The sequence below is a fragment of the Papilio machaon genome, chromosome 21, assembly GCF_912999745.1.
Source record: "Papilio machaon chromosome 21, ilPapMach1.1, whole genome shotgun sequence".
Taxonomy (NCBI): Eukaryota; Metazoa; Arthropoda; class Insecta; order Lepidoptera; family Papilionidae; genus Papilio; species Papilio machaon.
The window spans coordinates 1,275,823-1,347,911 of NC_060006.1; the positions used below are offsets into that span (position 1 = coordinate 1,275,823).

The window sequence follows — 72,089 nt, forward strand, 5'->3', positions numbered from 1 at the left end:
TTTGATTTCCAAGAAAAATAAAGGAACTACAACATATTTTTTAAAAGTATGGGTTAGTGCCGAAAACAACGCTGATTTAGTGCAGACTGCTATAATGACGTCACATTGACGTACTGGTCGTTCCGTTGACGTATTGACCGTTCCTATCCGCGCATAGTACAAGCGCATATATTTCAGTTTTGTATAGGCGTTCTGACAAGTGGAAGCTAAAGAGAAGGGTCTGAATTATTTATTCAACTTCCATTAAATCTGTTACATTTATAAAACTTTTTCATTTTATAATTGGTTTCAATTGTTTTCAATTCGATTATTTGAATAAGTATTTTATACCAAATTAAAGTTGAATTTAGGTTCGTAATTTGTTCTGTTAAACGTACAAAATGTCGAAACGGTTAAAATCCTAAGCAAATATGTACCTTATCGAAAAGATTTCTGTATTTTTAGAACTGTTGATTTTGATAGGCGAACTTGGAATTCGACAAAGGAAGGATTTTATTTACATAAAATTGCTTTATTGTCCCTGTGTTTTATCATGTACGAATAAATTTAGCGACTAGCTGTTGCTCGTGACTTCGACAGAATAAAATTAAAAAAATTGCATGATTTATTCCTGCTTACATTAGCTACTTTCCAGTAAAAGTCCCGTCCAAATCGGTGCAACCGTTTCGGAGATAACTTGGAATAAACGCGGCCATGCGGACCGTCACACAGACAGAAAATAATTTTACAAATTGCTTTTCGTTACAAGTAAATAACGAACAAACATTCTGTACGAAACGTAAAATATTATGTTGATATTATATACAGATATTCCAATATTATGTTATATGATATATGATATTACAATTGGCATTAAGTAAAGGATTAAAGTATTGATAAATTTGTTTGCCATTAACATGTGATTTAAAATTGCTTACATTACGTGACAATGCATCATTTTTTACAACCCCTGAAGCCGACAATTTCGAAAGAACTGATGAAATGAAATGATCGGTAATTATTTACATTTCTCTTTGTGTCTAAAAATGTTTCTTTGAAATGTTGAAATAGAGTTTCTGTGTGCAGTTTTTCCAGAATTTTATACGATGTAATATTTCAAAGCGCATTGCTGGAAGATTGAAAAGTTCGAGTATGTGTGTGATTTATTTTATTTGCCAGGTTCACGTTACTTTTGAAGCTAACAAATACGTGTTGTAGCAGTAAGTGAAAACTCTAAATTATGCAACGTACAATTAGCTTTTTTTAAAATTAAATAGAGAGAGATGACAGCTTTAATTAATACAATGGAAACGCACAGTTACGATCTACAGATACAGAATTCTAATTATTTTTCTATAAAATTTAAACAGATAATAGTATTCTTGGAGGTAAGTTACAAAACATAAAAAATTGAGTTAAATGGCATAATTGTGAGATACGTTTATATACGTAGGAGCATTAAATATTTGCAACTTTTAACTTTAATATTAATGGTAAACTCAAAACAGGCGAAAATACATTGGAAATTCACAAACAAGCCTACGACCCATAGATATAATCTATAGATAGGGTAATCTGGAGCACAGAAGAAAGAAAAGGCTTCCGGCGACCTTTTGTTATGGTTAATTGCCTCTGAGTTGTCATGTATAATGCAAAAGGACATTTCTAAAATTGACTCTCAATTAGACGTCAAACTTGCATGCAACACTTCTTCATTCTTCCTAATATTATAAATGCGAATGTTTAGATGGATGGATGGATGTTTGTTTGAAGGTATCTCCAGGACGGTGCAACGGATCTAGATGAAATTTGGCATAGATATAGATCATAGTTTAGAAGAACACTTGCTATGTTTTTTTAAATTGCACGCGGACAGAGTTGTGGGCGACAGCTATTAGGTTATATATCTATATTTATAAACCTTTAAAAACTTACCGTGAGTTACTGAGACCAAAATCTCTGTGTAAAAAATATCGTCATCTCTGTCATTATCTTTGACAAAACAGAGATAGCAATATGTTTTCAGCGGACATTTTAGTCTCAGAAACCAAAGATTAAAGAAAAAATAAATTAATGCAAATTATATTTTTTGAAAATATTACTTATGCGGGTTTTATGAAAAATACCAATAGAAATGTTTTCATATAAAAACAGCGAAGTAAAGGATTCTAAATCGTTTGAAGCGTATTTATGTTGCTTTGGATATTCCGATACGTATCTGAGGGTAGAAAGGTTTTTATATGAAAACAGCTTTCGTATGTCTTCCAGTATCAGACATTTATTGCCTTTAACACACGAATATATTACAAAAGATGGAACATTTGTTTCATACAAGCAACGGAATTTTTTTTTTACTTCATAATTTTTCATGTGTATTTTTTTTTAAGTAAAAAAAATGGAAAAATGCTAACTATCATGTTCTATTGTAATGTACATTTTGCAAACTACTTTTATTTTTAATGAATGTAAAGAAAATTTTGCACTCAACTTCCGACCTAGCTTTCCCAGCATTCTTAATAAAACAATAGTTATTTTCTTGTCGCAAACAGACTTCAACTTTAATTAAAACTTTAATCACATTTCTTGCATTGATAAAAATCTATGCAGTTACATACTGGCACAGTTAGACTCATAATAGCCACTAAAGGGGAAACCCCCTTAGTGGCTATTAGTGGCGTAGTAGCCCATTTTATTAAATACTAGCTGTTGCTCATAATTTCATTAGCGTGGAATAAAAAAGTAGCTGAAAACATTCCCGCACACATAAGCTACCTTTCACTAAAAGTTCCGGCAAAATTAGTCCAGCTGTTTCGGAGTTTACCCGGAACAAACTTGTCATATATATAATTGCAAGAAAAATAAAGTTTTTGCAACAAATTTAAACGTCTTCATTTTTAACTATGCAATTGTTATAATAAATTACAGTTGAATTTTTGAAATAAACAAGAATATTCGAAGGCATTTTAAAAAAAATGCAATTTACTTGCCAAGCGGCAATGTAATATTCGCTCAAGAACTTCGGAAGTCAGCTATTTTACTTTTGAGAGTTTGAAACTTCTTTATGAAGCAATGTAAGTGCTTTATGAAATACTGACGGCCCTCTGGTGGTAATTTCGTGAAACACGCTTTCCACTGTATGATAAATAACATCTAGTATATGACATCTTAATCCTAACGTACAATGCGTTTTACTCCTTAAATAAGAATACGCCGCTCAGTAAAATATATATTTTCAATGATTATTTCCTTTTCATTTGAATATCTGAATTTAAAAATGTAACCTTATCATAGTTTCATATAAGAGATGTAAAGAGTTACTTCTCTTATGAGACTAGTCGTTACCGTCACCGGAGTTTAGATGTGAGTCTTAGCCGTTTTTAATCTTACTTCTTACTATTATAAATGCGAATGTTTAGATGGATGGATGGATGTTTGTTTGAAGGTATCTCCCGAACGGATGAACGGATCTTGATGAAATTTGACCCAGATGTAGACTATAGTCTATCGTAGATTTCTAAGACATCCATCATTTCAAAATCCCAGTTTAAAATATATTTTTTTCTATTTTTTGTCAAAAATAATGAGAGGGATGAAGATATGTTTCGTTAATAGATTTTGATCTCAGACTGACTAATTAATCTCTTATGACATATACTCAGTAAAATAACTCTATGTGGGATGGGTTTATTTCCATTTTGCATAGTTTAGCGATAACATAGAAGCTTGAGATTGAAACCGTTTTGCTAAGTTAGCGTGGAGCAACGCGATTCCTATTGTTTGCTTACAATGTTGAAACCATTATGTGACTTCCTACTATTATCTCACTTTAAACAATTGAATAAGGAAAAACAGTGTATAATTTAATATTAGATATTATTTTGAATACGTACTATTATTAATACTAGAAATAATGGTGTTTTTACAGTTTTTTGGCAATGAATGCAGACTAAATAAACAATATTATTATTATTTAAACACAAACCCAGACTGAATTATTAATAAGGCTCCTTGAAAGAATATGTAACGAATGACAACATCACGTTTTGAAGTCAAGCAGTTTAGGCTCTATGCAGTCACAATGTAATAAACATATAATACATGCAAATCCTCAAACATAATTCATGTGTGTAAAAATGTACACACACGGAATATTGTACACAAACGAAAAATTATTAGTAATTTTCTGTTAAACCACCAAATTATTTTAAGTGTTAAAAATAAGTTCATTTGTTTTTTTGTTATTATTTTTCAAAGCTATAAATCATTATAAAAATAACATTTATTTCTCGTATAATTACCGTCAGGTGTTACATGAGTTATGTAAATTGAACCGCGTTACCTATTAGTAGCTAATTACTCAACATTGAGGTTACGTGTAATGACAATTAATTGCTTACTCATCCTAAAGCAATGTTATTACTTAAGATCATAAATTACACCATTAGCAGTAATGTTAACCAGATGTGTAATTGTATTCTTTGTAATTTAATAGATGGCGTTAGTAGTCTTATAGATTGTGGTGGAATGCAGACTTATTAAGTTTTATTAAATCAGGTGGTTTGAAGTTTATTTGTCCCTTTCTTGGATTTATAAATTTATTTAGGATTATATTATGAACAATTAACTAACTTTTTTCGTTTTTTTTTTTAAATCAAGTAGGTATAAAATACATTTGACATAATTTATATGATGGTGTAAAATAAAAAATGTAATAAAAGCAAAAAGATAATCAATTTCATGGGGTCTCGTATTATTCACAAGTCCCAATTTCTCGTAACTCAGTTAGACTTAGGGTTGCCACCTTTGCAACATGGATGTCTTTGAATCAGAATGGTTGAAACAACTCACTAATCAGATATCGGTTACTATATCGAGTAAGGATCAGCATATTTTTTATTTATTGTCTACAGCCAGTGTTCGTAAACGTTTTGAAAGTTGACAACCCTAGTTATATTACTTCTGAAATGTGTCGCATTACTACAAATAGGAACAAATAAGATATCGCGCGTGAGTGCTTTCTAAATTAGATTTTCATTTTTATATTATAGACAACGTAAAGTATTATAAATTTATATCTCTTATTGTATATATTTCACAGCCACAAGATAATATAATTAGTATGTACTTTTTTATGTATGTATTCATACATCTTGTCTGCTTTTAGCAGAAACAACTTATTAAATTGATTTCATGGAGTGAGATGTCATCTGATTCATAGTTTACGTCAAAATGTCATTTAAGGTGGATTTCTGAGATCAATTATTGTGTAAAACATACTGTTATCTCAGTTTTACCAAAGACAATGAAAGAGATGACGAATATATTTTATATAGGGATTTTGGATCTTAGAAACTAACGATTGTAGTTTTTTTTTTCTGTACACTCATAACCTAGAGAAGGAACACAACATGTCTATATCTCTTAAGAGATCTCGTACCAATAATGTTGTAACTAACCGAACCTACATAATGATGTATATTATATACATTGTTATATACAATATGCTTTGTAATATAATAAATAATAAAATAAGTACACTTACAATATAATATTCATCTGTGTTAGGCGACTTAGCAGAGCGCGGCCGGGCGGACGATATTAACATTTCAAAAGCTCTCTGAACTTCGCCGGTGCAATTTATTTCATGCATTGTATAATGTGAACTGAATTCATTGCTGTTCGGGCTACATTATTAACTACTCTTAATTTTATGGTCGCCTGGTATTCAAAATACATTTTATGAACGTTCAACCTTTTACAGCTTTACTTTTTACCCTAATTTGCAGGTATATACCGAAATAATGTAATTTAATATTATCACCTGTAGCGATTGCGTACTGCGATGAATAACCCGTCTTTAGTATTTTATACCAGTTCTAATAGTTATTAGTTACCGTGGAATTCCACTGTAGCAACAAATTTTCAGAAACATCTTTTTATCCGACTTAAAAAAGAAGGAGGTTATCAATTCGATTGTATTTTTTATGTGTGTTACCGCGATGCTCCACTCCTGGTGCTCCTATATAGATAAAAAATATTTTAATCGAAAGGTTTCTTGCTGATGGGTCCCATTTTTTGATTATTTTTTTCTTTGAAATGTTTTGAACAAATATTTCACCAGGGGATAAAATTAACAAAAGCTTTGAGTAAATACTTCCAAAATAATTGACTCGAGCAAAGACATGTGCACCAGTACCGCAACTTCAGTTAAAACTGTGCGTGAGTAGGCAAAACTTTAACTGATCAGTTCCATTGTCAGTCAAAACTGAACGTCTATGGCGAGCTTTATTATGAAACTAAGGACATAAATAGAAATAATATGAGATCAGAATTATAGAAACTATCAATGAATGGGGACAAACGAACTGATATCTGCGGTTAAAAGACTGAGAATTGCAACTTCTGGTAGTTTTAGTTTTGAAAAATCTCTTCTAGCTATAAATCTAGTTCAATTCGCTCCCTAACAAACGGCCAAATACTGCACTAGTTCGTAACTCTCGCCGCATCTGAGTACATCGCATTTTATTTTTACTTAGATGTTACCGTAAAATTTTGAATATAGTTAGATCGTCATCTTATCAGCCTGTTAAACTTATCACTTAATTTAAGGTTATAGGGCCCACAATTGAGATGAAAATTATCGTATTCTTTATAGTTCGAAAATAAATTTAATTTAATAGTGTAAGTAACATAAGAATATTTAATATAACTTTAAAATAAAAATGATATCTAATTAATTGTATATTTAAATCATTGAAAATATGTATAAATTTGAATTTAATTCCACTTAAATATTAATTTTCATTCCGACAAATTTATTAAATAACTTCACTTCTAAGAATTCTATCAAAGTCGTGTCAGACAGATGAAATGGATCTCTTTTAATTCGCTGTGAGTTTTTAAATATAATTCCTATAGATTGTTATCAAGTTTAAAAAAAACTTAAGAAACAAATGAAGAACTTAGCTGATAAACGATAAAAAAAAGTTATGTTTGATCTAATTTAAAAATTGTGTGTACTATATCTCGGAACCCCGAAGGCCGCTGACCTGTCGGCCGGCGTAGATATCGCTGGCGAGACGCCGCCGTAGAGCTAAACCTGCAGAGCTACAAGCGATGGACTGGCAGGAGAAGGCACAGGATAGGCGAATCTGGCGATATCTGGTGTCGGAGGCCAAGACCCACTTTGAGTCGCTGCGCCAGCGGAGTAAGTAAGTAAGTGTACTATATAGGAAAAAAAAAGTACTTCTCAACATAAGAGAATTTCCTGCCTCTAACGTAGTAGATATAACTAACCAAGTAAACATTTTTACAAAACATTTACATCTGGACTTGTGTTGAAGTTTACTTAAACCTTTGTCGGAATAAGCTTACCAAAGATAAATCCGAGAAAAGGTTGAAAAACCCTTTCAATGTTTGTTGAAGCCAGAAAAGGGAAAAAATATTATTTTTTAGGTAAACAATATTCAAAATCCTGACTTTAAGCTTTCGTGGTTTTTACTAACATAATTTTTGTAAGAAAAGGGATTGTTACTTCGATGAGGCTGTTTTAGTTCACGATATTTTAGGCCGTGTTTATGGCGCATGCAACCTAATTCTTACCACAGAATAGATACAACCAACATAATCTATACCATTAATTAAATAGGAGTGTCTGTATGTAAAATAAAAAAAAAAACATATTTGTGAACACGATGTATTTGTTTTGCTAATAACAAAAAAGTAATTTTAAAAATGTTTGTCTGTCTGTTTATGTTTATTTCGGGTGATCTCCGAAACGGCTAGACCAATTTTGAAGGGAAAATAGCTAATGTATGCGGGAATATTAAAGGCTTTTTTTAATTCCGCGCTAACGAAATCACGGGAAACCACTAGTATTCAATATTTTGCTTCAATGTAATCTTTAATTTGTGAATCCAACCGTAAATTATAAATATTTTATATTGCTGTATTATCATACGTACATTCTCTTTCTTTAATTTATTGTACAAAACAAATTAGAAACATATACAATTTAGATAAGTCAGCTGTACAAACCCCCTTTGAAACCACAGAGTTTAGAATAACACAAATCCGTCAGTGAAATCCTACGATTATCACATTAATAATTATATTGAACATTACCTTATGCTTGCGCAATTGTAACTTATAATATAAATACTAGCTTTTACCCGCGACTTCGTCCGCGCGGTATAAAAAATAGAAAACGGGGTAAAAATTATCCTATGTCCTTTTCCTGGTTCTAAGCTACCTGCCCAACAATTTTCAGTCAAATCGATTCAGCCGTTCTTGAGTTATAAATAGTGTAACTAACACGATTTTCTTTCATATATATATATATAGATATGTAAGATTTTTATGTTGTGCCATTACAATATAACAAAGACACACGCATTGACCTAATTTTAGGAATTTAAAATGAAATTGAAATTGAAATTCTAAATGGAGGCCTAATTTTAGTCCTCTTTCCCTTCCCACCCTATTCTTATTAGGAAAGGATGGGAAGGGGAAGTGGATTTGGCGGAGGAGGGGACGCATAGGGAAGAGAAATATCCTCTTTCTGTGCGTCCTCTTCTCCGTTGATTAAAGGTAGGCAACGCATCTGCATTTGCGGATGTCTATGTGCAACGGTCGCCTCGCCATTTCGGCGAATTCATGTGGCCCCTTGCTCGTTTGCCACCTTGTGATATAAATAAAAATTAATCATAATACATGAAGACAGTTATAACAAAATTATAGAAAAAATCTATCATAAAATCTTCGTCTAACAGTAATCCCTTTAGATTACGGAGCTAATTATCTAACAAAGGAGAGACTAAGAGCTGGTTAAAGCTATTAAAACCTTCATTTTCAATTTCTAACACTTGCTTTTTGAAGCCTTTGGTATTAAAAATTCAAATATTTTTTTATTCATACCGTTTCTTATGACAGCCTGGTACTTAAAACTAAAAATAAATCAGAAAAATTGTTTTAATTTTGTTAAAATAATAATCATTCGAACATGTTATTTTGAATCGTTTAGTTTCTGAGACCTAAACCTCTGTATAAAACATATCGTTTTCGGTTATTTTGGTCTCAGAAAACCTTGGTTAGCCTAACAATATTTAAACAGAAATTACATTATTTTATCTCCTTGAAGTATTGTAACGAAATTCCGAGTCCATTAAAAAGCTTTTCAACATCAACTTAAGAATTTTTTTATTATTGGCTCTTGTTTCTCAGAGAAAAGTAACTAAACTAAATGGATTTGGTTATTTTTTAAATAATTGTTAAAAACTTATCCAGTAAAATCGATAAAACATTTGAAAAAACTTAGTGAATTTTCTATTTACTTAGGTGAAGGTATACTCGGTGGCCAGTTATTACATCAAATATTATATACTTAAATAATTATATATTTATAATTTAAGTTGGTATAAATGTAATCTAATAAATAAAATTCTCGTGTCACAGTTTTCGTTCCCGTACTCCTCCGAAACGGCTTGACCGATTCTCATGAAATTTTGTGAGCATATTCAGTAGGTCTGAGAATCGGCCAACATCTATTTTTCATTTTTTTTTACCTGTGCGCGGACGGAGTCGCGGGCGACAGCTAGTATAATTATAATTGAATGTTATAATTAAGGCAAATATTTTATGACTCTTGCGCATATTTTATTAGCGCCATCTATTGGCACAAAAGCATTACACAGTTTGTTCAGACGGAAGATAACCAAAATTTTAAGTATTAAAATTTTACAATTTCAATTAGAACTTTCATTCCTATTTTTACTTAAACAATTTAAAATCCTAGTTAAAGGATACTCTACTGATTATATAAACAGAGCCTAATTAATAACAAAGTTCGCGCGACACGCGTTAGCTGAAATAAACATGTGGAGAATATAGATGGAAACTTTGCCAATTTACCTTTATTACCTATTAATTAACCTTTAGCTGAAGTTGTTGACCATTTGTGTTCATTTATGGTCGCTGTTTGAACAAGTAATAACAGTTTAGACCGTGATTATATTAGTACGTGACCAACAAACTTTTAATACGACAATGTTTTCTTGCTTAATATTTTTACAAATTATTTCATCAAAGGTCTTACGAAGCTCCAAGTTAAGGACTAGATTGAGACGGCGCGAACTCAATGAAAGTGGATACTTTTATTGCCGGAAGCCAAGGTCCACTTTGATTCGCTGCGTAATTAAATAGTTTACTTCATCATACTGCTTGATGAGTTTCAGTATAAATAAATGAGTTCTATATCTGTCAAATTTAAGAGACTTTATCTTACTAATATTATAAACTAGCTTTTACCTGCGACTCCGTCCGCGCGGAAAAAAAAATGCACACAAGATAAAAAAGTCCCCATCAATTTTCAGCTAAATCAGTTCGACCAATCTTGAGTTATAAATAGTGTAACTAACACAACTTTCTTTTATATATATAGATGCGCATGTTTAGATGGACGGATGGATATTTGTTTGAAAGTGTCTCCGGAACGGCTCAACGGATCTTGATGAAATTTGGCACAGATAATCTGGAAGAACACATTGCATACTATTTATTACGTTTTTTTATTCCCGGGCGGACGGAGTCGCGGTCGACACCTAGTTCATAATAATCATGAAAGGAATGAAATTAAATTTGGATAGCTACACAAGTAGGAGACCTAAAGACAGAGGAATAGATTGTGTGAAAAGGATATGCATAAGAAGCGAGTGAATTTGTATGGAAGAGTAGTACATACTGTACCGATGTTACGTAGGAAAAAGGATTGGTTGAGTCACATTGCAGTTTTTTTTCAATGTCGAGAGTTGTATAGGAATATCCTTCCCTCTCATTCTTCTTCAAAAAATAGAGATAACCATATATTTTTATCCGACTGATTCGGCAGTTGAAACTCACGGTAATGAAATTTACCTTTTGTGGTGACATTTTTTCGTTCACTTATTTTCAATTCGATGTCTCATTCGCATTACTTCCACTCGAATGGCTACAAAATAATTTCATATTGCTAATGTATTTTGCAGTTCACCGAATTTCACCTTTAATATGGTTTATTACTAAAGAAGTCAGTATAGATATCAGATTTTTAGTAACGAAGTTAACAAAACAACTTTTCAACGACTTTTCCTATCAGATTTCCAGTTAAATAAATTAATTAAAAATTTTAAATTGCAATCGTACCTGAGTACCTGTAATAATTTGGATTGGATTTCTTTCATTTGATACGGTTCTGGCAACTGTAATTAATATCAACCTATCTAAGATAGGAGATAGGCACATCCTTATTTACTTAACCAAGTATAGAACAAATTTCGCAGTCGCTTAACTTCATCAGTTCAGGTATAACACTTATATAATCATCATCATCATCATCAGCACCATACGTCCCCACTGAGGGGCTCGGGGCTTATCCTAAGCTAAGAGTGACTAAGCCATAGTCAACCACGCTGTCCCAGTGTGGGTTGGTTGACCACACATATCTTTGAATTTCTTTGCAGATTTATGCGCGTTGCATCACGATGTTTTCCTTCGCTGTAAGAACGTCAGATAAAAGTACATTTGTAAATCGAAAAACACATTGGTACATGGCGGGATTTGAACATAGGATCTGCAGATTAAAGGTCAAATGCTTGACCCCTGAGCCACCGACGCTCTATATCTTATAAAATAGCCATATTTATTTCTTACAAAGCGTAACAGAGTAACAGAGATACAAAATAAAGTTTCCTGTTACCCGCACATCAATATAAAGGTTGTCCTAAACAAACATTTAAAGACATACTGAACGTTTTCTTATTCAACTTCAATATTTAACGAGCACCTTTACGCTTAAGATACAAGCTTCAAAGTCCATGAATTGACAATGTGCGGATGTTGAAAACATCCTATAGTATGGAACTATTTGGCAAAAGTGACTAGAATATAATAGTAAACTAAAAATCGATCAATAGTTAATAGTAAATTTCCCTTACTACCCATTGCTTTTATGGATGAGAAGGAAAGGGGATGTGGATTTGTCAGAGAAGGCAACGGATCGGAATGAAAGCAATGCATCTGCAAATGCGGATGTCTATGGGCAGGGAGCATTGGGTTATATTTGATGAATTCAGGCTACTCGCTGGTTTCCTACCATAACAAAAAATCAATAATTTTAACAAAAATGAAAATAGTCTTCCGAAATAACAATAATTGTACAATGCTAGTAAATAGTTTTCTAATCTTTTAAGAGTTTTTTTTAGTAATTTTGTTTAAGTTGGTTTTCTATTTATTGTTTAAAAAATTTCAACATCACATACAATGGAATACATCAATTTATATAGTATGCAAAACCAACATTTGAAAAAAATGGGTAAAATTTCAAATGTATTTTTTAAACTCAAATTCTGAATTTCAAAATAATCTCACAACCAGTTTAGGAACTGATTAAAGTTATGTTAAGAAAAGTAAATTAGAAGTAAAATCGTCTTACTGCTAATAAGTGGCTTTACAACTTTACTAACTAAGCTTTAACTTTGATAATGCGAAACTTAAATACAGAAAGGTTTTCTAACTTTAATTGATCAAAGTGTTAGAAACCAAAGTTTACAATTATCCGGCGCACAGGTGAAATAGACTGTCTTGTTACTACAAGACTATTATTATATTATTTTAATTCTGTGCGGACGAAGTATCGGGAAACTGCTAGTTTCAATATGTTATGACATTAGATAACACTGATTTAACACGATAAATGTATACTTAGTTTTATATTTAGTTAATATAATATCGACAAAATTTGTTTAAGGACCTAGGAGTGTGGACTGTATAAAAGCTGGTTACTGCCGTCTTGATAAACGCTCGTTCGTAAAGGTCGTCCGTTGCCGGTGGGGTCCAAGATGGCGAGTGTCGTCGACGTCGACCGCCGTCCGCTCGTACGCGCCGCCGGTCGTGACGTCGGTCGTGACGTCGCGGCACCAGCTTGCCATTTCTCAACAAAATTTATAAATGTTAGGTATTAGACTATACACGAATAGGTTAACTTACGTTTAAAAGCAATTACTTAAAATAATAATTTCAACTAGAACATTTGTACACCATACGCCGTAGAAGTGACATATTACTATTGTAGTAATCAAAACAGAGCTCATAAGCCTAATATATTCGACTCGTCAATTTTCCCGTTTAAAAAGCCGGTTTTTTCCAGATCCTTGTGTTGGATTAAAACATTAATGCGGTATTTCGAACGTGACTTGTTCTTAGTATCGAACAATAGACTACTTGGCTTTGAAGAGACTTGTAACAAAGGATTTTAAAGAAAGTCCTGCCTCAATATCTTTCATTATTTTTACAGTAGACTATTTTTCCATATAGACAATGAAAATTTGGATATTTCCTGTTGGGATGATTTATTGGTAAGCTGATCGGCCCTGCAGCAACATCTGAAGACTTAAATAAATTACACTTACACTTATTGATATGGCTCAATTGCCTGACCATTTATTTAACTTTTAAGATCAAGCATATTTATTTCTTGCCCATTAAATGAAATATTATTTGATAATCAAAATGCAATTAAGTCCAAAACTTATCTTACTTAATATTATAAATGCTAATGTTTAGATGGATGGATGTTTGTTTGAAAGTATCTCCGACTCAACGGATCTTGTTGAAATTTGGTAAATATGTAGAACATAATATGTTAGCTCACATAGGCTACTTAATAAGTTTTTTTTTTAATTCCGCGCGGACGTAACGCGGGTAAAAGCAAGTTTATTATAAATTATAGATGTAATGGTAATAATTTGCTATTTGTTATACTAAAATAGGAAGCAAATAATTTCGCTTCCTACATTAAATATACGTGCAAAAACATGACTCTTTTGATAAATTTTTTATTCGATCCTAAATTGAAAGCGACGTTGAAAGTATTTTAAGTCCCTAATTGCTTGGACCGCTTTTTAATGGACAATATCGAACATTCCGCGTTGTCACGTCGGGGATCAGCTTTTGTTCGCGGCGAGCGGCGACTGCTACGACGTAATTAATGAACGACCCTGCACAAGGTGCCGCAGATAATGATTAATTAGCCATTTTAGTACAGTGGCTACGACAAAAACTTGCGCTCGGTACAAACAATAAAAAAGACCCGATTACATGTAGTAAAACTGTCTCAGAAACTACATATCGTCCCTTAGATACACCGCATAAGTCATTTTTATCAACTTTACAAGAAACGAAAAAAGCTGTCTACTTAAAAGAAATTGGTGGATATTTTTAATGACTACTTAATTACGCTATTTAGTGGTTAAGAAATAATTATTTTAATCGCTTTTGTCGATTTACTCTATTGTAACTTTATTACTATAATTCTTTACCTTTCAATTATCATGCGACCAATGGTTAGAACCGGAATGAGCAGCTCCGTCTAATGGCATTAAAATTTGAAAACCGCCAATTTTCGATTTAAGCGGTGTTGTAAGCTAAAGAACGATATTTTTCTTATACGAAATACAAAATAAGCGTGGAATCGCATTACGAATACGAAAATAAAATGGAGTAAAACCACAATAATATAAGGTACTCGTATATCAAAATTTCTTATCAAGTGTTTCACTGCCAAGACTCTTGTACAAAAACATAATGTTATTCTTGTCATTTTCCTTGAAAAAAAAAAAAACTGAGGTAACAAATATGTTTCTGTGAATGTTTCGGTAGAGGAATAACACAGTAATAATATTATTACAGTAATAGTATTACGAAAATTGTCCTAATTTTACTTTTTTGGAAGTTTTATTCGTTTGAGTGATTTAAAATTCACTCTATGATTAACAAAGGCTTCTTATACGATTAGTATCGTAATCAATAATACAGTAATTTTTTACAATAATATTTTTGCACACATTTATTGTTACCATTCCTAATAACCTAAAAGCTTGTGCTAGAACATGTTTTGCTACAATAACAGAATTCCAGTTATTATTGTAAATTAAAAGATACGTTACAATCATGACAAGATATAAAAGTGAAAAAAAAAGTTAAGCTGACTCAACGACCATTATGTAAGGAACTTTAAATTTAGGTTATGAAATAAGTGAACTATTAAATAAGGTATCTTTTTGTGTTCCTTCACTAGAAAGATGCGAGTAATTAAGTGAAAATTTCTTTTTTAAAACTTTTACTCACTAGATTTTTTTTTATAATGCAAGGTGGCAAACGAGCAAGCGGCCACATGAATTTGCCGAAATGGCGAAGCGACCACTGCCCATAGACATTCGCAATTGCAGATGCGTTGCCTACCCTCAATCTACGAAGGAGGAGACGCACAAAAAGAAAATTTTTAACCTTCCTATGCATCTCCTCCTCCATCAAATCCACCTCCCCTTCCCATCCTTTCCTTAGATAAATAGCTGTATAACTCTGACAGTGTGATAATGCTTTTTTTATGTTTATATTATAAATAACATATTCAGTGGAAATAGTCATATGTCAATCTGTCATCGCTTAATTACGCAATGAAAAGATTTTAAAGTTTTTCTAAGCGTAAAAAAATAATGTCAGTTTTTTTAAACTATAGTAATTTCCTATTCATTACATAATGATGTCTCGTTCGCATTCATCTTCCGGGTCTTTTCTATTTAACTATTTAAAAACTCGAATGAAACCCGAACGCGTTCGTTTCATTATAATTTTAATTAATACGAGAACCACTAGACGTTTAAGTTCGTTGAACTGTTTTTAAAGAGGGCAACGTTAATTGCATTAGTACGTGCTAAATTTAATATAGCTTCAAATGTTTTTTTATCTATGCGTTGATGAAATATCTAGTTCAACCTCAGGCATCAAATACTTTTACATTTTTTAAATGTATCTGACATAAACGAAAAAAGTAATTGATTCAAAATTAAGTTATTCTGGTACACGTTTATTACGTTTCTTTGATATAAAACTATAGAATTAAAAGTAAGCATTTTAGTATTGAAAACCATTTATATATAAAATATATAAAAATACTGTTAGATTTTTTTTATATAAGCTGCATGCACCGTTTCAAAAACATTGTGCGTTGATGCCACATGAATTGGAAAAGGCTCGGGAGATGATAAGCTGCATGTACAGGTACGGGAACGGTCAGTCAGAACAGGTGGAACTCTCTCAGTGAACGGCTTTTGTCCGGACCTCAGGAGCTCTAGAAAGTAATTAATGAAGAACCCTTATTCTAGGTGGCACAGAATGTTATTAATCGTATAATCAAACTGGGTTACCACAGTTGAAAGACATGTACAAAAATAATACAGTCATCTCTGTTTTTACAAAGGTAACAAGAGAGATGGCTATATAATTACAATAATTCCTCAGGTTTTTCAAGAGCCTGTTAAAAGAAAAATACAGATTAAAACACCTTGCAAAAATTTCGTAATAAAAATCACAATGAAATAGACAACTCATTTTAGGGAGAGTAATTTATAAAGCTCTTGAAAGCGACTCCGAAATTGAGCGAACAAATTCAATTCAACATCGGACACTAAGATTACGCCTCAAATAATCGAAGCTTTTCAAACTTATTTCCATGAAAATTTCATCGTGACTGTAAAGACTCCATTGGATTCTAATTTAGGTGAAGTGATTTATGATTTATAAACTGTTCAATCCCTGAAATATTTCATCTTACTAATATTATAAATGCGAATGTTTAGATGGATGAATGTTTGAAGGTATCTCTAGAACGGCTCAACGGATCTTGATGAAATTTAGCATAGATGTAGAGCATAATCTGGATGAACACATAAGCTATTAATTAAGTTTTTTTTAATTCCGCACGGACGTAGTCACGGACGACAGCTAGTATTAAATATTAGCAGGTTATTTAATATATCTGGTTTAACGGGAGGATCTAAACTTGATGCGCTAACTCCATATAGAATTAGATAAAATACAGCAATAATAAAGGATGATTTGCATATAACGGGTAGCAGATACGTATGAAATTAAGTTCTAACTAAGCTCTAGAATCGTGTTAGGTTATAATTCAACACAATATTCAAGTAAAGGGAATCAAACCCACGACCGTATGTTCGATAGTCCTTACTCTTAACCTTTAGGCTGTTATCGCTTCATTTCATAAATTTACATTCCGTAGTTTTTTATTTTGCAATGTAACATAATATTTGTGGAGTCGAGTATGTCTCCCACGAAAAGCATAAATTTTTATTCCATTTCAGCAGCAAAAAAATATTTCTTATTTTAAAACATCAAGAGGCGTAGTAAGGTTAAAACAAACGATCTTCTTGGCCTCTTAAGTCCATCAGAGATACTGGAATTCTACCTAACCTTGTAACTCAGTGTAAATATTTTTCATAGTCTAAAACTAGGATGTATAGTAAATGGCGTTTAAGTTGGCACGTCCGCAAGAGGAGTAGATATAGTCCTGACGTGCCAACTCAAATGTTAATACTAACATTTACAGTTAAAGATGTTTATTTCCTACCCATCTCGATGAAACGTGATAACGTTGCATAAATATTAAAGTATAGATGTTTGTATGTTTTTTCTGATATTTAAAAAATAATAGTTTATTACATATATAAAGAAATAGAATAAGACATAAGCTTAGAAATATTTCAAAGCTTTTTTTTTGTTGACTTTTTTATTCAACACCTTTCATAATGTTCTATTTATAGAGCGTAAGTGCGAAATCTTGTAAGTGCTTTTAGACAGAAGTCACTGATGTAGCACGTTTTGATGTTCTGGTATGCGTATATTGAAAAGATTTCTTTGCGTCACTTTAATCATGAAAAATGGAAGAAACAGTCTTCAGAAAATTGTATTAAAACTGTACATATTGTGACTTTTACTTTGGATGAAAACGCTTTGAATTTGAATTAAGAAGTCTCATGTCATAATCTATCTATATATATAAAAGAAAGTCGTGTTAGTTACACTATTTAGAACTCAAGATCGGTCGAACTGATTTAGCTGAAAATTTATGGGGAGTTAGCTTAGAACTAGAAGACGGACATAGGAACTTTTTTATCTTGTGTGCATTTTTTTTTATTCCACGCGGACGAAGTCGCGGGTAAAAGCTAGTTTTAATATAAAATTGTCTTTGTATTCAAGTATCACACAGCATGGTTTTTTTTCTTCATCTATTAAAAAAAATAGAATAAAGAAATAAAAACATGTAAATTGTATAATTTCTTTTATCAATGTATATAAATAACAAGATAAAACTCCGTATTCCGCAAATCCGATTTGATAATTCAGTAGCGGCTGCCAAAATTATAGGCAATTTGAGCAGCGTCTTCATTTGTCTTTGAAACTTTCCTTTCCTTTGAATGTAATTGCACATTAAATTCGTATCAAGAACTGAAATTGCCCATTTGTCTCTAGTTTATGACTGTAACAAGCATCCCCCCGCTATAACTACCTTGGTGAAGAAAATTTCCTGATGCTGATCGCAGTATTCATCTTTTTTTAAACTGTTTTAGTTTTTTCTTTTATTTTTTGGTTTATGAATATATCAACAGCCATACTATTTTTCTAACTACGACTCAATATACACAAACCAACGAATAAACGACCATTTTAATCTCGTCGTTACAATTTTTTTTATCTTTTACCATTCTATATCTTTTAATTATTCTTTCATCATTAATTAATTAAGAACGGCTTAACTCGCGTGTGATAGTAATAGTAACTCAAGATGTGATTATTTTGAGGACTTTGCGGTCGCTTCGCGTCTCGCAATGACTCAGTCGCCCTGAAGATGGACCCCCGAAGGGTCCGAAACTAGTCGGTGCCGTCACCGGACGATCACACGAGAGTTGGTTGGCACGAGAGAATGGTTTATTCTTAATTAATTAATTATTATATCTCACGAAAGTTTAAACAATTTAATCTTTTATCATTTGTTAAAACCGTTAGTAAGCAACGAAGGAGAAACATTTTTAACATATTATATCAAATCGGGTTTAAATAAATACAAAAAATACGAAAATACAAAAAAATTAATACGAAACGAAAGTTTTATTTATTCGGTCGCGCGATCCTCGCGTTGGCCGCGCGCAAATATTAGTCGAGTCCGGAGTCCGGACCTGGGGGCTGTTTGTTTGAGGTATTCTGTTATAAAATAAAATGTACACCGCATTGGACAGTGAATCCATTGTATACGTATAACATTACACTTTGATGTCACAAAACCGACGTTGACTGATTTTTATTTAATTACCTTTGTAGCTAACCAATTCTGCTTTTTTATCTACATTTGAGTGCCTTACACAGAACATTTTACCTCCCTGGAAATTTAAAATAATTTCTTACTTTAGAATATAAGAAATTGTTAGCATCACTTTTTTATAACTTAAATAGAAAACCTTTAGAAACTTGGCATTCTTAAACACTTTTTTGAAACTTATATTTCTGTAGTACAACATAAACTCAACTGTCGTGTAGAGACAAGGTCAAGTCTTCTCTACAAAGCGTTGTCTGTGATTGACGTTAGAGGTTGTTTGTTTCATTTAAAAACCTCCACAAATTCAAATTAAGAACACTGTATTTTTAAAAATAAGAAGAATATCTTCTAGAAATACACACTAGCCCAGTATACTTAGTTTGAAACTAGACTTTCTTACCTAGTGGTAACTAGTTGTGGATGACAGTTTGATTCGTATTTAACTTTTAGTACATACTAGCTTTTACCTGCGACTCTGTCCGCGCGGAATGTAAAATAGAAAACGGGGTAAAAATTATCCTATGTCCGTTTCCTGGTTCTAAGCTACCTGCCCACCAATTTTCAGTCAAATCGATTCAGCCGTTCTTGAGTTATAAATAGTGTAACTAACACGACTTTCTTTTATATATATAGATTAATGTTAAATTGTTTAAAATACGATGTAGAACCTAATCATAAAGTGATTAATTTTACGAGCAAAATTTCTTTCTTGTTAAATACAACTTTATATCTGCAATTATGTTGGTAGAGACAAATGAAGTGAAAAACGTACTTAATAAATGTATAACACCGCTATCGGCGACCATTTCACATTCAGTAGATAAATCATTCAAGCTAAATTGAAATCTAATGGACTCGTCACTGGAACGACGAGATTTCATGGAAATTCGTTTGAAAAGCTTCGATCATTTGAACCTTAATCTTAGCGGTCGGCTACAAATTCAATTTGTCCTCTCATTTTTGCTGCGAACGTTTTTTTTTTCTTGATTATCGCAAAATTTAAGAAGCTGTTTGTCTTGTACTTAATCAGTCAACTTTGTTTATGACTTTTGACTTTTATATTTATTAAATTCCTTCTAAATTTCTGTGAAATAATACAATTAAGTACTTAAGAAATAAAAAACAAATGAGATATACCACGTAATCTTTCTAATATTATAAACTAGCTTTTACCCGCGACTCCGTCCGCGCGGAATAAAAAATAGAAAACGGGGTAAAAATTATCCTATGTCCGTTTCCTGGTTCTAAGCAACCTGCCCACCAATTTTCAGTCAAATCGATTCAGTCGTTCTTGAGTTATAAATGGTGTAACTAACACGACTTTCTTTTATATAATTTTATATAGATGCGAATGGTTAGATGGATGGATTGGTGGATGGATGTTTGAAGGTATGTCCGGAGGCTTAACTGAAGTTGATAAAATTTGGCACAGATGTAAAACATGGCCCGGAAGAACACATAGGCTACTTATTAAGTTTTTTTCAATTCCGCGTGGACAATGTCGCTGGTGACAGCTAATACATAATATATATGTACGGATGATGAATAAGTGCGGTGGAAATGACTACGCATATTATTAAGTACGGACGAAAACAATTTTCAAAGGTCCTGTAAAATTTTCTTTAAATACAATAACTTACGAAGGGAGTAGAAACCATCAATTTTTGTTTAAATACTGTGATGCCACATGTATATTTAAAAAAAGTGAATTATTTAGTTACTCATCAACGTAATACGAATGTTTCGCTTTATAAGCAAATATATGTAAAATATTTTGAACACATCCCTGATTCAAGCTTTGTGTTTGTAGCCAGATAAAAACAGGAAATGTAAACAGCAAAGAAAAACCAACATGCAGCGTTTTTTTTCGCTGAACACACGAAACTACTGCAATGCATTAAACATATTCCACAAAACGTTACTCCAGTTAACCAACAACTTTCTCACGTTACCTTAAACTTTTAAATTAAAAACACTATACTTTGTGTAGTTTCCACGAAATTTTTCGTTCAGATTACGTTGAAAAAGAGTCTGTTTTTTTCCTTGATCTTTAAGTGAAATTAAATTAGTTTTAAAATGGTGTAATTTATTTTTTGTGAATACACAAAAATAAAAACACTGTGAAGTTATTTTGAAGTATTTAGCTATAATTATTTAGCTTGTACTATATTTAATTTTAATGTTTTACTCCTCCCAAGTAAGGTTGGCGAAATGCAGGTGGATGGTCATAAAAAAATAAGGCTATACTTTAAAGTTTATAAAACATTGTGCGCCAACCTCACGTGAGTGGAATAAGGCCGGGGAGATGATGATGATGATAATGATGATGATGAAAAATAAAAATAAAACATTGTGAGGTTGGTAAAAATCTCATTACATTGTTCATCAGTTGAGTGCACTGATCGTTTATTCAAAAATACATTTTAAATATCAAGTCAGTAGAGTGGAAAAGTTTAACAAGCGATTTCGTTTCACGTCTGGTTCATATAACATGAACATCATTATAATACATCAGCATAATAGAAACATGTTTCAACCTGAAAACAGAAACAAAAGAAGAGTAAAATTTGAGCTAAATAAATAAAGAGTATGTAATTACTTTTTTTTTAATTTTAACGCATTCGTATTTTGAATAATAGGGTTTGAATTTTAAAAGAATTTCAGATATGTGTTTTCTTTAAACTATATAAAATTATTGATCTAAGTTACTATTACAAGTTATAAAACGATTTTATTAATTCAAGCTATAAAGCGCTTTAAAGCTTAGAGTCGTAAAACAGAAACGATTTCCATATAAAAATACGGCGTCGCTTAAAGCCAGCGGTTAATTCAATCTTATATATTGCGGCCTTTCCCTTGTTTTATGTAAATTTAGTTTTCTTAATGCTATTCAGCTTTAGTGTTTTTTTACAACTTTATCACCCAATTTCGTGCAACAATCTGGTATAATAACATTATTATAACATTAAAAAGACAAATACGGTAACACAGAAATGTAGAAGATAAATGGCGATCCTAGTATCACAAAACATACACCACTTCAATGCAATGCGCGGCGGTGACTATTGAAATTTTACCAATATTATAAATGCGAATAATTGTATGGATGGATGAAGGTTTTTATCAAGTATCTCTAGAACGGTTTCATGGATCTGAATAATATTTGGTACAAATGTAGAACATAGTCTGGAAGAACACATAGGCTACCTATGATCGACAATTCCCGCTTGATACGTTTGTTTTGTTTTTACATATTTACTCGACTATAACGGTACAACATATCTTTTTGACATTTGCTCACCTCAGATCACAAAGCTATCCTGTTTTTTTTTTACTTCCGCACAGACGAAGTCACGGACAATTACTAGTTACCATTTGTTTATCAATTTGAAACGTATAGAATACTAGCTGTCGCCCGCGACTACGTCCGCGCGCAGTTAAAAAATGGGGGGGGTTAATAAAAAAAGATGTTGGCCGATTCTCAGACCTACTGAATATGCTCACAAAATTTCATGAGAATCGGTCAAGCCGTTTCGGAGGAGTACGGTGACGAAAACTGTGACACGAGAATTTTATATATTAGAGATAATGAACAAAACACATTATCTTACATTAACTTAGCCTTGTTGTTGTAAAATTAATTTGTCAGAAAACCTGAAAAAAAAAACATTAGCATATCCATATCATCCATCCAGTAATATCATCTGGTTTCAAATAAATAAAGTATGTTTTAAATTAACAAATTTCATCAAACTACAACCATAATTTTAAGATTTAAGAAATTAAAGTACGAATTTCGAGTGAACATTTTACTAATAATATTATAAATGCGAATGTTTGGATGGATGGATGGATGTTTGTTTGAAGGTATCTCTAGAAAGTCTCGATGGATCTTGATGCAATTAGAGAGAGATGTAGAACAATCTCTGTAAGAAGACATTTGCTACTTATTCAGTTTTTTTTAATTCCGCGCGAAAGCAGTCGCGGGCGACAGCTAGTAATAAATAAATGCATACAAACTCTCGGGCTGTAGTTACGTAGTACGTGTAGTTTAATATAAACAGTAAAAGATAACCTCGGTCGAATTTAATTTGATAAATCTGTCAGAAGCAGGTTCTTATTTTAAACTCAGCACCTCAGGGAAATATCTGCATCGCTTACGTAACCGCAGCTGTCATCGTGGACTCAACTGCGACAAGATTTGTGAAGTTGAGAATACTGCAGATGCTGTGAAATATTTTAATTAAAATAATAAAACTATAGAGTATACCTTTGGGGTTAAAAATTTAATTTCATTTTTTCATATTAAAAAATATTTAAATTTATATGATTTGGTACTATAATATCTAATTAAATTGTTTAAACTTTCGTAAGACATAAAAATAAATTATTTAAGAACGGCTCAACTCACGTGTGTCCGGTGACGGCACCGACTAGTTTCGGACCCTTCGCGGTCAATCTTCAGGGCGTGTTTATTTTGAGGACTTTGCGGTCGCTTCGCGTCTCGCACCTCTGTACCGAAACTAGTCGGTGCCGTCACTGAAAGATCATACGTAAGTTAAGCCGTTTTTAATTAAGACCTGACCACTTTACAAAGTTTAGTAAAACAATAAACGTCATTTCATAAAATAATGTATTTAAGCAAAAATTGTTTTATTATATTAAAAACTCATCCCGCGCGGGATTAAAAGAAAACCTAATTGTAGCCCATGAGTTCTTTCAGACTATGTTTTACATTTATGCCAGATTTCAGCGAGCTCCATGCAGCCGTTCTGCATCTTCAAACAAAAATTCATCCTTCCAAACATCCGCATTTATTATATCAGTAAGATTAATGTGTTCTACTGAAGAAATTGACTCACTCAATCTTAGAATCGAATAAATTAAAAGCTGAAGCGGAATAAATTAAACATTATCCATCTGTCATTTGTGAAAAAAAAAACATTAAAAAGATTTGTAAACGTAGTTCGTAAAACTACTTTTTAAATCCATAAAGAAATGTAACAACGAAAAATCCATTAAATCGTATTTATATTAGAACATAAAATTCATAGCAAATCATTTGACAATGAACGTTTAAAAAAATGACTTAAGCTCTTCAAAATTAATTCGTGAGTGGGCTTCAATTTATAAAGTACGTTATGAATATTAATTGAATTTAAATTCGAAATTCGAATACGGACTAAATGAAAAACGCTCACTTTTGTTGACATTGTTTTATGAATGGCTTATCATACGTATAATAATCGAAATTGTTAAAAGCACTTTCAAGTCTTCAATCATTAATAACAAGCTGTTTTATATATTAACTAGCTTTTACCCGCGACTCCGTCCGCGCGGAATAAAAAAATAGAAAACGGGGTAAAAATTATCCTATGTCCGTTTCCTGGTTCTAAGCTACCTGCCCACCAATTTTCAGTCAAATCGATTCAGCCGTTCTTGAGTTATAAATAGTGTAACTAACACGACTTTCTTTTATATATATATAGATAACTAGCTTTTACCCGCGACTCCGTCCGAGCGGAATAAAAAATAGAAAACGGGTAAAAATTATCCTATGTCCTTTTCCTGGTTCTAAGCTACCTGCCCACCAATTTTCAGTCAAATCGATTCAGCCGTTCTTGAGTTATAAATGGTGTAACTAACACAACTTTCTTTTATATATATAGATTACAAATGCTAATGTTTGGATATATGGATGGAAGGAGGGATGTTTATTAGAAGGTATCTCCAGAACGGATATCAACGGATCTTGATGAAATTTGGCATAGATGTAGATCATACTACACATAGGCTACTAATTAAGTTTTTTTTTATTCCGCGCGAAAACAGCAACTTATATACATTACATATATGTTACATTTTGTTGTAGTCGAAACCGCCGAAATACTCACGCTTACCCTTAGTATGTTATTATCTTCCATCTTAGTATGTTTTTGGACTAGTATTTCGTCACTGGACTGTTACAATAATAGCCTCTATTTCTAAAACGCTGTTATTGCAACTTTTTTGTAGACTATTTTGTTTCTGATAGTTTTTTTAATTAGAAATAGTCGTTAGAAAATCAGTCGTGAATAGAAATAACACATACATCTAGTAAAAAGCTATTACATAGAATTTCATTTACATAACAACATGTCTTGTGCTCATTTCTATGACAATTGTTCTAAGCGAGGTACGATGATAAGTACTAGAGCCAGCAAAATGAATAATTCACAACACCTTGAAGCATAACTGGTGCCTTTATTTTTTAGTGTCTGTTTTATGTTTCCATGAGAATATTGGAATAATTTTTGAATTTAGAAACAAAATTTTAACATCAACGTGTACTTTGCTGGACTTTGATAACATGGTTTGATTGTGTTTTTTTTGATGTGAAACATCTATAGGCTCACTTGTAAACCGAATTGTTGGCGTGGCGACGCTTGCCGTCGCCACGCTATACTGAGGTATACATATATACCTCAGTATATATGTATAATATATATATATATATATATTAATAATATTTAATATTTTATGCATATTACTTGTACACACACGATGTTTCACATCTGCCAGGCGTCCCATGACGGCTCACATTTTTTTTCATATTAAACTAGGGCTATCAAGTTCCCATTTGATATGAGAGTGATATGGTCACAATAATATAAAGGTACAATTTGGAGTCATGGTGCAGCTACAGGGTGTGCTCAAATTCGAAAAATAATAATAAAATTTTTTCGTTTTTTTAAGATGGTAAGTAGTAGTAAAAATATTTTTTTTATTCATGTAAATAAAACAAAATCGTAGACATATAACACATTGCCCGTATAAATATATTTGTACATTTGAGGTCAAATAAATCCTCGGACCCTTCAGTCTAGTGAGAGTCAATAAAGTTTTATATCTACACTTGTAACAAACTTAAGAAGGTGCTGAAGTGAATAATATACTGATATATCTTGATGGATAAAATCAAGGATTTTACGATATAAAAAACCGAGCAAACTACATGTATTTGTTCAGGCCTTTTTATTTCACTAAAACAAAAAATAATAAAAAAAAACTTCTTTCGAATTTAATTTTACAATTTTCTATAATAAAAAATGTTGATAGCGTAATTTATTTATACATTAGCGCCATCTGTTATCGAATATAATAAACATTTAATTGTAAAAGTTCGAACTACATATTTGTCTCATCATCAATTCGTGGTGTAAGGTAATCTGTTTGTAGAAACATCACGTGCACCTTGTTGATAGAATTGCCACTTTGTACGTGACTGTACTCCAATTATGAACACACGCAGTCACTTTATCCGTACGTTTCCACTGTAACACACTCGTATGGAAACATATTGTTATCCCTCTCACTCTCTATGAATAAATCGGTGAAAGCAACATATTTTTGTACAGGTTTCTGCGGTGGAAACGCATGTTATGAATAGCAATTGAGGTCGCATTCAACATCACTGAGCTTCTATCGATTTTAAAAGTTTACACTCGTATCATATAGTTTGAATTTTTTTTTAAACTCAATTGCAATGTGATCTCCATAATACCTATATTGCTTTCGTAAAGTTGCTCTTAATTAAAGTCGGGTATTATTTTTATCGGGGCGACTCAGAAGAGTAATGTTTTTCGTACATACATAGGGATTTATGTATTTGAATTTGTAAGTTACGTTATAGTTGCCTGCTAAACAACTGAAATGATTTTGCCTTGTGATGTGCTTTCTATCTTATTTCTATCTTCTTCAGTCAGTATTCTTTTTAGTTTCTTTATTACTAAATAAAGGCATTTATTTGATGTTTTAATATTGTTATATAATAAGTCTTTCTTTTTCTATATATGTGTTATTAAAAATCAACATTGTATTAGATATGCTCACAGAAAACAGGCGTGAAGTGGAAGCAGTTCCGCGTTTCGTCTGATGAGTTTGGTACCGGAGGCCTAATTTTAGTCCTCTTTCCCTTCCCATCCTTTTCTTAATAGGAAAGGATGGGAAGGGGAAGTGGATTTGGCGGAAGAGAGGACGCATAGAAAGGAGAAATATCCTCTTTCTGTGTGTCTCCTTCTCCGTTGATTAAAGGTAGGCAACCCATCTGCATTTGCGGATGTCTATGGGCAACGGTCGCCTCGCTATTACGGCGAATCCAGGTGGCCGTTTGCTCGTTTGCCACCTTATGATATAAAAAAAAGATATGTACCCCTATGAGATTTATTTTTTAAATTGCAGCGCAACGCTTGCAGATTTCATCTTATAGTTCTAGATACGTGGATAAAAAAAAATATTACTTACATATTCTTACCCTAGACCTTAAGACTAAGAAGTGTAATATGCGAACACTTGAATTTAAAAGTTTATTTTTTTATGAAATGAAATCTTTTCACGTACTCACTTTTGATGATTTTTAACGAATGAATGTCCATTAATCCTAAATTAATTCAAGCTTCATAAAATAGTTTATAGATAACATAATTTGTTTAATTGAAAATTTCTGGCCTAACATAATTAAGTCACGTCAATTTGCTTAACGCGCTTTTAAAAGGAGCCTTTACTTTCTAAGCACGTAAATCTGTTGACTTTGTTAGTGAACTTTAAGTTTACTTCGTAGTCGGTTGCAAATGCTTAATTTACCGGAATTGAGTTAAATTTAAATAATAAATATTTACTTAAAGCTTTTGAGGATTTACACTTTGTAAAGTTTTGAGTAATTGCCCTAGAGTTATGTACATAATTAACTTTATAGTCCTGAATTTACACTGCTAACGTAACTGTAAAAAAACAAATTGTCTTCTCTGTTACTCTCTTCGAAAAGACAGTGATTTTGTGTTTATATATAAAATATTTATATATAAATACAATTGTTATGTCAATGGGTATTCTCGGTAAATGTATCATAAGATAAAATAAATATTTTCCAACTCTTAGTATGGTATTAAATATTATAACAAAGTTATTTTACGATATCATACCAAAATGTAAGCGATGTAGGCAATTTACAAAATTGTCTAATACTGTGTAACGGTTATGTTTAAAGCTACATACTAAGTAGTTCATCTAAATATATAACTAACAATGTTAGTTTCACAGAGGGCTTACCACGAACAGTCTTGAGAACCTTTTCGGAACTTCATCGACAAAATTTGTATTTAATTTGTGTACCTACCTGTCGTAAAGTATACCAACAAATGTCATAATTTGTCGATAACATTACGAAGTCGAGTGTCAATATCGTGCTAGGATAAAGGAAAATATCGTAATGGCTACTATACATCCCAAATCTGCCCCGGGTAGGGGACTGACTATGGATATACAGAACGACTCGCACGGGAGGTGCACCGGCAATAATCAACGGTACACCCCCAATGCGGAGCACGGGGAAATAAAACCCCCTAATGCTGGTAAACGGAAGAGATTTGATATGTATTTCGCCTTATATATGTTCTTAGATGCCTGACCAAGCATGAGCAATTACATGATCTACATAGGTGTGTGTGTGTTACGTGCGCCCCAATCTTTTAGACTTCCTGCCACATATCACGTATGCTGTACATATTTTTATCGTTACTGTGCAATCTTCCGGTACTATGCTCTGCTCTAGCCATAGTCGTTGATACGAACAGCTCCCACGAATAAAATTTCACATTCTTCTAGTTACTGAATTTCGGGATTGAATCGAAACGCGACACAGAATCAGTAGTCTCCTTTTAATTTTCTATTTAACCGTCATTGTTTTAAGCGAATCAGGGAGCAATTCGAAATCGCAGCGGGAACTCGTCGACAAACTGCTTCGTCGGGTTGTACAGTATCATTTACATAAGAAGCACCAGATACGACTGAATTTCTTATGAGAATTGCTCAAAGAACACGACAAAGACTTTATTTGAATGGAGCCCGAGATGCATAATTCATGAAACTGGAAAGCGTAAAGTCTGTTTAAAACCTGATTCTTTCAATTTTCTACTAAAATGTTAAACATTGTATAAACATTTTCGCACTTAGTGAACGTGAAGTGACGCTCTGAATGATAAATTACAAAGGAAATTTTGGGAAATAAATTACAGAGTTTATTTCGATATATATAATTGTAAAATGTTGCTAATTGTCCTGACAATACTTATATGCATAAATTAAATAATATGCTTAATCAGGTATTAGACAACAATATGTTTCGTAATATATTGTTTAATTTTCGAAGCATAACGTTACAAATCCACAATTCTCCACAATTTTCGCTTACGAAATCAGTAACACAAGATTTTGAAAAATGATTATGTATAAATGTTGTTGTTAATGTCAATTTCGCTTCTACAAATAGTACTTAAACTTCTGTAATCTTACTAATAATATCAATGCGAAAGTTTAGATGGATGGATGTTTGTTTGAAGGTATCTCCTGAACGGCTTAACGGATCTTGATGAAATTTGCCACAAATGTAGAACATAATCAGGAATAACACATAGGCTATTTGTAAAGTATTTTTTTTTTCAAATTCTGCTCGGACGGAGTCGCTGGCTTAAGCTAGTATATAAAATAGTGCAATATATATGGCAAATGCCTTAACTCGTATATTTGCCTATGCAAGCTAAGATAATGTATGGCACAACCGGTTTACCAAGCGGTTTACCACATCATTGACGGGAATATTATCGTTTATATTTGCCGCTTCTTTTGTCCTTTGACGAGGTTATCATTAATCTTTCTTTGTAATTTAGGCCTGTAATTCGTAATTTGCGCGTCCGCCCAGATTTTCCTTTCGAAGGAACAGACACAATAAACTAATCTTGTCATGCTGGTAACTTAGATATTTTTTCATTTCGCCGCATTTTAAGAAAATAAATTTCATCGCTAACTGTCTTGATAAGTTAAACTAATTTACCAAGTTATACGAGATAAGGTTTTTCAAAATATTTTTTACAAAATTGGGTATTTTTTGTTTTCTATTTTAACGTCTTTAACAGTTGACAATGTTATTATATTTAAATACTTAACATCAAGTGGTATCGTGATCAAGCGCTGGCTTATTCAATAATAAAAACAGATAACTAACAGTTACCCGCATCTTCTGCGCGAATAAAAATAAAACTAGTAATAAATATAGCCTATTTCATCCACAGTTAAAGAATTTTTCAAATCCGTTCAGTAGTTTCGGCGACTTGTCAATGCAAACTATCAATTCTTTCCTTTTTTATAATATTAGTATAGTTAGCACAATAAAGTATTTAAATGTTTGTATTTTAAGATATTTCGGCAGCGGATAGTGTATTTAAATTTAAAAAAAAAGTAAATTCATTCAACAAATTTATAGTAAAACTAGCTTTTACCCGCGACTCCGTCCGCGCGGAAAAAAAAATAGAAAACGGGGTAAAAATTATCCTATGTCCTATTCCTGGTTCTAAGCTACCTGCCCACCAATTTTCAGTCAAATCGATTCAGCCGTTCTTGAGTTATAAATGGTGTAACTAACACAACTTTCTTTTATATATATAAGATAATAACTGTATGTAGGTCTTTTGAATGACAATCCATAATAATTTACTAGAGGACATTTGTGAAATGTAATTTATAGATTTAAAGCACAGAATTATGAGAATGTCACTTATCTGGATTCTCTCAGGAACATTGATCAGACGTAAATTGATATTGATTACGATTTCGTGACAACTTAATCTATCAACCTCCTTCAACTGACACACATTCACCTTGACTCGGCGCGCGTCGAATATGGCGACACCTTGTTTATTACGGAGACTGTTGGAGAAATAATACACCTCATTTATAATAGTGAAGCCGTTACAAATACGTGTTATATTGATTGTATCAACTATTTTATTTGATGTTTATATGTAGAATAACCTCACAAAATACCAGTTGGAATTTGTGGTACTTTTATGTTTTGCTTGTTAATATTCATTGTGTATTTTATTTGCTTCTTTCAATAACTCTATCAGATTCAATAAGTTAAGCAAATGCTTACCTTTTTTCTCTCATTATCTTAACAAGCGTATAAAATAAGTACTTATTAAATTTCACTTTTGTTACATTTAATTTGTTATGAAGTCTGAAGAAGGGATAGGGATCGACAAATTAAATAACAAACGTGTAAAAATTCAGTTTATTAAGTAACAAATTGTTTCTTTATAGGTATTACATAGCAACGTCACATGAATACGTCATCAGCGAGCGCGCGATCATCTTCAAAAGTGACGGTGCGGTCGCGCCGTGAGCCGCTCAGGTTGAGCTCGCTGAGGCTTCGGGGCGCGGGTCCGGCGGAACGTCGCGCGGGTATGCCCCGCACGAAGCTCTCCTCGCCCACTGCAGCGGTCTTCCTGCGCGGCAGGCTGCTGAACTTGGTCGGGTTCGAGCCGTCTATCCGGAACGAGACCTGCGGCCTTCTATCAGGCCGCGGCGCTCCCGACACAGACGGCCCGCACTCGGCCGCCGCTGAACGTCAGGAAACCGCCACCGTCGTAGTCATCTTCTCGTCTCCGCATTCCACGCTGTGTACCGCACGAGATTTTCCCCCGCCCGAACAGAGAGTGGCCACACTGCGTAGAGCGGCGCTAGTGTCCTCTTGAATTAAATTAAAGCACATCGCAACTACCACAATCCCTACTAGAATGTACACGCAACACACACCGACGGCCACGTCCTCAGCTTTAGCCGACACCGTCGCGGCATACAGTCCTGGCCTCAGATTACCGAAGCCGATTGTCGCTAGACTAGAGAATGAGAAATAACATCCATCTATCAAGTTCCATTTCTCGGTAGTATGAAACACGAATGTCCCGAGACCTATGTACAATGCTATGACGAAAAGGCTTAAAACTATTGGAACTCTCGTATGGTCGCGACACGTCCAGTGATATCCTCCACTTAAACTGTTTAAATTTAGCGCTGCTTGGAACGGTGTTATCTTCTGTTTATCACCGAGTTTGCCTTTTTTATCACAGTCCACATACTGCCTACACTCCAACGCTGGCAACGAGTACCGGCCCAGACATTCAGCCTTGGTGTGAAAGTTCCCACTTTTAAATCTCGTCGGACATATCTTGGAGTAGAGAATTCTAAAGTTTCTAGCTAGAGCCTCGCCGATTGTGGATAGATACAGCATTATGATTGGTATACCGACGCAGGCGTACGCCACTGCAACTATTTTACCAACTGTTGACTTCGGCGTGACGTTTCCATGACCTGTCGAAAGAAAACATATGATATTCAAACACAATAATAAATAATTATTTTTCGGCTTGATAGGCACAATGGCACGTTGATATTTAGGAACAGTATTTTCAAAGATTCACCAAAATTTACTTATTATACGGGTATAAATTCAGTTAGTATAAAGGAAGAGGACCCTAACGGAGACCCTCAATGTAAAATTAGTAAGTAAAATCTAGGATGGAACTACTTCAGTAACCATATATAATTTATCGTAGTATATTTCAATCATTGTAATGAATTGCATTCTTAAATATTATGACGATTATAAATCTTACCTATAGTAGTGATGAGAGTAAGTGCATAAAGAAAACTACTAGAGAACGTCCATCGGTAATCAGCACCATGATCATAATGTGCTCCCTCTGAACTGTGCATTGATCGCAATAGAACTTTCTGGAAATCCATCAACTCTTTAGCAGCGAGTTTGGTCCAGTTTTCTTTATACAAAATATTTAAATCCTCAGTAATAGACCAGAGGCGTTCGACAGTTTTGGATCGGAGTTCTGCACCGCCCTGCTGGGTTGGATTGGGTTTGGATGCGGCGACGGACGTTTCTTCAGTTGTCACGCCACCTTCTATTGCGAGGAATAGGAATCCACCGAGAAGATTGTAAGTTAGTACGAGAAAGCAGATCGCTAAACAAGTGAGTGGCGATGCTCGTCTTTTGTGTGCACACCGGCAACAGAATAGTCTAGAATCTTCTTTCTTCGTAAAACAACATTTGGGCTCGTCAACAAAACCTGTCTGGTGGCAAAATGCTCGCTTAGAAGAATCTCGGCTTTCCTCTATCATCGTGATGTAATGTCTTTCATCGTACTTTGTATTTCTTATGATGTCTTATTTTCTTTATTCTAAACATTCTAGTTTGTGCCCTATGACGTTAATTCTTCAAGCATCAGATCCTGAAACAAGAGAAAAATATTTAAAAATATATAAATGGGTCTAGGAATAATATTTCAATAGCCATGATTTGTCAAAAATCCGCGCCGGGCGCCAGAGTCACGGCATAAAAGGGTTGACATAAGTTTAAACTAAAATATATTTGAAACACTGTCTAAGTGTTTTATGGTAAGGCCGTTATAGTATAGGAGATATTGCAATTTTAAAAGTGTTCTACTCTGGTTTCACGTAGAGTTTACTTTAAAACTACCATTAATATAAAAATTTTGGTACACACGAGAACTTGGTATTAAAATTTAAGGAATATAATAAAAAGTAGCAAACAGCAATAAACGTGCTTTACATGTTAAAAGAAAACGTTGCATCCCCCGGGGCGAAGGTCTCTACTATCACCCGGATCCGACACATGTTAGATAAACTTTGTAAATTGCTTTTGTACCCGATAAATTGAACCTAATAGAACTCTTTCGCTGCGCAAAATGTTACACTGAAGCAGTAAAGTTGGAGTTGAAATTTATATCCGTTATAAAGCAGTAGGCGTGTTACATTTGAATGTAATTAAATGGAACTTCTATTTTTGTTTACTAATTAATTAGATCTGTTAGGTACAATTAGTAAATATCGTTTGAAAAGGTATTTTGTCAAACATGTCTGTGAGTTTCCACTGCTGAAAAACCTGTACAAAAACATGATGATGTTCGCCTGTTTTTTTAGAGAAAAGCACGTAATAAAATCTAATATTATAAATGCGAATGTTTAGCTGGATGGATGTTTGTTTGAAGGTATCTCCGAAACGGCTCAACAGATCTTGATGAAATTTGGCACAGATGTAGAGCATCGTCTGGAAGAACACATACACTACTAATAATGGTTTATTTTTAAAAGAAATAATTAAACAATAGGTTTATAGGTGATTTAAAATGGAAAATGTTTTAAAACATGCCAATACAACGGTACACCTTGGGGCATCACACTTGACAACTAAGATGGTACAAGTAGTTTTTCTGAGCAAACGTCTTTGGAGGTTATGTATTATGTTTTTTATGTTTCGGCAGTAGAAACTTATGTAGAATTTAGTAGTCATTTTTTGACAGTAAAAAAAGACCAGGCTAGAAGTAAATTTTAAAAAAAGTTAGCTGTTTGAATACAAGACGTTTAAAGTTTCATTTGATTCAAGATTAACTTAAGTTTTCATGAGAAGATTTCATTCCAACCATTGTCAGTGTTTGACAAAGGAAATCAAAAATTAAAGATCTTTGCTACTTTTACAAAAAAAAGTTTGCTTGAATAAGACTTTTGAGTTCATTTAATATAGGCTTAAGCAATGTCACTTAAGAATTAAATTAAATCTTTGTAATGGCTTTTAGTGCTTTGACTTTTATGTAATTTCATAAAGTATTTAAAATTTGTCTATATTTAACAGCAAATCATTAGCTCTTCGACTTTTTTGATACTTAGTTCAAATCAATCAGCAGCAAATGTGCTTGGAGTTATGCTAAGAACCTCCAACCTAATTTATCAACATAATTTTCTACTACATTCAATTTATTTCGTTCTTACGGTGAAGGAAAACATCGTGATGCAACCTGCACATATCTGAGAAGAAATTCAATGATATGTGTGAAGTCAACCAACCCGCACTTGGCCAGCGTGGTTGACTATGGCCTAGTCACCCCTAACTTGGGATAGGCTCCGAGCCCTTCGGTGGGGACGTACAGTGAGCTGATGATGATTCAATTTATTCCGTGAAGTATTAAAAGTATGCTTTAGCTGATCGAGTATAATCACATTTTTACTTGCATTGCAATTTTATTTGTTTAATATTATTTGTAACTAGCGGTCACCCACGACTACGTCAGCGTAGAATTAAAAAAATATAATTTAACATGCCCGCGTGCATCAACTATCTTCTGGTCATGGTCCCGCAAAAATCGGTCCAGCCGTTCCTGATATTACCCAGAACAAATGCCGCCTTGCGGACAGACAAAAAAAAAATGGTTTTCCATTATCAATTTTTTTTTATCTACCATACAGACATTCCAATTTTAATAATATGTATAGACAAGTTCGATTTGTTAATACCAAAGATCTATGGATGTATTTCTGACAACGACAATTTTCTCAAGATATACCGAGAGACAGCCATTAAACAACGCTGCAGAAGTTCCTGCAATTGAATTATCAACGACACTATTTCCGAGTACGTCCTTAACAAGTTCAGCAAACTCGTGAACAAGTTTTCTGTCCTCGATCAAACAATAAGGATAATTAGTCACGTCCTTCGGAATCGTTCTACGTGACCTATTATTTGCCTTTTTCTCACTCCCCTACCTCTTAAGTCGACCTGATCCTCCGCAATGTCTTAAGTGGATGGTTCATGCTTAAGTGTTTAAGAATACTCACATAACAGCTTCATGGTTGTTCAAAGCTTTACTAAGAAGCAAAATACTCGTTTAATACAGAAAAGGCAAGGTTCGCCATTGATTGATTACGTCACTGGGGACATCATCATCAATGGATGTAGATTTCTCATATTAGAGTACACTAAAGGTTTCTTTTAGTATCCCTTAAACCACTATAGGTGCAGCAGTTACTTCGCTGCTCCAATCCATTGTCATTATCAATGCCTTGCGTATTTTTATAATTTTCTTTATTGGATTCGTACGTGTTTATTGCCTAGTTTCATATTTTATGTTCCGGCAGAGCCATGAAAAAAGCTAATATTTATAACGCATTTGTGTCGTATTTTGACATCGTATATTCTAAACTGCTTGACTGATTTGAAAACTCTGTTGTCGTATTCTTTCGCAATCACACCTAATATTGTATTTTAATGAGTTTGTAAGATTTTATCAAATAACTTAGTGTTACCGGTTACGGCTTTGTCTATTTTCTACCGATAGGTTAATTAACACAGGTCCCAATGCGTTCTATTGAAGGTCACGGGACCCTCGCAGTCGCACTTAAGCATGGCCACCGAGGGTGTTTCAGTTAATATAAATGTCACTTAATTCTATCTTTCCTCAGAAAAGGCTTTTGCCTGATACAAAAAAGGTTAGTTAACATAAATCATTTATTCTAACAAACACCTTAGGTATATAAAATAAATCCTTTCGGTTGTTTATGTTTACAGTACAAACTCAGATGTCGATTTATAAATATGTTAATGGCACAATTAAAATTTTAGTACTTACATAACAAGAGAATAAAACAAATTAATAAATCGTGGAACTGAACATAACTATAAAATAACTTCTACCTGTACTTTAGTTGCACTAGTCTTCTAAAATACTCCCCATTTTAATATAGGTGCCCAAAACTTTTACAACTATAAAATTCCACACCTATAAAAAGTGCCAAACATAAAAACGTTTACAGCAAAGCTAGTCACAGTTCATTTTGAATAGAAAACAAAGTGGAAACACTTTCAGGTGCTGTAAAGCCTCTAGTATAAACAACTGTACTATTTCCATCGTATACTGAAGCTACGAAAGAGGCAAGACCAGATCCCATTGGCTTTTTCGTAGCTATCAAAAATGTGAAGGTACTTCAATCAGACAAGTCGAATAAAGGAAGCGTCGAGGAATGAAGTGGGGCGAAAACGACGCACAAGAATTGCTTGTAGCCGTCGAGTAATTCCGAAGGTACTGGGTGAAATGGAGTGGACGGATCGAGGAATCACATTCACAGATACTGCGTAGAATAGTTTATGTATTTGGATTTCTTGCATATGAAAATATAAATATGCATGAAAAATACAAAAGAAATTAGTTAAAAAATTTAAAACAATCAGTTTGTTCTTATAATGTTAACCAAAAGGGTAATAGGATGTGGTTACATTTTTTTTTGGCATATTCTTGACACACTTCTCTCATTTATTTTATAAGTTTTGATTAATAGTACTTTAAAGAGCTATTAATTAAAGATTTAATATGTCACAAAGACTTAATTTATAATTGCCCAATTGACTGATAATTTTCTTCACGTCTCATGTCTTTGGATTGTAACTTCGTGCGACGTAAATAATTAGATTGATTTTGGATAGTAAACTGTAACAGCGATACAATCTCGTTAAGTTTATTTATATTTATTTTTGTTGTGATTTAATCTTGGCTATAATTAAGTTGTTATTTAAATACGAAACATAAATAACGTAAAAGAAAAAGCAATTTTTATAAAATAAATTAAAGTCAAACACGACAATCGCCGTCTAAATTAATCCTACACCGTGTAGGAAATATAACTCTAGTTGAATAATAATTCTATGCAGTAAAAAACGCAATCAAGAAATGCACTGCTGTTTTTGATCAAAGAGTTTAAAAAAATAGGATTTTAAATGTGATTTAATGCAATGCAAACTGTTGCCGTATCCTTTTAAACGTAACGTAACGTAGATTTTTTTTATTTTATATATGATAATTTGTTTTAAGAGCGTCAGTGGTCAGGGTCAAGCACTTGACTTGCAATCCTAGGCAGCATGTCCTAGGCTCGAAGGCTTGCAGGTCCTAGGTTCGAATTCCGCCATATGCCAATGTGTTTTTCGATTCTCGATTTATATATGTACATTTATCTGACATTCTTACAGTGATGGAAAACATCGTGATGCAACCTGCACATATCTGAGAAAAAATTCAAAGATATGTGTGAAGTCAGACAACCCGCACTGGGCGAGCGTGGTTGATCTAGTCACCCCTAACTTGGGGTAGGTTGCGAGCCTCTCAGTGGGGACGTATAGTGAGCTGATGATGATGAATTTGTTTTATTATAGGTCTGGTCTATACAGTTATATGTTAAGTAGTAAGTTGAATGCAAAGTTATACGAATTTGTCGTGGTTGCGAGAGTGCTTTTACAAGGGACATGGCGTTCTGTGACTTGGTCTATAATTTTTCCAGCAGAATCTACTTGTTTAAGTGACCTCAATGTCTAATTATAAATTCAAAGAAATAATAAACAGCAAATAACGTTCCTAAGAGGACAGAGAAAAATGAAAAAAAAAAATGTCGCAAAGAAAATGTAACCTACATTTCGAAACCATGAAAGACCTCATTTACTAGTCTACGTTGTTTACTCTTGTGTCATTTGAATGGAGGGGTGCCGTGTATTTACAATGAACCACAAGATAAACAGCACGGTTAGGTCGTGACAAGTACGTGATTGTGTTTGACGATGTGTGGAACACTGTACGCGAACGGGAATTGAGTGCGTTATTTAATAGTTAAATTACTTAGTTTCAGTTTATTATCCGAGTTAATTCATTCTAAACTGAGAAATAGGGTAATTAGAGATCTGGTATTTCAATTTTCTCTAAGAGTTTATTGGAAAAGCTTATGTGACTTCAAATATTACTAAAGAAATATGGCATTTCATCTGTATTTTTCCAGGTCTTTTTTATTTCAAACACTTTATATCACTCTTAATACTAGTGATATTTCAAGTAACAATTAACGTCCTAGTTCATAAATTTTATTTTATTAATTTTAAATTTCATAAGGCCTGACACGCACGTGCGCTTTTTTATAGCGCGTTAAAAAAGCGTTCAAATAGAACAAATTTACTGTTCCACGTATTTGTTCATATGGCAGCGCTTTTAAAACGCGCCTTTGTTTTACTAAGCAGTATTGCGTTTTGAACGCTACTCGAAACAAGTCTGATTTTAAAGAGTTCTAGCTCGAGAGCCACTAACGCAGTTTTAACGCGGGGCTAAATAACGCCCGTGCGAAAATTTTATTAGGCCTAAATTTAATTAGGCTGTTGACGTAAAGACGACGGTCTTATGACAAGTCCCTAATGAATGCCGAGCCTTGTCACGTGCCGACCATCTTGTATAGTTAAAATGACCCCGGTGACCGCAGTATTACAGATACATTTTGATGGGCAGCCTAATGGCTTCGGTCGACTTAATGGATTTTGGTGAAGCTTAATTTTTTACTCGCTAAGTGAAAGTTTTTTAGTTATTGTTATAAGATTAATAAGTAAAGAAAATTATAATTATACTAGCTTTCGCCCGCGACTCCGTCCGCGAGCAGTTAAAAAAACATAATAGGGGTATGAAAAATAGATATTGGCCGATTCTCAGACCTACTCAATATGCTCACAAAATTTCATGAGAACCGGTCAAGCAGTTTCGGAGGAGTACGGGAACGAACATTGTGACACGAGAATTTTATATATAAGATGTCCTTATTCAGATATAATGGATTTCAATGAAGAAGGCTCTCGCTTTATTACATTATTCTCTTTAGATGCTAAAGTGGTTTTCTTTGACCTCCACTGAAATATTGATATAACTTTCTAATATCTTCTTGTTTAAATCAAAATGCTTCGAATAATTTGGATATAAATGTCAATACCATTAAACTGTATTTTTTATAACATTGTAAAAGAATTCAAAACAATTTTAAACGATAGGAAAATTTACTCTTAAAATAAGGGTCAATATTCACTCTAAAATTTATACGGCCGAAATATTTTGTTGACAAATTGGTCGACCGCCAACTAGACTAATGTCCAGGACCACTTCCATTTTAGTATTACTTCAAAATGTAACCACTCCGCTTTGAAATCCAAACCGGTGTATTAAAGTTTAATTATTTAGAAACAAATTACAGGTAACAATAATAATAATCATACTACAAAGGCCGGCAACGCATTTGCGATTCCTCTGGTATTGCAGATGTCCATGGGCGTCGATGAACACCTTGGTTTTCTCGCTGCTCGTTTGCCCCCTTTTCTTATATAAAAAAAAAAAAAACAATACAAACTGTTTTTTATATATATGAATATGTAGGTACATTTCACACTAACTGCCTTCATAACTTTACCACAGGTTGTTTTTTTGCTATCGCACATAAGTAATAGTTTCGCGCGTAACTAAAAAATATGATCCAGAAACCTGTAGCACAATGCCGTGAATGCGGATACTGAAGCGATCAAAATGTTGTAAATGAAAAATTCTAGAAATTACTACGTTCCAGTTGAGCAAACTTCGTGTACTATTACGTTTCGTTTTTGTTATACTTCTTGCTACTTGCTTTAGCAACTGTTTAACATGCCTAAGTAAAAATCCAATTCGTTCATGTTCACGCATTTTCACAAGTTAGGATTTATAAAATATACGATAAATCTTGTTTCTTTAATCCTCTAGGGTAAAGTTGAGTTTATGTAACCCCACATTAATATACTGTTAGAAAGAGATTTAATCTCATTTGAATTACTACTCAGTATATCAACATGAAATATTTATAAAGCAAACATCTGCAAACGAGATGAATCCATTAATTCAGTTCTTTGTAACATAATGTTATTTCTGTCAAACTAACAAATTAATTTTATTATTCGCTCTTACGCTATTGTGAATGTTAAAGACTATATAAGTTTTTTTTTAAGTCTCACTTTCTTAATTTAATGTAACATTTGCATTGGTAAGTTGATGTCTTACTAAGGAAAGAACTTGTTAAAGTACCCATAACCAACGATGTCCTCGAATATGTATGTGTGAGTATAGAAGCAAAAGAGGTGTTTCAGAAGTTTGTTTTTTCCCATATCATAATGTGGCAAACGGCGTCTACCATAATTCACCTTAATAGCGAACGAATAAGTATCAGCTTACTAAAGGTCACCGGCAGACTCGGAGTCTACCCTAAGTTAGGGGTAACTAGGCCATACATAGTTAACCACTCTGGCCGAGTGCGTTTTGATTGACTTCACGCATATATTTTGAACTTCTTCTCAGATGTGTTCAGGTTATGTCAACATGTCACGATGTTTATGCCTTCACCGTAAGAACGTCGGATAAATGTACATATTATAATCATCTCCTTGACCTTGTCCCACTTATGTAGTGTCGGTACACCAGGTTTCCGTCCTCCAAATCAATCTATGTGCCGTCATCTCCATTGTCACCCCCTCAATGTATTATATAAACGAAAATCGAAAAACACATTGGTACATTGCAGGATTCGAACCCAGGACCGGCATATTACAGGTCAAGTGCTTAACCTCTGAGCTACCGACGGTCTTCTAACCATATTAATACATAGGATTATTTAGAATTATTTACAATAAATTTTGGTTATTTTTTTTTTTAAGGAAAAGTTCTGTTGTCATTATGTTTGATCTTGTTCCCCGCATTATTGCTTATTCGTGATCCGATAAAGCGAGAACCTCTCAGTTGGCAATCTCCTTTCCATTATCTCAACGAAACAGATTGAATTTATATTCTGTTTTTCAAGTAATTCCTCTTGTCATAATGACGGGTAAAGCTTTCTCGAAATGACTTCTTGAGTAATTCCTATCAAATTTAAATCATCTTTTTGCTTTATAAATAAATATTTCTCTTGTTAATTTTAATACACTGACATTAAAATACAATAAACAATGAATTGCCTGACTTTCTTTCTATTTTCGCATCTTTTATTTTGGACTAAAACAAGATTGGTACATCGCAACTGCAATTATAAAGTAAAAACCATTTCATTCTACTGAGGGTCGTAATATAATGTAATCACTTTCTTGCTTGTGAATAGAAGTTACAATCTGTATACGTATTTCTTTTCATCTACACTTATATTTTTTTCTTCATAGTATAAAGTGGCAATAGGCAAAAGGCCACCTGATTTCTTTTTTTTTTTATATTGAAAAAGTTAGCGCTTGACCACGATCTCACCCGATGAGGTGAAGATGTGGTCTAAAGATGGTACGCGCTAGCTTTGTAGATGCCTATTCACTCTACTCTTGATTTTCGCTAATAAAGCGAAACGACGGCTGCTTATAGACATCTTCAACAATTTGTCGATGAGATACCTCAATTGAACAGAGGTACAGAACGAGGTTACCCCTTTCTGTAAATGTCTTAAGTATTGTATTTTATTATATACCTATACCGTCCCTCCCCGGTGAATCCAATTCAGAGGAAATTCCCATCCTATCCTTTTTAGAAAAAAAAAAGGAAGGAAAGAGGATTGGAATTAAGCCTCCGTGACTCACACTAATCAGACAAATCGCTTACACTTCACTCCTGTCTTCTGTGTGGTCGTTATATTTTACCAATCTAGCCCGCTAATTCGTGCAACAGATGTTGCGGCCTCTACTACTGTTAAGATAAATTTAAATTTTTCTATATTTGTAAGGAAGAAACTCAAAAACTATTTGACCTATTTCAAAGATTCATTTACCGTTAAAATAATCCATTATCCCTGTGTGCCATAGATTATAATTAATACTAGCTGTCGCCCGCGACTCCGTCCGGGCGCATTAAAAAAAACTTAATAGGGGTATGAAAAATAGATGTTTGCCGATTCTCAGACCTACTCAATATGCTCACAAAATTTCATGAGAATCGGTCAAGCCGTTTCGGAGGAGTTCTAGTTCGAACCCCGTGACACGAGAATTTTATATATTAGATATTAATCTTATTTAATATCCAGCCTGGTTAAACAGGAACAGAATGCTTGTGTAGAATGAAGGAAGAGACCAAACTAATATTAAATGGATAAACTTCCAAAGTCCTCTTGCGACTGATAAAATTATACACCGTAGTCCAACAAAATGACACAATTCCAACTTATTATGTTGAAAACTTTACATTAGTTCACGAAGTGTATGTTGAAGGAACGTCGCCTTTACTGCGAGATAAACATAAGTGGTTTAAGCTTTGTACTAAATTGAAGTTGGTAATGTAAACGACATAAGAGGTAAGATTGTTGATGTCACAAGCCTCATATTTGTTTTACCCTAATTAGTTGAACAAAGGATATAATTTAAGCCATTAAACTTTACTTAAACTGAAACAATCAGACTCTACATCGTACAGGTTAAAAAAAATGCCCTTTCTTCTAAAAATCAGAGCTTGACAATGACAAAAAATTATACAGATTAGGACAAAACGAAGACTTAGATATTATTATCACCATCAGCTCTTGACTTTATATATATCTTTGAATTCCTTCGCAGATATATACAGGTTGTATCACGATATTTTCCTTTACTGTAAGAACGTCGGATAAATGTACCAATATATATTGAAAATCGATTCGAACCCAAGACCTGGAGATTACAAGCCAAATGTTTAACCCCTGAGTCACCGACGCTCTAGAATTAGATGTAATTAGTCGTGAATAAAAACAAGTTAGTTACGTTATTTATAACTCAAGATCGGTCGAACTGATTTAGATGAAAATTGATGGGGAGGTAGCTTAGAACTAGGAGATGGACATAGGAACTTTTTTATCTTGTGTGCATTTTTTTTATTCCGCGCGGACGAAGTCGTGCGTAAAAGCTAGTATTATATAGATGCGAAAAAAATCGATCCCAAGAATTATTTTAAATTTAGAAAACTAGTGTCTTTTTTATTTAAGATTAATATTTGAATTTGAAATTCATTGCTTTCTATTTGTGGTTATATCGAAAATAACTTAAAAGTGAAAATTCCACAGTGAAAAATATTAAATTATAAAAACTATTTACAGAAATGTATTTTATAACCTCTAGTTTTACATTCCGATTTAAATTTTTAAATTGCTATGAAATTTAATTTCATAAAATTTCAACTAAAATAGTAACCTAAAAAATGCAGCATAAAATCGTAATTTTTATTTTTGTAAGATATTTTTGTTTGTTTGTTGTAAGCATTTGTTTTATTTTATTTACAAAGTTTTATATTGTTATTTTTTACAAAGAAAATAAAAGGCTTTATATTTTCGTACATATGTTTCGGCATTAATAATTCAATGTAAATTTAATGAAATAAAAGACGTAATACAAAAAAACATGTTAAATTAATAATGTTACGTGAAAACATTATTCAACATTGTTAGGAACATCCTAATTATTCGTCAAAACACGAACGCCCATAATTCCGAACGAGCCGGAAATCGACCTTGATTAGCTTTACTCTGTATTACCTCACTTTATAAACATGATCATACAATGTACATAGAATAAATAATATAATTTCACGTTATTAACAACGTATTATCTTACTAATATTACAAATGCGATGTTTCTTAAGGTATATCAAAAACTGCTGCATGGATCTCGCTGAAATTTGATATAGATGTACTCGTATAATATAGATTGGAAGAACACGTGGGTTACTAATTATTATTATTTTTTTAATTCTGCGAGGGCGAAGTCGCGGGCGACAACTAGTAATTGATAGACGCAGACAATAGAAAATAACCAATTAGACAATGCAATTTTGTCTAAGTCCGTCAAAATATAAAACAATATTTAAATCACGTCAGTCTACACTGTTTATTTCCGAGCACCTGTACAGAATTTATTGCTATCTCTGTTTCTTCCAGACATAATGAAAAGGACAACAATATATTTTTGCACAGGCGTTCCGGCAATGGAAATAGTATTTTATAAAAAGTACAACAGTTTTAACGAGGTCCACTCGTCAAGTTTATTACACCGGTGGAGTTTTTGCTGCGCGACTCAGTTGAATTTTATACTTTCAATGTTATCGCCGGGGAAACAGACATCCGTACCGCATAATAGACAAAGTTTGTCAGAGTTTCACAAAAGCTTCGCCGACTGTTCTTGTTGTGGAAATATAACAATGCCTACGTTTATGATAAAGATGAAAAGCAGCTTGTCATGTTCTGGAAAAAAAGATATAATTCGAAATTATAAAGAGTTTATATTATAGAGATTTTATCATGAATAATGCATCAAACAATATGACGTCACATTTTACAATCGCTTTTTTAAGTTTTTTTATTTTTATTAAAGAATATTTTTATATCAGAAATATGTTTGACTTAAAGTATTCTAAATCAGTATTGAACTCACTAATTTCTTTGTGTTCCAACGTATTTTACGTCGACTTTGACAGTTTCTAAATAATTCTGCTCGACATTTATCCAGAACATTTTAATTTATAATTCATCTAAATTAATATTAAGTACAAAGAGAATGAGGCCATGAGAGCCAAAGTGGTCTGTCATTTTTTTATATAACTGCATTAAATGGTAAAAATTATAGCGCCACAGTGGTTTAAAATGTAGTTCAAAATTTTTTTCATAGACGGCAATAGAATTATCTTAGCTTATCAGAAATTTATAGTTTGGTAGAGTTTAAATTACCTTTTTTTAAGTAAAACCACTCTGGCTCTTATGGTCTGTTCAATGTTTTGCAATGATTAGGCAAAGTCAAATTTCCTTTTAACTAGAAAAAATCTTACTAATATTATAAATGCGAATGTAAAGATGAATGAATGGATGTTTGTTTGAAGATATCTCCGGAACAGGTCAACGGATCTTGATGAAATTTGGTACAGATATAGTCTTATTACGTTTTTTTTTTAATTCGTGCTTACGCAGTCACGGGCGAAAGCTAGTATTGAATAAATATGTAACAAAATATAATTTAATTTTACGTCCTTTTAGTAATTAAAGCTAGAGTATGTTGTCATTTGATTGCTATCATTCCCTAGAATGTCGGGGTACCCTCATATTCCCCGTCAGATTAACCATAAAAAACTACAAAGATTCCTAGAAAAAATTCCGTAACGTATACCTACAGAACTCTCTATCACTAAAGCAATTTCGCTGACGAAAATTCGTGTTGCGGGAGCATAATTTAATTGCTTGGTCATTAGTTCGCCGGACTGACGGCTAATGACTGGCGACAGTAATGAATGCCGCAGACACGCCCCACGCTACATCTACTCACTTACGGCCGAATACGGAAAGGATTACAGTATATACCGACAAAGATATCTGAACCGGTGTGCATAAGTCAAGCTAAATTAACTGAGGGCGCTAGAGATATCTCACTACCGCCCCCCTGTCAATGTCACAGGATCCTCCTTGTTTTATATCTGTCTTGTCTTTTTTCTTTTACGTCATTTGTATGTCTAAACGTGGGTTTTAACCTGTTTTTTCAAAGGTTTTATACAGATATTTTGGTCTAAGAAACCCACAGAAAGTAAATAAGAGGTTTTATCAGACTAAAATTATAAATGCGAATGTTTAAATGAATGGATAGATGTTTGAAAGCATCTCCAGAACGGCTGAACGGATCTTGATGAAATTTGGCACAGATGTAGAACTTAGGCTACTACTTAAAGAAACAAAGAAATCTTTTTTTACTTCGTATTTTAACAATATGGCCATCTATAACTAGGTAATGATGATAACTTTAGATAAACGAACGTATATTATGAAAACACTGTATGCTTACCATGTACAAATATTATATTTAAAAGTAATGAAGCCGACGATCCTATTTAGATGTTCTAATGGAGTCACGTAATGTAATTCGCAAAAATAGCATGCGACGTGAAAAAATGAAGGGGGCTATGCGTGATACGGGTAATAAGCCGCAGGTTTTAATCAAAAGTATTATTATTAAGATTTCTGATATATTTATGTGAGTGTAAATTTTTTTATATATAAAGAAAGGGAGAACAGAACAGAAGAAAACAGCTCAATTCACCATCAATAACTAGGTTTAGTTATTATCAAGGAGTCATCTATGTTAATGTTTTAAAAAGAAATATTTAATGTCGCTTTGAATAGGCTCCGATACTACTGAATTGATTTGAAATAACATTGTTGGGAAGCTACACTATCCCCGGATGACCGTGGCTATATTTATTACTAGATTTTGTTTTAATTCCTCACGGACGAAGTCGCTGGCAACTACTAGTATATTACATATTCATGTTAAATGACTATATAATATCTAAACCTCGTAAATAGAAAATAATAAATTTATTTCATGAAAAGAACGTAATAAAATTTTAATGTAAATTTTTTTTAATATTTATAGATACAAAAAAGAACGTCATTAAATTTTCTTAAGAAATGAGCAAGAAAAGTTTCTTTAACAATAATGCCAACATTTTTATAAAACATAAGCATAATGGAAAGAATAGAATAGAAGTTTTTTTTATTTTATTTTAGATTACACTTTTTTGATAAACCATAGATGTATGGTATTTCTAAAGATTAATTGGAAACAGTCTTCTATCTTATATCAAAATATACCAGTATTTGTCGAATACCACGATTTGTCTATCTTTATGTAGAATCTTACGATCGTGCTTTGAACAAATCTTTTAGAAGAAATAGGATATAATTAAATCATAAAGCAAGTGTTCCCAAAAGCTAGAGCTCAAAACGCCCAATTTGTTTAACTGTTTCTTAAAAATCTATCTTAAAGGCTTCAGGTCTTCGCAATGCATTGTTGTAAATAAGTCCGTTAGTCAAAAAAGAATTGTTCCAATTTTATATTCCAATGATTTAGTCCACTACAAGAGAGCTTGTTCTCCCAGCGGATGAAAAAGTACATTTGGAAGTGAATACGAATTTCTCTCGATTCCCAAAGTTGCGGCACACCTTGGCGTTTGTTAGACGACATTGTGTGCGGAGCCTGGCACCGCCGTGCAGAGCTTTGTGTTCGTACAACCGCTCAAATATACAACGAACTCGATTACACATACTACGTCATTACGTTGGCTTATATGACGATAAAAAAAATGAAAATGGCGATTTGATAGCAACGAAAATCTCGAAAAATAGGCCTGATTACTTTGTTACAAAAATTAAACGGAGAACTATTTATATTATTATGTAGAGGCATTTTTGAGTAATAAAAATAAACACTTACAGAAGATGCAAAGGATGAAAGGACATAAATACTTTACTGGTGTCCTATTGTTACGGTTACATTACTTACTAACTGTCGCCGTCCGCGCAGAATTTAAAAAAACATAATAGGTAGCTTATGTGTTCTTCCAAACATCTATGCCAAATTTCAGCGAAATCTTTTGAGCCGTTCTGGAGATGTCTCCAAACAAACATCTATTCATTCATCTATCCAAACATTCTCAGTTATAATATTAGTAAGATAGGTATGCAACATATCAGGTTTATGGATTTATGGTAGTCGATTTGACACAATCTGATTTGTGTCACCTTCACTTGCTGATCTGTGCTTCTTGCTGTTAATGCAAAGAAAATAATTGAATATTTTATAATTTAAGTTTTGACATGTCAAAATTTCTTAAAAATATAGTTCCAACCATTTATCACATCACCGATGTACCCACATGAAACTGCTGTTCAAATATTACCTCTGTTAGGGACAATAGCACCTACGGTTAGACCCGCGCTCGTAAAACCGAAATCGTTTTGTTCAAAAGTCGCTCCCTTTACAATCGTAACTCTTACATCATTACACAAGGCGTAAACTTGTGGTCGGACAAACGTATTGACAATCCAACGCAACAATGTAAACCCTACAGATAGGGATTTAGAAAATTCGTTTTCAGAAATATTGGCTCAGGAATTTTAAATGTAACATTTTATTTATGGTATAAGTAAGCTTTGCAAGTTTCAATAATCAACAAAAATTTAGCCAATGTATGAAAATACCAAATATTAGATTTTATAACTTCTATCAGAATAATTATTCTTCTTGCACCAAGAACTTAACCTTGCCTATTTTAAATATAATTCTTACTTTCAAGTCCTAATTGAGAGACAAATATTATCTAAACCAGGGATTCCTAAAGGGGTCGACATCGACCCCCTGGGGTTGATATCGAACTTAAAGCATTGCTATTTCTCACTCTGTCTTCTTCTATTGACCTAAGTCAGAATTAAATAATAATAATAATTACAACAATTGATCTTAAACGTAGATAATTTGGCCATGGGGGTTTGTGGAAACGGTGCATTTTGGAAAAGGCGGTCACTTGTCCATAATAGTTTGAAGATCCCTGATATAAACCTACCTACGATATATGGAACAAAGATAAATCATCGTTGATCCGAAAGAGTCAATAAAAACAAAAAACAGGCGTGAATTGATGATATTGACAGAGGCACACTAGAATAAAAGCAGCCATATGTCTTTCAAGCTGGAAACAAAGGGACAATTTCGATTGAAGCTTTCGAAATCAACCTTGTATTTAATAAGCCCGTATTGCGGATATTTGAAAGCTATTCTTAGTTAGCATTAAGTGAAAGAGGAAGTGCAACCACAGATCTAGGTGACATTTAAAAGCAATATGAAAATAAAATTTTACTGGGACGTAATTTTTAACCCCAAATTATAAAATCTAAAATCTAAGCTTATTTGTTTTTAATTAGTTATACCTCAAGTATTTTGTTCGCCACATAATACAAATGAATTTCTTTTACGAAAAAAATCTAAAAAATAACCAAAACATCAGACATGGTAACCAAAAATCTGAATACCCTACAATTAGGCGTGGCCGTAAAATAAAATCCCTGACTGATATGAGGACTTCTGTTTTATGTTTTTTTTTAATAATTCTCTTTGGAATTATCCTTGAAACCTTAAAATATGTTTAAACTGTTATTTACTAAACATTGCTATGATATATCGAAGTTATTTATTTACTACATCGTTGTATCCAATTTTTATGATGTATAAAATGTTTATATGTAATTATTGATCCGGCTATTTAATTAACCAACACAATACAATCATTAATACACAAAACTAACACAAACGCTGTCAATTAAATGCCTTTCGGCAACTGGTGTATATCTTAGAATAGCTCAGCTTTTAATTCTATTAATTACATGTTATAGTATCAAAAGGAAACAACGACAAGTGTTATATTTGTAGGAGATATAGTAGGTAGTTTTCAACATTATATGTTGTTTTTTCAACGTAATAATCATTCAAGTAAAATCAAATTTTGTTTTCTCATTTCAACAATCACTTTAACTTGATAATTATTTGTACAGATTTATTAATAAACTTGTCGAACATAATATTAAGAGATATAAAATGCATGCAAAAATATTATTTGAATTTTTTTTAACATTTCCTTATACTTTGCTACACATTAAGCTTCGTCATTCTCAACGCAAACTTGGCGAAAGCAGTGTGAACTGATGACTGGCATTAATGTTTTATGAATAGAAAACGCAGTATCTGCCACTTACATAAAGGTTAATACAATGTTTATTGGCTGCGAGCCAGCCTCCGACCTCACACAGTAACCACTAAAAATTATCCACAATATTATTTTTATAATCCATAATCACATTATCCAAACGTAATTTGAGTAAAAGTTACTTATATAACCATCACATAAGTATGTTAAAGTTTAAACACTTTTTAAGAAATTTTACAATTATTGTCTGCACTTCATAATTATAATTTAAATCAGTCATAAAAAAGTTTACAATTTCTAACGCTTTGTGTCGCGTGTTTCACTTCAAGCGGACACATTACACGTCCGCCGCGTCCGGCGTTCGCGCTAACACTGGGAGATGTAAGCCGTGGGTAGCTTTATCCCCACCCTAACCTCCCCTCTGCTCCCTTTGAACGACCCCTTCGCGCGCCACTCAATCAAATTTGTCGTGCGCTAACAATTCAGTACCGACATAAGGTCGACTTCCACCTAACTAGCTAACTTCAATGCTTATCCTTTATCAGTTCAATTTAGAAAAGTAAATAAACGTAATCTTCTACTAACTGTTAGCTTGAAATTATGGAATATCACGTAATATATAAATATATTCTTGGTAGATTTAATTCTAATAATTTAATTATCATACCAGGTCTGAACAGACCGACAAAAACGAGAAAAATTATATACTTGGATAATAATATCTTGTGACACGAGAAATATGTGTAAATAATAATGAACAAAATTGCAGGCAAAAGGTTGGAAGTGAAAGAAAGGTTGAGAAACTTCGAGGAGTGGACCAGTATTGTCAGCTTGTAATACGTTTTACGCTTGACCTGAAACAGTAAGATTTGCTGAGCTGATGGTCAACCTTTAATAATTGATTGGAAACAGTCAGGTCTTCAAGAGTTTGTTTACAATTTTCTTACAATATAAATTAGGGTTGTCAAAATTCATTTATAACTTTGATGCTAACGCTTCATCATGTTTCTGCGAAGTGAATAAAAAATTCAGGCGCGTAATCGTCGACTACAAAGAGATGAGGCGCGAGTGATTCACACCCCTTGAAAATTTGATAACGCAAACCCACCTAGCTTCCTTCGTTCCCCCTTTTACTCTACACTTATCCCTGTGTAAGAACTCTTTAAATACACTTTAACCGCGCGTACTATATTTCAACCGCTGTCGTATCGTAACAATTCTCAAATATATTGACAGAGGGCTTTTTCTATTCCTAACCTAAAGTCTAAAGTGTTTAATTTAATCGTGTCTCACAACGAAGGGCCTACAATCTGTAGACAAATCTGTTTTACTTTAACACATTCTTACGTGATATTTGTAAGGTTAGCAAAGAATGAAAGGACAGGAGCAGTGACGTGCGTAAAGTTAAATGGTCGTCGTAAAAAGATATCTGCAAAACCAGAGCAACTGCCGATAGATTACGGCCTTATAAGGTATGATTTGGTTCTCTTCTTTAAAGACTCTAAGAACAAATCCATGGGAAATCTTTAATAAATGTAGTATATTGAGTGTTCAATCTATCAAATGATATACTGTTGAATTTAAATAGCAATGTTTTGTATGCAAAACTGTGGAAGAGACAATATTTTTTAAGAAAGGCTAGAAACATTGGTATTCCACTCTCTACTATCCCACCTTTGTTTTCCTCTCGGCGTGCAGAACAAATTTATTCTGTATACGACATTTCGTTCACGAATAAATTGTCAATGAAAACTCGAGCTTGCAATGTTCGTCACCTATTTTCGTTTATATTTATCCAATTTCCTGAAATATGAATGAAAAAATTTATGAAACGATAAACTTACTAAAACACTAATTTAACCTGTTATTCTTTCCCTTCCCACCCTTTTCTTATTAGGAAAGGATGCGAAGGGGAAGTGGATTTGGCGGAAGAGGGGACGTATAGGAAGGAGAAATATCCTCTTTCTGTGCGTCCCCTTCTCCGTTGATTAAAGGTAGGCAACGCATCTGCATTTTCGGATGTCTATGGGCAACGGTCGCTTCACTATTTCGGCGAATCCAGATGGCCGTTTGCTCGTTTGCCACCTTATGATAAAAAAAAAATGACATAGCGTACTGGTTATAATCTTACTATCTAATTTCTTACTAATATTATAAATGCCTATGTTTATAAGGATGAATGGATGTGTTTTTTGCAACGTGTCTCCAGAACAGTTCAACGAATCTCGATGATTTTTTTTTTAATTTAAATGTAGAACATAGTCTGGAAGAACACATAGGCTATTTATTAAGTTTTTTTTTAATTCCGCGCGGTCGGAGTCGCGGGTGAAAGCTAGTAAATAATAAATTATGACGATTACCGAATTACTGTTCAAGTCTTTTATAAACCTTTACAATGAAGTCAGTTTAAAACGCAAAACAGTCAACATAAGCTAACAAAACACATAGTATCTCATTTATTTCGGGGAGAAGGATAGAGACGACAGTACACATTTTACATGAATGTTTCATCAGTGTAAACCTACCCTAATCGATGTGGTCTACACAGACTCAAACTTACTTCATAGACGGGTAATAATTTAATTTCCGACCTTACAATCTAAGTTTAGGATTGAACGTGAAACAAACCGATCCCGTAACCTATTGAATATTCAATGAACCGTTGTCCCGACATGCTAAATCGTACAAATATACATATTTGTATAATGATACAAAGTCTGTATAACATCGCAACAATGTGAATAGAAATTTCTTCACCAGTAGAATTTTTGTTTATAAATGTATAAATTTCAAATCTTTGGAACGTTAATATTTATAAAAGGACTACTCCATTATCCACTGTTCTAAATCATTATAACACTAGCTGTCGCCCGCGACTCCGTCCGGCGGAATAAAAAAAAACTTTAAATTAGCTTATGTGTTCTTACAGACTATTGTCTACAACCATAACAAATTTCATCAAGATCCGTTTAGCCGTTCCATCTAAAGATTCGCATTTATAATATTAGTAAGATGGATATTGTAAAATAAATAGAAATTTCACTTAGTGACCATTGCATTGTTTATAGATTTTATATAGCGTCGGTGGCTCAGGGCCTTGGCAGGTCCTCCAAGCCCTTCAGTGGGAAAGTGTAGTGAGCGGATAATGATAATGATGCATTATTTTGTATTTTAACCTACTCCAAAAATGAGTATGTTCTCGATTGACCTATTAGTTTCTCCTTGAAAGTTATGGGGTAATTGAAAAGTAAAGTGAAATTGTCTTATGCAATAACTAAGAATATAAGAAATGACCATGTATTTTATCGTATTATAGTTTTTAAAGACACTATCTTTCATTCACAACTAAGCCCCTTTGTTCACATGGAAACGTAAATCATCGAAACTAACATTGCATACTCGCGACGCAAGTTTCGCGTTGCACACGCTCCGTACTCACAATGTTGAATCGTCGACACAAGTTGTTTATTCAGTCCCTACCTATAGGGACTACACGTCTAACACGAATTAACAAAATGTCAATGATCGGCTTAGATTGAGATTTGCTCCGCCATCTTAAAAATCGCTGCGACTTTTCTCACGACGATCCCGATATTCAAGTAGCGTGTGACTGACTTTGACGACGAAAGAAAAAATGACGGTGAAACGTGCGTGTGTACGATTCCCCGCGTCATTGTATTACGTACGCTTAGCGACGAAACTCTCCGGGTAGAAAATTCACAGCATTGTGTACGAATGGCTTAAATTACAAGTCGGTCACAATGCACTGTCAGTTGTTGCTTTATATCCTACATGCTTCTTTATGTTCAATATAAAGGAAAGTTGAGCAACAAAGCTGTAGTACAACACGTTGACTGTAATGTTTGTTTTCGCTTTTGACTTTGTCGTGTGCGATCAAACTATTATCATACTTCTGCTTCCCTGGTCACACATTTGGCTCTCGCACACAAGGCAATCGTAAATTTTCGAAACCCGGCGAGTTTAGTCGCTAAGCAACTTTGCGGTACAATGTCATGGAAGTAAGTAAGCAAATGTGCAGTTCAAACTTCAAAAAAAAATCTTTTATGTCCGCTGACACCTGTTAAAATGGCCCACCTATAATACTCACATACCTTTTATTCTCCTACGGCAGTGGAATACTATTGTTACATACCATGATGTCTTTCCATTATTTATCCCTTTGTACTTTGTTATTGTTAAACTGTCTTAAGAACTTATTCCTAAACCGCCGTTTAATTCTGACGAAATTCACTTGAGTGAAATGAGTACATTAATGTGTAATTTAGATGAAGTATAAGCTTCAAAACAGTTCGTGCAATTGACACAGTTGTAGAGAATGTCTCGCGACCCATTTAGCTTGTTTATGTATTCATGGGCCGCTTTTCATTTCACCTTACGACCGACATTCAATTTGTTATTTTGAGAACTATACAAGTGTCGGTTTCCACTGATTAAACACTAGTTTGAAAACATTCTGTCTCTCTCATATTCTTTGTAAAAATAGAGATAGTAATACTATATTATTTAATACAATAATTTCACAGTAGTAATGAACAGTTTACTCAAGTGTTACGGATCGAGAATTTTGCATAAAATTAATTTAAAAAAACTATGACATCGATCTTTACGATTAATTAGCCTTTACCAGTAACTTGTTACGAAAACTTAATTAGTAGCTTTAGTTTTCTTCCAGACTATGTTCTACATTCATAACAAAATTCAGCGAGATCTGTTAAGCCGTGGAGATAACTCCTAAGAAATAACAATACCTTCGCATTTACAATATTAGTGAGATATTTATTTTATCGGAAGTTAAAAGATGATGTCTAACTAATTACTAGTTTCTTTACTTGAAGAAATTTAAACATATGTTAGTTTTTTGAGAGATGAGACAAAAATGATTACCGACGAGGATGGGATTCGAACCCACGCGTGCAGAGCACATTGGATTAGCAGTCCAACGCCTTAACCTCTCGGCCACCTCGTCTTATAGTAGAGTTTATTAAACATCATTACAGATGTAGTACAAGCAGAGCTAATCTATTAACAATCAGTGTTAAATTCTGCATGTAAATTTTTCCAAGGAATCTATTTCTAAATTATGATATTACTTATAATATTTGTGCTTTTGATATTTAATGCCTCGTTAAATTTGTTAATAACTTGAAGAAACAAAAAATACAAAATTATAATATGCAGGTCCGAGAGAAACTTACGAGTATCTGAAAAATGTAAACGCCTCAAGCGAGCGCAATGAAAGCCAGTAGCCTCGAATAAACAGTTGACCGCAACATGGCGTCACGGGTTTAGAATAAAGTTTTTTTGATGCAGAGTTCCTCTTTCAATGTATTATTATACTGGTTTTTAGCCGACTTCAGAAAGAAGGAGGTTATCAATTCGACTGTAATTTTTTTTACGTGTGTTACCGCGAAACTCCGCCCCTGGTGGTCCGATTTTGATAAAAATTATTTGAATCGAAAGGAAGTGCTTGCAGATGGGTCCCATTTTTTTTTTTTTCAAATAAAAATTCAGGTATCTTTTTAAATGTTAAACTATACTTTGTAATGACCATGTGAAAGTAATTAATTTCTTATATCATTTAGTGGCCAACGGCCACTTTAATTCTTCGAAATAGCGAAGCGACCGCTGCCCATGACATACGTAATTTCAAAAGCGTTACCTACCTCTAATCAATGGAGAAGGGGACCCACAGAAGGAGAATATTACCCCTTCCTATCCCTCCTACGTCAAATCCACTTCCCCTTATAAAAATGTTGCGAAGAGAAAGATAAGATAAAATAGGCTAAAATATTGCAATTCCACTACTTATGTATCTTTTCTTAATTTCAAATTCACATTGATATGGTCAAATTTCTTTTAACCTTAGGAATGCGCATGTGTTCCAAAATGCGTTTTATATAGCGTTAATTATATGTATTATCATATTATTTTTAGTGTAAAATTGTATTGGTTATAAAAAAACTAATGTAGACAACAAGGTTACGCAATAACTGTGTTATTTGGTCCCTTATTTTGTAACAATATGACAAAACCTTAACAACCCGTAAAATTCCTGTTTAATGTTCAGAATTACGAGTACCACGTAAAACGAAATGTTCCATTTTCGAGTTTTTGTTTCCTCGTTTATGATTACATTTTGTTCTTATTCTCTATTTATTTTTCTATTACAATTATAAAATAACAACGCCTTAATAAACCGAGATAAGCTTTATCCCTGTATTAAAATAATAAATAGGTCAACCTTGTGGTTCAAAGTGACACTGTTCCAGAAGTATTACTGTGATAAGTTTACACAAGTGATTAAAGGAAATAAGTGGCCTTAGTACGTACGCCCAAGTCTGAATTGATTTCATTGGTCAAGCGAAATTATCGTGGTCAATGTGGCGAAGCGTTGACGGGTTAATCTAATGAGCTATAAAACATTCGAAAAAGAATCACTACTCGTTTAGCTGGTATAAGTCAGGTCAGTCGTTTTTTACATGAAAAAATAGGTTACTTTGTAGCGAAAAAGAAACGTCTGTCACGACAAGACCCAGCTACATTCATTTGTTAGGCTCAGCGGAGTGTAGATTTTGTCGCTTAGAGCGATGCCACACTAGCGGTAAGTCCACGGAGAGAATGCTAGACGAAAAATCAGCGGTATGGCTATAATGTGGATTATACTCTTATGCTAAGTGCAAAAAGATACAACGTAATGCACCTCACGTCACAGGAACCTATCAGTCTCTGAAACTTGCCTTGCGATGTTTTCATGTATCGTGTGGCAGTCATTATAGTTTGTTTTATAAACTACTAGCTTTTACCCGCGACTTCGTCCGCGCGAAATAAAAAAAAAAGAAAAGAAAACGGGGTAAAAATGATCCTATGTCCGTTTCCTGGTTCTAAGCTACCAGCCCACCAATTTTCAGTCAAATCAATTCAGCCGTTCTTGAGTTATAAATGGTGTAACTAACACAACTTTCTTTTATATATATAGATATAGATGTACATGTTAGGCAGCTGCGCGTCGTCGACGCGCTGCTCGTGTGGCATTTATATACGAGTGAACGATTAATGGTGATGTTTGACTTCGATATTATAATACAAAGAATATATGATGAAACTTGTTGACGAAACCTAGAACATAGGTGACATAACTTAACAATATTTTAGTAAAATATAATTTTAGGTTACATTTTCTTCTTTCCCTAAGTATAGCTCGAGGGTTCTATGTTCTTTTCTGTATTGAATACTGATGATGTAATACCGGCCGATATCGGCCACGGCGACTGTCTTTAACTCCGGTTTTAACGTTGATGTGCTCGCATGTGGCTTACATAGCCAATTTTGTTTGTAAAAATCCTCGTACATTGCAGACATGAGAGCACACCGTTCACCGTTCCAATACTATGTGTTGGTTAAATCACATTGATTAGTTATTGAAGCTTATATGACTTAAAATAATTGCAGTTATAATATTAGAAGTTGCTGTTAAATAATATTGTGTTTTTATTTAAAATATTTTTAGTAACATAACGTCCAGCTGTATATAGGTAAAGCCTAAGTAAGCTCCTTATTGCGCTGCCAGGACGCGATAAATCCTATACTAGCTTCCGAGGTTTATCGACATCCTTGCGACAATATTGACTGCTTTAGCTACTGCCTAGTTGTATTGTGATATCGGGAATACTGAGTAAGTCTTTAGATTTATATAGATAATCCAGATTATAAGCTATTTCTGTTACAAGTTTCATCGCGATTAGTTCTGCCTTTAAGAAGTTATGTTGTAATAAATATCCAACCACCAAAAACTTTTGTTTTGAATAAGTTTTACATCAAATGATAGAACTAACAGGCTTTTATTTTTTTAAACATAATATAACAAAATTAAACATAGTCTGTGTTACTCGGAAATAATAGTTGCATGATACATAGTGAAAGACTTTTTGAAATCGGCCCAGCAATTTTGGCGTTTTTTAATTACGTATGTAGATTAAATTGTTTTAATTAATTACGTATGTAGATTAAATTGTTTTAATTAATTACGTATGTAGATGTAGAAAAGTAGCAATTATATAAAAAAAAGATCAACCGAATTCCCACCTATTACAGAAGGAGTAAGTATTTGAAGAGGGTATTTGAATTTGTACCGCGAATGTTTCGCATCAAAGTGATCGGGGGTTTCGGAGAATTGTGGAGGTTGCGTTTCATTTGACATTGATTTCTGTCGATACGTCATCTGTCAATAACATACCTCGATGTACTGAAACTAAGAACGATTATACTTTCAGATTGATTCATCGAAACATAGAAAAATGGAAGCTAAGAAATGTACTTTTATAACGTTTTCAGTAAAATATTTGGTTTCAAACAATATTTTATGAATAACAAGATAGTAACAAATAATCACAGGGAGAATTCCGTACTCATAGTCATTCAATTATTAGGTATATAAACAGTCTCTTAGTTACAACATTTAAATGTAATCAACTCTATATTTCACATAGGAAATCTTAATTAAAGGTTTCCGTATTTTCTTTTCTTTTGAATAAATGATATTCTTTTTTCTTCCTTACCGTCTCTAATGTTGCTTGTAAGAGTCATGAAAGAAGACTATTTATACCATATAATTATTTTGTTGAAGCCTACAATAGTCCAATATATATAATATATATACAATACCTACAATAGTCGTGATAAAATGTAGATAAACTTTCGCGGTCATATTACCATGTATGAAATTAGTTTGCAAGTGTACATCTCGCTTTAGACGAGTCAAAGGACCAAGTAATTACTTGAGTCAGTTCACCTCGGTCAGTTCGGTGAACCGAGCTAAATTTAAAACTCGTGTCGTATAAATTCTTACCATCTTTTGCAATCTATTCGAAGATAAGTAATTTTTGAATGAATATTTATTCCAATTACAAACTCTAAGTTATGGGTTAGTTTTTTGAGAGAAGTCGAAGAAAAGAGGTTTGGGTATCTTGTTTCTGAAGGAAAGAAATCATGTGAAGCGGAGCGTCAAAAATAGTTTTATCAAAAGAATTATTTATTTATTACAAGATTAATTTAAAAATAAGATAATATATGAGCTAATAGATATATATAATAGATATATATATACAATAACGGTCACTTAAACTGGGCGGATATTTTCCCCGGTATATTTTACGGTACATTTTACAATTTCATACCACAAAAGCTTCAAAACAATACGAAGCATTGAACATTTCTATAGATTCTTTTCCATTTATTTTATATTTACTTCTGTAACATTTTTTTTAATTGTGTACAGAAAGGCGATTTAAAATACCTGTTACTAACGAGCATGTATGTATACATGTATAGTCGATTTCTTTGGGAATAAGAAATTATATTTACAAATTTCACTGGCTGACAATGTCATATATTGGCTATGGATTTATTTTAAAAAGTTTTTGTTTTTGTTGTATTAAATAATTACATAATTACAGCCTTATATAAAGGTAATTTCTCAATTCCATTGAATTTGACTCTACGTAGTGTGGAATTAAGCATAGACGTTTATTAATAACTAGCTTTTAACCGCGACTTCGTCCGCGCGGAATATAAAAGAAAAAAGAAAACTGGGTAAAAATTATCCTATGTCCGTTTCCTGGTTCTAAGCTACCTGACGACCAATTTTCAGTCAAATCGATTCAGCCGTTCTTGAGTTATAAATGGTGTAACTAACACAACTTTCTTTTATATATATAGATTCCAAATTCAAAACTATTATTTCTATAATAAACTTAAATCTGTGTCCGATATAATCTATCGTCAAATACTTTCAATTTACAACTGTATATGTTTTAAATATCCAACTGAAAATACAAGTTACACTGACTATAGAATACTCAACTCAAATATATCAGCCACATGTACGGTTAACAAATACCTTGCCAAGACTTACTTACTTGACATTGGTGGCTCACGTGAAATCTTAAAACATTTGTCTATGTCACCTCGACACACTCATATTGAATTTTATGATATGTCTCTCACTGTGATAAATTATGCTAACTTATTGTATCAAGGAAAACATGACGTAAGTTTCCACATCCGAAACATCGAACGAAATTAAAGAGAAATAAAATGTACAGGTAAAGAATTATATTTGATTCCCACTCGCGATTGTATATACACTATATAAAATGGTCTGTAATTTATTAAACATATATAACATTGATAATCTTACCTAAAAAGATAAAGAATAAGCTGTACCTTTTTATAGCAAAAACACTTAAATTCCCCAAAATAGCGAAGTGACAGTTTTAATCGAAAGAGAAGGGACGTACAGATAGAAGATATTTCTTCTTCTTCGTCCCCTCCTCTACCAAAAACAACCATCGTGTCAAAAGAAGACTAATATAAGGCCTCCAACACTCGTCATTCGACTCCTTGAAGCGTCCACCGAAGCAACCTAAGAGCTCTGTGACCTCCCAATCCGGTGATAATAACGAAGTAACAGCCCGAGCCGAGGCTCCTGAGGGAGCCCTCGAGCCCAGTTACTCTTAAACGAGGTTACGACTAAGCGCCATCTGCGCCCGGCCACCTCAAGTCCGGTGAAACTGTAAATGCCTCTTCAAGGCAAACAGTGACTACACAGTCATAAAAAAAGTCAGTCGACGACACTGTCCTCTGTGTGGTCGTATTATTTCACTGGTCTAGTCGGCCCATTATTGCTTGCTCTACCACTATTACACTGTTAACGTAAAACAATCATATCCAAAGATAATTCTTATCTCAGAGTTTTTGATACCAAAATTTCAGTATGAAACATATTGTCATCCCTGTCATTATCTTTGTCAAAACAAAGACAACAGTATGTTTTAAACGAGAATTTTGGTTTCAGAAATTCACGGTTAGTCGTATTCGTCTTTAAACGTTCAATAACCTACTTAGAAGGAGAGAAAGAAAACACTCCATACTCCTAACATATCGGGAATATAAATTAAATAAATTCTAAATTCCGAATTCGAGATTGCTCTTTCGTTATTACATCGCTGAGCGGCTTTTCATTTTCCTTGCTTTCTTTCACACGTGAATCGCACGGAATTTTTCAATTGTGACTTTATTAATTTTCTCAACATTAAATTCCTTTCAAAGCTTTTGTGCTATGCTTTGTATATTTCGTATAAAGCGAATTATAAGAGGACAAAGGAACTTTAGTATATATAGGTTGTATACCGAATCGAAGCGTACCGAAGTTTAGTACGGGAATGTATAGATTTGGTTGGTTTCAGCTAATATAATATGGAGCAAACTTTGCGTTCCGTTTTAAAGTACATATCAAGGTACAATTCGTTTCGGACACTGCTAAAAACTATTAGTTTTGTTAATTAAATGTTAACTACATCTTACTAATATTACAAATGCGAATGATGGATGGATGTTTGTTTGAAGGTATCTCCAGAACGGCACAACCGATCTCTATAAAATTTGGCATTTTTTTATATCATAAGGTGGCAAACGTTCACCTGAGTCCGCTTAAATATAGAAACGGTCGTGTCGTGGTCGTGCCCATAGACATCAGCAATTTCAGATGCGTTGCCTACCTTTAATCGACAGAGGATATATCGTCTTCCGCCAAATCCACTTCCCCTTCCTCTCTTTTCCTTATAAGAAAAGGGAATACTACTTACTAGAACTCATAGGTTACTTATTAAGTTTTTTTTAGTACCGCGAAGATGTAGTCGCGGGTGACATCTAGTGTTCAATAAATTAGTGTTTTACTATTAAACAATTGACAGTCATAAATCGGTCAAACTTTATTAATTTAATATCGAATAGTAATTATACTTCTAATTGTATTGTTTTAAAATAACAATTGATAATAATAGAAATAGATCTAAAGTAATGTAAGTAACTAAAACTATACGTTTTTATTTTACGTTTCATTTTCTAAGTACTCTAGCTGTTATGTATCTCAGCTCGTATTGTGTTGCCTCACTTGCTCCGTCCACATTCATCACTGTTGCAATAAAAGTAACAAGTATTCCTAGTTGTTATGGTTATGTTCGGATGGATAAATTGTCAACAGAAATATTATTCTTTCAGACAAACACAATATTACTTCAAAAATACTGTTAGACACTAGTCAAACACGTAATTGAACACTTTGACCGCAGCTGATTGATATTATTGATATCAACGTGGTTATATGTTTCACCATACAGTTATCACCAAAATGCTTTCAGTATAAATAATTCATTATTTATTAGTAAATATCTTATTTCGCAAGCTTACGCATAATAATATTTTAATAATGGTTTGTTTAAAATTCGCGCAAGGCGCTAGTCACAGGTTGAGGTATGTTTAAGCTAAAATGTTTTTGAAACACTAAGTTTTTTTATGGTAAGCTTAATTTTCCGTTTATCTGTCTTAACTTGGTAAGTCTAACTCTAAAATAACAGTAAAATTATTTTTAATTTAAATTAAGAAAATATTAAAATTAAGAACTTCCTTTGGAGTGAAAAGATTAAACTTACTAGTAATATAAATACGAATGTTTAGATGGATGTTTGTTTTAAGGTATCTCCGGAAAAGCTCAACGGATCTTGATGAAATTTGGCACAGATGTAGAACATAGTCTGGAAGAACACATAGGCTACTTATTAAGTTTTTTTTTTATTCACCGCGGACGTAGTCGCGGGCGAGAGCTAGTAACACATATATGTATAAAACTATGTATAGCTTCTAAATTAATATTCAGTCCAAGATTACTATTTTCCGTTTAACAAATCACTATTTTCCGATGTTATTTCAGTAAAAAAACATATCTCACTGAAAGAAACTTTCATATCAAAGTATCAGGTCGCAAAAGAACAGCCAATCTTACGTTGGCGTTGCGAAGTAATATTAACTTGAGAGTAATATTAACTTTGAGAACTTAAAATTAGTCTTCAAAGTATACCTTAAGGAATAGGAATAATAACTAAAAGCTTTGTCTATTTCCGCGTAAAAATTAAAAGTTCATATGAAAAGTCGTATAAATGTTATTAGTTGATATAAGCTATTAGACGTCTAATTTACAAGCTGAATGAATGAGTGAATTATTATCACATCACCATCATCATCATCATCATCACCTTCATCATCATCTTAGTAATCAATCTATGTCAGCCCATTGCAGGATGTACTCCACAAGTCCTCACTACGCGGTTGTATGAATAAATTATATAATACTAGCTGTTATCCACGACTCCGTCCGCGCGGAATAAAAAATAGAAAACGGTGTAAAAATTATCCTATGTCCGTTTCCTGGTTCTAAGCTACCTGCCCACCAATTTTCAGTCAAATCGATTCAGCCGTTATTGAGTTATAAATAGTGTAACTAACACAACTTTCTTTTATATATATAGATAAATAAGTCTTTGTATTTCCAGAATCTTAATCTAAGTAAGTATAAGAATGCAATGTAAAATGTTAGTTTTCATGCCTTTTCAAGACTTTACTGGTATAAAGAACTTGTTTAGGAAGATTAAAAACTCTTGCTTTGCGTCAAAAGTGCACAGACGTGACAAAACAGAGGCATCAGTGCGCTTTGCACAGAGTACTTCTGCTAACAGCTGTTGTAATAATTTCTACGGTATGTCATAGCTTTGTTTTCGTTTTACTTTGTTTTGATTTACAAAAGATTTAGCATTCTCATATCATTTTTGGTAGAAATATTTTGGTAACGTAGCTTAAAAAAATTAAGGAATATTTTTAATAATTTGATAAAATGGTAGTCTTTTTGTTAAAGATTAAATAATTTTTTTAAATTAATTTTAGTCGTAATAATTGAAAAGAAATTAAACAATACATAATCTTACCAAAACAGTTGCGGTCTACATCAGTTTAGTCTTGGCTTATCATTCTAACTGCTACAGTGGTAGAACAGTGGTAGATCCCGCAACAACAATGTGTGGTGCAATACCACGACCACACAGAAGATAGGCGTGAAGTGGAAGCAATTCCGCGTTTCGTCTGATGAGTGTGGTACCGGAGGCCTAATTTTAGTCCTCTTTTCCTTCCCATCCTTTTCTTAATAGGAAAGGATGGGAAGGGAAAGTGGATTTGGCGGAGGAGGGAAAGCATAGGAAGGAGAAATATTCTCTTTTTGTGCCTTCCCTCCTTCGTCAGTTAAAGGTAGGCAACGCATCTGCATTTGCGGATGTCTATGGGCAACGTTCGCCTCGCTATTGCGGCGAATCCAGGTGGCCGTTTCAAAAAAACACTAATTGTCCTGTCAAACTGTTGTAAAACATGTTATCTGTCATTCTCTCAAAAAAAGAAACGACAACAATTTTTGCACAGGTTATTTTCCAGTGGCACAAAAGCAATATTAACAATTTGTTTGAATGTGTCACTATTCAAATATCTTGTGCAATTATTGCTTTAGGAATTGGAACTGTTCGCTTTATAAACTCTGGTTTCAAAGCCTGAAAATACTTTAATGTGAACGAATGCGTTATTTGAATATTTGAAGCACCAATAAACTAGTTATGCAAAGCATTAGATTATGGTTGAAAAAAAAATTTTTTTTAATAAATGGAATATTTTTAAAATATTGTTTAAAATTAAAATCAAATCTTATTTGTGTATAAAATCTTGAGGCCTAGCCAGAAAAATTGCGAGAAAAATTTGTATGACATTTGTCGTTGTACTTTTGCAAGATAGGAGCTCCCTGTACATAAGTAATAAATACAATGTTTATCTATGACATTACGAAAACACATATCGAAATTATTCGTGATACATCCTTAGATTTTTTTTATTTTATTACAAATAAGTATAAATATTTTGAAATATTGTAAACAAAGTCATCATCTTTTTCAGAGAAATGAAAAAGTCAAGACTACTGTCTTGACTTTTTATTGGTGTAAGAGAAATTTAAAACAATGTGAAATGCCAAACAAAAGTGTCTGGCAGACACATTCTTACAGACGTTTGTACAATACTTTTGTTGTCGACTGTACAAACGCCGTCGCTCGCCTCTCTCAGATTACATACACCTTTTAGTGTCTCCAGTCTCTTTGTATTATATTTTCAAAATAGTGGCACCAGAGGTATCTCCATTTTTAAGATAAGATTATAATAGCTGGGTGAAACAATAATTTTATGAAAGTCTCTTCTGCAGTGCTACTTCCCTTTGGCAGTACAATACGAGCTGCGCAGATCCTTAGCACATAATCCTTCTATCTATACCTGGAACGGCCGACGTCCAAACTGTATCGCTGTTAATATTTTATAGTACTTAAAATTGTCCTGAATAAAACTACTTTATAACCAACGCTCGTATTTCCCTTCGTCAGTTTCAGCTTTGCTCGATATTTGATTTTAAAAATGCAACAATAGTATACATCGTAGTTGGCTGGCGACTGTGGAAGCACTCCGATGACATTTGTACGAAGCGATAAAGCATGATGCATTGTGCACCATTTTGTGATGAAATGAATTTTTAGCGAGATGATTTATTCGCTTGGATTTTTAATTATAGCATCAGAAAGAGAATAATATATATGTATTGTGTATGCTTAATATTCTTCATAATATCTTAAGTAATTTAGCGTAAAATAATTTATTATTAAAAATTATAAATAATCTTACTAACATTATAAATGCGAATGTTTAGATGGATGGCTGGATGGATGTTTGTATGAAGATATCTCCGGAACTGCTCAACGGATCTTGATAAAATTTGGCAAAGTTGTAGAACATATTCTGGAAGAACACATAGGCTACTTATAAAGTTTTTTTATTACCGCGCGGACAGAGTCGCGGGCGACATCTAGTTTAATTATGATGCATAAAAAAGGTACAAAAATTACAGTGATTTTTTAAAGATGAAATACATATATTAGTGATTCTAATTTACTTACATCGTATTTATTAGGACAAATTAAAAAAAAAACGTAAGTCATGGTGAATTACGCTGAGTTTTGATGAGTTAATTAAATTAATAACAGAGAACAGAAGGGTGATTGGTACAGTTAACATGCTCATGATAAGTTAAAGAGATATTTTTTGAACTTCTAATAAGATTTCTATAGTATATTTTCAACAAATAAACCATTAATACTTTCCATCATTTATACAAATCAAATGTCCGTTGTCTTGTAATCACTTAATAAAAGTACTTGTAAATAAATGTGACGTATTTTTACACGATATTTGTGAAATGTTTTACGAGTCACGTCATAAATAACGTAAAGCGTCAAACTTTATGTTCCAGCACTTAATTTGAGACATAAAATATAAGAATAACAATTTTATGTTGTAAGCGTTTTATACCTTCTTATTTCAAATGCAAATAAGTAAATACATTTATGCGCAAGGTCTAAGTTAATTTGTTTTTACTTTGAAAACGACCATAATAGAGTTACGATTCTAAAATCCATATATGTTTATAACGTTTTCACTGCAAGTGAATTACAATTTTTTTATATATATTAAGAAGAAAATATTAACGGTATATAAAATCCACAGCTACGACTTTAACTTTAGTAAAAACATAGTTTATAAAACATAATTCTACTACAGATAGTTAATGTATTCAATCGTACTAATATTATAAACTAGCTCTCGCCCGCAACTCCGTCCGCGCGGATAAAAAAAACTTAATTAGTAGCTTATGAGTTACCAAATTCATCGAGATTAATGCAGCCGTTCCGGAGCTACCTTGTAACAAACTTCCATCTATCCATCCATCCATCCATCCATCCATCCATCTAAACATTTGCATCTATAATATTAGTAAGATGAACGTTTCGATGTTTATTAGAAGGTTTTTCCAGAGCGGCTAAACGGATCTTGCTGAAATTAGGCGTAGATGTAGAACACAATCTGGAAGAAAACATACGCTACTAGTTAAATTTGTTTTTTTTTTAATTCTGCGGACGAATTAGATGAAGTCACGGGCGACAACTAGTAGTAAATATAATGTCCCAATGAAACATGTAACTGTTCCGTGAGCGGTATTGAGGTCTCGGCGACAGTTCACGACCTGCTCTCCGCTAAGTTATTCATAGCGCTTTTCACATCAACTACGACCGACATTCTGAGAGATTTAGAGCTGTAGGTTACAACTACAAAGCTTTAAAGTGTTGCATTCATTTACTAATACCCTGTGATATATCATCCACGTTTAGTTTAATGAAATTTTTTCTTCATATAACATTTTTTAATACTGGTTTTAAAACGTACTTTTTTTTCTCAAATCCAATTGTTACTATTTATAATTATAAGCTTCAAATATTAATCACTTAAATTTAAACATTACATAAAAGACTAGCAACTGATCTGGACTTCGCGAAGTCAACTATAAGTATTCACGTACTTGACGCGGTTGAACAAAATACACTTTGTCAAAATCATTTGGTTTGGCAGTTTTGCAGTATTACTCATTCATACTCTGTTTCTGAACATCGTTGTCGATTTTATTTAAAAACAATGTAAAAATACAAACAATTCATATTAATAAACAAGAATAAATAACTGAAATGAAGCAATAAAGATTGAATGCGAATATTTTCCTGTAGTTTGTAATAAATAGTACGAAGCAGACGGTCAAAGGATTTCAAAAATTTAATAAGCTACCATCGGATGCGACCATCGATGTAAAGAAATGCTTTATTGCACTTTGTGCTGTTTAAATTTAGTTGTAAGACATTCTTTGAGTTAAAAGTTATTTGAAACAACGTCAGTAATCATGCATTGTGAAATATTGAAAAAAGGACCTGTAAAATAAATTACTATTTTAAAATTAGAACCTCAAACAAAACATAGAAGTGAGTTTTTGTTCAATACACCTTCTTAAAGTTGTTTAATTCAGGAGCAAAATGTTTGTTTTGGATTGTAAACATATTTATGTATGTGACCAAACGAAAAATTTGCTTAACCTTTGTTTTACTTTGTTGATAATAAACCAATGACTTAATTAAATATTAATAAGATTTCAATCTTAAAAAAAAAATAGCAATTAAACATCTACACGTGCTGAGCAATAATTCGTAGCACTTAGCTACAAATGCTACGAGAGAAAAGTGCTACGATACTCGCAATTTATCTACTTTCTTCAACTTAAAAACAATACTTGTTTAAAACTTATTTAAAAGATCCTTAATGTATTTGTTAGTATATTTTGTTTGCTTCTTAATTTTTAAAATTAATTTTATGTTTATGTGCATATAACATATTTATGTTTCAGAAATCTCTTTACACTTTGGTTAACATAAGGATTTTATACAAATCCAAAAGATCCGTTTTACTGAATTAAGCGTTTTATGAAAATCCGAATCTCGGTCCCTTATTTAAATCAATGATAGTATTCAGAAGCGTCCCTTTTACTCATATTTTATAGGAAGGATGCATATTGTATTTTATCTGTTCCCTTCTCCCTTTTATACGTTTGAGGCGTATGTTTTTATAACTCGATCGCTTTAGTGATATCTTAATATTACAAATGTGAAAAGCTTGTTACGTCCTCATTAAAGGACACAAATAACCCGTTTTGAGAGTACCGAAAATATTGAAGTAATAGAAGGTAACGGTAACTTATACTACAATAGATTAGACTCAAAACTAAATAAAAAAATTAACTTTTAAAAGAAAGACTCAAGACAAAGAAAGTAGATAATATAACATAGTGTAAATTGGTAGTTGCTTATCGTTGGTTTCTAAGACCAACTCATTATCTTTGACAAAGCAAAATTATTTTGATTTTGGTCTCACAAACATTAGTCAAGTTTAGTAAGTAGTTCCACATACGTCAAGTTCCATCACCATTTCCGATTCTTAAGTATGTAGCTCGCCTGATTCTCTCCCATTTTGCTCGATACTGCACTGCAATACATCCTCTGCGGTACAACATTTAATGGTTTTACAGCACGCGAGATAAAACATATATAGAATTATTTAACATTCATTATTATTTTATTCATTCCTGTTAGATTTCTATTTCTTTCTTAGAACTAACAAATCTGCTTATGTTTTGTTGATGTGGAAGGAAAACTGAATACACATGTTTTTAAAGTTACATTTTATAAGTGTAAATTGTGTGTTTGTAGTCTCATGTATTTTCCATTTTAGCTATGAGCCAAAATTAAAATTTATATTGTCAAAAATTATCACAAATCTATATATATAAAAGAAAGTCGTGTTAGTTACACTATTTATAACTCAAGAACGGCTGAATTGATTTCACTGAAAATTGGTGGGCAGGTAGCTTAGAACCAGGAATAGGACATAGGATAATTTTTATCTCGTTTTCTATTTTTTATTCCGCGCGGACGGAGTCGCGGGTAAAAGCTAGTTATATATATTTATAGTAGTAAAATAATTAATTGTTTCAAAATACTTTAGGTATTTAAAGAGATTTTGTGTTAATAAGCCTTTGAAATTAGTTTTCAAAGCGGGTTTGAAAATCGGACTGAAAAGGGTTAAGTAAATAATTTCGGTTACCAAAACACATCGATTCGACGCCAAACTTTGAGACATATTTTCCAGCAATTAATTAACATATTAAAAACTATGGAATAACTACGAAACTTATATATATATATATATATATATATATATACACTTAGTATATAACTAGCTATATAAAGAAACTGTTCATTGCTCTAGGTAATTAGATGTCTATTAAGAAGTTGTCATTTGTTTTTAGTAGTAATAGAAGAATGAGTAGCTGATGCTAAGTAAATAATGTATCCTTGTACGGATGAAAGATGGACCAATGATCTGGTCAAGATTTCTGATCCTGGATACGGGTAGCACAGGACCGAGCGTCATGGCGATCTTTGAGGGAAGCCTTTGCTCAGCAGTAGGCGTCACGTATCTGAAAAGAAGAAGCATTGTACTGTTAAAAATGTGAATAATTCAAATACGACTGGTAGTTCCTGAAAATATGTTTAAAATATTCTTTGTCAGTTACGAAAAAAGAAAGAAAGTTCTTGTTTTTTTTTTAAAGGAAAAATTACCTTTAACTTTTATGTTATCTTTTTAAAAAAGACATTACATCTAAATATGCTGAATGAAATGAAAGGTCTAAAATCATTCTGACTTTTTTTGAATTATCATCAACATTGGACCCAAATAAAGTGAGGCTGTCAGAACATTTGCTTTTGAAAGCGCGTTTTTATGCTCTGTCGTAAAACACCCAAGTACATTATCTACTTTAAGTGTCCGTTCTATTGTCCTACGTTTATATGCTATGAAACTTTGATGAAACTAACATAATATAGATATTTACCCTTGTTCTTTAAATATATCAGAACTAAAAAAAATCTAGTAATAAATATAGCCTATGGTTACTCAATAATAATGTTACTTTAAAATGCCAAAATAATTTTTAATGGGTCCACTAGTTTTTAAGTTTATACGTTAGAAATAAAAATACGAAAATAATATAATAAAAATAAATTATTTTATAATATCAAGTAAAGATTAACTGAAAAAAACCTCCTGAAAATCCCTAATTAGTATCCCTTATTATAAATAACTCCCTTAGTATAGATTTGTCATACTAAATCTATAACACTTAACGAGTGTGAGTACGTTTAGTTTACAATATTAATTTAGTTGAAAAATAATTAAACTAGATGGCGCTGTTTCTAATATTATTTTAACTAAGGACTTTTTTCGGTGTGAAAATAAAAACATGAAAACCCGGATAATACGGACATATTATTAAGGCTTACAAAAAGCTTCTTTGACATTCAACTTATTCAATTTACAAGCAAACATGTTGTAATGTTAAATTGTAACAAAGAAACAACAGTAAATGATATTAAAAATTATAGCCCTCAATTAATATAACAAACCAATGTTTGCGATTCGATTCACTTCAACGGACAAACGTTGATATTTGCTTACAGCAGCGCTCAGTTGCACTTTATGCAAAGCTGCAACCGCTTTAACAATTCATCGTACGTTTGTCTATCGAGCTAACATCACTTTAAAGCATAAATTCTACTTTAAATTATCAGTATGCGCTACTTTTAAATACATCAATTCAACTGTTATATGTGTATTCCAGAAGAATGTATGAAATGTCAAAAATCCATACTTTCTATTGTTTCCTCTAACTTTATTGCAAATCGTGGTTTGTTTTGGTACAATTGGAACAATTGTTTTTTGTTAAATTGAGTTTTCTGCATAGCGTTGCTACGAAGAGTCGCAGACGACGCAATGTACGCTCCTTAGAAACGCGTCTTTAGAATTACACGAAAGCGTTTCTAATGAAACAAAAGTTTAAATATTCCAAGAGCATTTCTACTGTGGGGCTTGGTGCCTACCGTATGTTAGGGGTGACTAGTCCATAGTCAACCACGCTGACCCAGTGCGTTTGACTTCACACATATCTTTGAATTTCTTCTCATATATGTGAAGGTTTCATCACGATGTTTTCAATTAATTATTTAATGTAATTCATATAAAAAACTACTATCGCCGTCTAATTACAAAATTAAATTAATTTGAAATTTAATTTTAAAAAATTAAGTTAAATAAACTGATATATTTAAATTTAATTAAAACAGAAATTCTACGATAACATTTGAACTAAATACAATTTGCTATATCATATTAATCTAAATTAAATTATCTTTGAAGCACAAATCAAATAGTATATGATCATAATGTTAATTTACAATATAACGTATTACGGAACTACTTGATCTGTCACCGCCTGATTGTGAACTCTGTTATTTTATAATCGGACTAGGCATTTTAACTACTACTGTCAAATTATGAACTGGAATTGTTGAAATGTAATTAACTAGCTGTCACACGCGACCCAGTACGCACGGAATTAAAAAAAAAACAATTAGTAGTCTATGTGTTCTTCCAGACTACGTTCTACATTCATGCCAAATTTCATCAAGATCCGTTGAACCGTTCCGGAG

At 32.9% G+C, this 72,089-nt stretch overlaps 1 protein-coding gene and 1 non-coding gene across 2 annotated transcripts; both read right to left on the reverse strand.

Moving 5' to 3' along the window:
- Window positions 1-31,348: 31,348 nt before the first annotated feature.
- Window positions 31,349-50,387, reverse strand: LOC106713021 (TWiK family of potassium channels protein 7). Its single transcript, XM_014505720.2, has 3 exons — window positions 50,231-50,387; window positions 32,671-33,297; window positions 31,349-32,365 (listed from the first exon to the last, which is right to left on the reverse strand). The coding sequence occupies exons 2-3, from the start codon at window positions 33,185-33,187 to the stop codon at window positions 31,623-31,625; spliced, it is 1,260 nt and encodes a 419-aa protein (XP_014361206.1). The 5' UTR covers window positions 33,188-33,297; window positions 50,231-50,387; the 3' UTR covers window positions 31,349-31,622.
- A 4,699-nt stretch (window positions 50,388-55,086) lies between these two features.
- Window positions 55,087-55,168, reverse strand: Trnas-gcu. The gene has a single exon. It is a non-coding gene; the product is annotated as a tRNA-Ser (tRNA).
- Window positions 55,169-72,089: the final 16,921 nt, after the last annotated feature.

What these genes read in the sequence shown, in the direction of transcription:
- LOC106713021 (XM_014505720.2), bottom strand. Translation starts at nt 33,187, where the DNA reads ATGATAGAGGAAAGCCGAGATTCTTCTAAGCGAGCATTTTGCCACCAG. An exon ending in TACTCTCATCACTACTATAG is followed by an intron (nt 32,366 to 32,670) that starts GTAAGATTTATA and finishes TTCTTTCGACAG; the next exon opens with GTCATGGAAACGTCACGCCG.